Here is a 69,767-nt window from a genome sequence, read left to right as displayed (position 1 = left end):
CAGATATCAATATTGACAAGATTATTCGACAATGACATAGGGAGATATGACGTGTTATATCAACCATTAACAGATGTATAAACTCTGAGATTTATCATTGTATTATATTTTTTTATCAACATGTTGGGTATACATACAAAAGGGAAAACGTCATACAGGGAAACACCGTTTGTCGAACTTTGATAAGTCGAATTTATGCTTACCTCAGAGTAATACGAGATCCAATCCTTCTCAGTTTATCATTGTTCGGTTGTGACGAATCTCGGACAGCTCGAAGTATTCACACAGGTTCCTCGACTTTCGAGTGAGTGAGTGAGTGAGTGAGTGAGTGAGTGAGTTTAGTTTTACTACGCGCTCAGTAATATTCCAGCTATACTATCCCAAAAGTAAAGCATAGACGGGAAATCTGTTTCGAAAATGTTGTATTTTCAAATATGTATCACTCGTTCACAAAGAGATTTTAGTGCATGATATTTTACACCAGTTTAGAAGAAGGAAATGTCTGTACAACCAAGTGGATACTTTGAGATACTGGAGACGTGGAGCGCGATGGCGACGACGTCGGGTTTCCTGGCTCTCAGACCATTCTCTTTTAACATGTTCCATGCAGTTTGACAGGATATATTCTGGCACCTTGGCTGCATTTGCAGTACGATCACGAAACTAATACACGGATGTGCCGATCTTGAGCTGCAGTGGTAACTCGAGGTCTGCCTGCACGGGGACGGCCATGTGTTATACCTGTGTCTGCTTGCAACTTGCTGCAAGGGATGATATCTTGCTCAGACTAACATTCAGACGCCTGGCAACAGAAGATTGGTAATCTCCAGCATTTTTTCCATGGCGATGTTTTGTGTCGCAGAGCCAAGACGTGACGTAGTGATTTTACCTTTAAACTCGTTCAAAACGAATGACAATTTTGAATGTAATCTGGACTTTTATTGCTAGGCGATGCCTTTCTAATCCTTATAAGAAATCTGATCAAAATCAATATTTTCAGGTAAAATTGAATTTTTACTTGTGCAGTTGTGTAAAATCATGGTATCAACACTTTTGTTGCATATTTTGACGATTGTTTGAACACAATGAGTAATTAATCGATTTTTTAAAAATACAAATCGCCTATGCGTTTCTTTTTTGGATAGTATATATGGCAGCGGTTTGTAAATAATCGAGTCTGGACCAGACAATTCAGTGACCAAAAGCATGAGCATTGGTCTGCGCAAATGGAAACCGATGACATGTGTCAGCCAAGTCAGCGAGCCTGACCACCCGATCCCGTTAGTGTCCTCTTTCGACAAGCATATAGTCACCTTCTGTGGCAAGCATGTGTTGCTGAAGACTTATTCTACCCCGGCTATACCTGCGACACAATGGTGTTTGGCTATGCATTTTGTGTAATTACTGAGATGGTCTCGTGGGGACAGTGTTCGTAGTGTTGTGCTATCATCGCAATGAACCTGTCATGGGTTCGAATCCATGATTGGCACTGATTATGACTTTTTTTTATCTGACGTCACGTCTTTGTCGCGGGTAAAGTATTATCATATTATATCTGACAAATCTGACATTGTGACCAATAGCCCATGCCTTTGAGCTGCGATAACAAGCAATTTAGTAAGTCGTCTGACCACCGATAGATTTGTCGCCTGCTTTTGGCCAATCCGTAAAGATCTGGAGCAGAATCGGTCTTCAGCAACCCACCCATGTTTGTCGTAGGAGGCGACCGACGGTGGTCAGACTCGCTGACTTGTCTGACTCGTGTCATTGAATCCCAATTGCATAGATCGATGCTCATGCTGTTGATCACAGGACCGTCTGGTTCAGACTCGAGTATTTACTGAATCTCCCGCCATATAGCTGGACTATTTTGCATTAGAAAACAAACAAACAAACAAATATTACAAATGAGTTCAATCGTATTACCATTATCGACAGACATGTCCGAACAATTTCATTCAATCACGTCATGACTGACAGAATGTGTTGCATGGTTAAGAATATGGTTTTTGGTGGCGACTCTTTTGTTCGGCAACAAACAACAAACAAACAAACTCTCTGGGTTGGGACAGGAGGATCTGATCAAATGTCGTGAACAACCTCCAACACAGTAGGTACGACAACCAGCTGAAGTCGTGTCACATCGCAACCACCCGACCTCTAGTCGGCCGTTGTATGCATGCAGTACTACGGATCGCACCTGAGCGGAATCAAAGGACAGGATATTTGACCCGGCATTGAAACTGCATGCCGATAAAACCCCCTCTCGATTCATTTCATGTCATATAATGTCCTCACGTGATCTGAGTAAATAAGTTGAAACCTGTAGTCGCATATGTGTTATATTTATATATATTGCTCATAGTGGATCATTCTTTGTTAAATCGAGTGGAGGACAATTCCCCATGTGACGATTCCCCACATGGCAATTCCCAATCACCTGAGCGACATTTACCCACATCTTAGTTGTTTATGATTTGTGTTGATGAGGTGTGGAATTCTAGTTACAAAACAATTTATGTTGTTTTCCTAATTACTTTAAATTGATGTGACTTCACACACTACCGAATATAATTGAGATGAGACCCGTGAAGGTCCCAGGGTAGAACAGGCCTTCTGCAACCCATGCTAGCCATAAAAGGCGACTCAGCTTGTAGTAAGAGGCGACTAACGGGATCGGGTGGTCAGGCTCGCTGCCTTGGTTGACACATGTCATCGGTTCCCAATTGCGCAGATCGATGCTCATGTTGTGGATCAGTAGGTTGTCTGGTCCAGACTCGATTACTAACAGACCGCAGCCATGTAGCTGGGTTATTGATGAGTGCGAACTAAACTCACTCACTCACTCACTCACTGAGATTAGATCGGTAATATATCCTCTGGTAATACGATTATGCATGCAGAAGGCCACATTTATGGGGCGATTCGACATTGGAGAACTGTGACTGATGCATGTTACTCGATTGCTGTTTACGTCGCAGAAAGCAATGCACCACTTCGTAATGTTACGAGCTGTCGTAACTCTTTGTATACTTTATCACAGGCTTACGAATGGCGTAGAGCTACGAACGCTTTTCAGTTTGGGCTCCTGTTCCATGTACGTATTTTTGTTTATAGATGAGCTTGGATGACGCTGCGCGCATACATGCACGCAGGCACGCAGGCACGAACACACATTCATAACGAAAGCATGCACGCATGAATGTTAAAGACATCAAATAATCTCGACTAAGAACACATTTCAATAACTAAAATGAAGGGTACATGTTTAACATTTTGATTGAAAGGCTCTCACCTGCCCGACAAGTATCATGCATCCTCTCTGTGGGTGACAGGTGTGTAGATATGCCATGTACCATACAATGCCCGCATCATCACTCACGCCGCCGCGAGGAAACACCTGCCTCCATTAGACGCCAAGCCTCACACCAGAGACAAAACGCAGGTAGAAACAGTCACTCATGAAAAGGATTCTGTGGAAACGAATTACAGTTACCTAAACCCATCATCTGATCTGATGGGTTCAGAAATGAAATCTAGTCGGCTCAGGCTGATGTACTTATAGCACATGTCTACGACAATGTATGAATGCTTTCGTAAATATGAGTGAGTGAGCTGAGATGAGTTTTACGCCGCTATTAAAATTAATCCAATTAAATCACGTTGGGTCTGTTTGATGTTGGAGTGATTCAGGTGCGAGGTGCTTGCCACTTTGTTGAACCCCCATAAACATGGATACTGTGCCGATAAACATGATAGACATAACGTGGCTAAACCATATACACAGAAACCTGCCAACACCGCGCCTGTATAATTCGGCATACTGTCAAAACCGCCATAACATTTTGCTCCCGCCATTTTACGACGATATTATAAGCAGTAAAAACATATACTAAGCCCTCCTTAATGATGATGTTGACAGTGATGAGTCTCCGGATTTGGCAGAACGCTGGTTGGGACTAAATAGTTGATTCGGTTTTTGTTTCAAATGTCGTAGTTTACAAGAAAATGCATTACTCCACCGACAAATGAAACTTGCTCATTCCACCAGGCGTCGCATATCCTGGTGCATATATGTTCCCTTACAATCCAATGATCGTGAGTTCGAATCCCAGAGTCATCCTTATCTGCTCATACATCAGCGTGATTCAGTTCATACTTGATTGAAAGTATTTAATCACATTGAACAGTGAATGCATCATAACTGAACAAACAAACAAACATTAATTAATTAATCAATTAAAGCGCTAGGTTGGTGGAATCTCAAAACTAATTGTCCCGGAACATTTTCAGTTTGAAAACACGCTGTCCACTCATAACCGCACACCTACCCAGATAACTATCTGACCAATTTCCTTAGGCGTTCAATATAAAACCCCAATCAAACAAAGGACAATAACTTCTTTTATTCCGTACAATAATGGACAATCACTTCTTATTTCCTGAACTTTCTATACAGATTCTTGCACCTTTGTAAAACAGGGCTATTGAAGAGCAAGTTCAATAATGGCCAGTTTTATGGATAAGATCTTCTTTTTTTTGTGAGTGAGACGCTAAAATACAGATTCTTGCCCTGTTGTCAAGCGGGGTTTTCGTGGGTCTTTCAATACCTTTTCCATGCCCCCATCCTGAATTTTCAATCTGACGTAGAAAAGTCGACTCTTCACAATCTCATTTGTCCTCGCATTGTTGAAAAGTATGCCAAGATATAAAATAACAATAGAATAAAAGGGCAACACATAGCAACACGTTGGACAGCCTCAAACTTAAAATCTCCATGACCAGATGTTCCCACTTCCATGTAACATAGTGATAACTAAAGCCGTTATCATTAAGAATGCAAAACATGATAAATACAAACTGTTGGTGTCATCGTGGTGTGAAAAAATGAAACATTTAACTTTATGGATTACACCTTCTTGAATATTGCTTTAAGCGACGTTCCGATAGACATTCTTACATCGTTATCAAAAGTAAGAGTAAAGTTTTTTAGCTTGATAACGATGAAATTTGACTCACCAATTTCTAGAACGTCTGCAATACTTATCAAAGGATCACCATCTTGTAGTAAGCTTTTACTATGTTTCTGAGGATATTACAGCAGAATTATGGGAGGGTGCATTAGAAATTCATTCAGGTTAGCCTAATGGGGAATCGAACCCTGGGTCTCCGAACGCTTTAACCAATATGCTACCCCGTCGCCACCTTAACGTCACAGACCATAAATCAGAACAGACCTGGTGTTTATCACGCAGGTCACACTAACACACCTCACTTTAGTATATGTCTCTGTCTGTTTGTTGATTTACGTCGCAATATTCCAGCAATATGGCGGCAGTTTGTGACTAGCTGAGGCTGGACCAGACAACCCTATGATCAGCATTATGAACATCGATCTCCGCAAATGGGAACCGATGGCATTCTGTCCATGCGCCTCTCAACTGTTTCACATGATTCGGCCCATCATTTGCATAGGCAACAGTATGCGCGCCGCCTTCTTCGATCAAAGAATTATTTGACTTTGCATGTGTTTGTGATGGGTGCCACCGGTGGGGCAGGATCTGCTCACATTTTCCGCTTGGAATCCTCCCTATGGAATATAAACACACGCTAAAGGAATAATATAGCGGAATCTTGTTAAAGTAAATGTCTCTTATTATGGTGGGAATGCTCACATCAGGAAAAGCCCTGACAAATGTTAGTGCAAATGCGTGAGTGAAGCTTTTTTACGCCGCTTTTAGCAATGTTCCATCATGTGATAGGTGTTTATAAATATTCAAGCGGAAGTGTTATATATGAACAGACTAAGTGACCCGTGACACATCGGCAGAGAACCTCTCCCTACTCTTGTGTTTCCCATTGGAAGTGTCGTCTGCTCCTCTGGCGACGTCGGGCCGCGGATAATGTAGACGCGAATTTGGCGCCCGTCAAACTGTTATCGACACACGTGTGTTTCACATATAGGACGGGTTGTGCGGGATGTACGGCTGCTGACTAACTAGAACCTGTGTCGGTGCGTAGCTCGATCAATCGGGCTTGACGCGGAGTCGTTACTGGTGAGTTCCGCTATGGGGACTGGCTTACCTTGCTTGTTTAGCTGAAAATGTCGACATAAGTTTCCAAATGGCGTCTGTGGACGTTGAATCAATAAATAACGTCACGCTACAAAGCATCCCTAAACGTCTCCATCTGTCATTTCACCCAAGGCGCGTCATGTCGAACTAGCTCCAGAACGATGGACAGAGGTGTTTTTCTGACTTCTTAAGATAGCATTGAGTGGACATGTTGTTTTGTTGTCCGGCCATTCAAAGTGACCCTCAATGGACATGTTCTCGATTATGTCATGTTTCTTGCAAATCTCAAGCAATACAAAGAAAACCAGTCCTTGGTTGCTTTTAAGATTATGGTTATTCTTTCAGTTAGGAGATTGCTGGTATGTTTGCTCGATCCAGCAATATGCCGTAATGCGGTTTTTATGTGGCGTTGAGATGCATTTAAAAAGATGACTGCAGGTTTATTGTAGGATTGATAGATTTCTTTTTCCACTGACATTCTTCCTTTACACGCATCATTATTTGATTATTCACTTCCAACCATGATTTCGTCATCAAACAATTCAAAAACATACTGTGGTTCTTTTACGGTCTAGATTTAGTACAAAAGCTTCTTGGATAAATGATATAACTTCGTTTTATCTTAATTCGCTGTAAGCTGTTCGCGCCGAGTCGCGTCATATTTAGAAACAAGTGACAACGTCATCTGGTTGGGTTAACTCTATATGAGTCACACATGCCGACACTGTGTCAAGTCTAGGGGATGATGCACTCTCCATTGAAGGAATACCCTTACATGCCTCTTGAAGGAACATGTTGATAAGTGAGTATGGTTTTAGCAATATTTAAGCAACATCACGACGGAGGACACCGGAAATAGGCTTCAGACATTGCACCCATATACCAAATACGTTTTACACAATGTGCCCATGTAGGGAATCGAAACCGGGTCGACGAGCAAACCCTTTAACATGCACATGGCTACCCCCACCCCTATTTGCCCCCACGAGGGTAAATGATACAGTTATGTTTGATCGTTGACATGCATCAGAGCTTTTGTTTGTTGTTTGTCCTTTAGCGTATATCAACAAATAACTGGCAAAGAATTGCATCAACGCGACAGGTTCAGATCCTGTCAGACACCCATTGTACCTTCTGCTCGGGTGTCATGCCATCAACACATTTATTCGTTGGTTAACGCCACACACAGCAATATCCCAGTTACTTGGTGGCGATATGTATGAATTAAATCTGGACCATGCGATCAGCAGCATGGCCATCCGATCCTGTTCTCGCCTCTTGCGACAAGCATGCATGGGCAATACATCCAAGAAGCAGCCGTGCTGTTAGACACGATATTGGTTGCTTCCAAACATGCCAACTTGTCACCATAGCACATGCAACACGTGCAGTACGCACACGCACCACCCAGTTACACAATGAAGTCACGAATGTATCTTCAGTTGAAGAGGAAAGCATTTGAACAAAACACATCCCAAGTCACATTGTTACATTGTGAAGAAAGGAAACAGCTTATGATGCTAGCATTGACATATATATATATATATATATATATATATATATATATATATATATATATATATATATATATATACAGTATGGTTCAAAATTATTGAGAATAGCTAAAGCATTTCATATCATTAAACGAGAACAAATCAGTTAAAATGGAATGTATTGTGAAAGTGAACTGACCTTTTCATGTTGTGTAGGTAACAATTTAATATTTTATCAAGTCGCCTTGAGCTTCACGGCACAGTCTAAGACGGGTAGGCATACTTCCTATCAGAGAGGTTAGTTTCTCGTGAGTTATGCTGTCCCAGTATCGGACCACTTCTCTCTTCATGTCTTCAATTTTTGTCAACCCCTTTTGATTCACACATTCCTTCATCATCCCCCAAATGTTCTCAATGGGATTTAAGTCAGGACTATATGCAGGAAATGGTAATGCAGTCACATTTTTCTCCTGAAACCACTGCTTGGCATGTTTTGCGGTGTGTTTAGGATCATTATCTTGCTGCAAAATCCAGTCATTTCCATAAAACACATGTGCACTTGGAAGGAGAAAATTATCTAATATGTTAGTGTAGCGTTGACTTGTCAGATTTCCCTCAAACACACACAGCGGGGTCGTTCCTAATAAGGATATCCCTCCCCATACATGAAACTTTGGGCTGTATTTAGGTCGTCGATACAACGTTGCTGACGCAGACTTTGTCCATATTTTCACATTATTGGGATATACCCATATTGAGCTTTCATCAGTAAAAATCACATTTTCCCTGTCAAAGATTTCATGTGCCAAACACCACTCAACACGCCTGTCGTTATGTTCTTGTTTCATGAGAGGAGAAGGAATTCCAGTCTTTTTCTCCCATCCAAGATCAATCAAATTTCTTCTAACTGTAGATTTTGATACAACTGTTGATCCCCGTTCTATCATTTCATACCTGATGTTGGAGATGCTTGCCCTTTGCTTTTTAGACGCTAAAATTCCCAGCCGGACGCGATCTGAGAAGTCCAATTTTCTGGGTCTCCATGCTTCTTTCTGGTGCCCAAAATCCTTTCCCTCTTTAAAATTCTTCCTAATCCTATACACAGTAGAAAGAGGAGTTCCTGTTCTCTCTGCCAATGTATTTACATCATCAATTCCTTGATTACACAACTCAAAAATCAACCTTCTTTTATCTTCAGCAGAAATTGTTGACAGTGCTGAGGAAAATGACGTCTGCTACAAATTCATGGGAGGTAACTCTAATTGTACTATACTCAGTAGGCCAAGATGAGTTACCTCCCTTATACCATTACTTAGTTTTAAGTATTAGTGAATCGGTTGAGGTGTTATGGTAGCTCAAAGTAAGAAGAAAAATTCTCAATAATTATGAACCAGACTATATATATATATATATATCTATCTATCTATATCTATATATCTATCTATATCTATATATCTATCTATCTATATATATATATCTATATATATATCTATATCTATATCTATCTATCTATCTATCTCGTATGTATATATATGACCAGTATCAGTTTCCTAAGCTTAATTTTAAGATGTGTTACAAAATATCGACCGCTGCTGCAACACGTTTATGGCCCATAGCTTAATAATACAAACTGAACACTAGCTACGAAGAATTACGAATTGTGTGCATGTTCTGGATGACCAAGATCGAACTAAAACCGTTACGCTTTGATTTGATTTGTCCAGAGACGAATAGAGACTGTCTACCGTCAGAAACGGACGCGTGCACGCTCCCTATATATGCATACACTATTTTAAGGCTGTCAGAAGCAAGGTAATGTCATTTCAACCTTGCTACACATCAGTTCGAATCGTCACAAGGGTACAATAAGTGAAGCCCATTTCTGGTGTCCCCAGAAGAGATATTGCCGGAATGTTGCCAAAAGCAACATAAAACTACACTCACTCATAGATGTCCTGCCAACGTTGGGCGTATCTGCTGGATAAATGTCGGTGAGAATTAGTTAGTCTAACGATGACTGGAACTGTAGTTCCTGTGCCAGAGGGAGAAACATACAACCAGGCATGTTGTGAACCTTTTCAACTTTGCTACAACATATGTATACAGTGGTGCGAGCCCAGCAGCAGGTTACATAAAATCTCAGAAGTCCCAACCAACAGATCCTGCCATTGCTAAGGGACCTAACACAGCTCATGAAACTATTATAGGATATTTATATACCGCACATATCCACGCAACCAGTGCTTGCTCAAGGCGATTTCAATCGCATAGTCAACAGGCTGAAAATTTCATATGATTGAGTCTATGTTCGACATGAATTCTTAAGAAAATAAATGTTTCAGCAACACAAGAGTTATTGTGTGAGACAATGCATTAGTAACACTTGGGTTGACAGTGCCAGATGATGTTTCAACATTTAAAAAAGACAACAAGTTTTACAGTTATCGTATAGATTTTATTTAGTCTTTTATAATTATTTTCTACAACTACTTTGATCAGTAACAAGTTGAGTGTCAATACAAAGGACACAAAGCTCTGTGCTGTTGGCCGCCTCAAATGCAACATTCTGGAATGGAAGGGCATGCTAACCTGCTTGACCTCAGACTGGGTATTCACTGTAGAGGACAAGGTCTAGTTGCACTGTGTACCTGGAGTCATCGGTACAATATCTATGTATGTAAAATGTAGTCATTTTGATATCATACAGACAAGGTCTTTGATGTAAACTGTTCATGCGATTTCAAGACAACATCAATACATGATCTGATTGAAGAACAGGCTCGATATACATTGCACATCCTATTATAACACTACAAGGTACATGCTATTGTCAACACTGTGTGAAGTAAGTGTGGAGCAAGATGTTTTCAAAAAGCAAGATAGTTTATAATTTATATTAGAGGGAATCATATACCCTTTAGACCAAGGTTCTTTCTCAGGGTGGGTCATATTACCATACACAAGAAGGATCCTTATCAGGGTATGCCCTAAAACCAGGGATCTTAATCAGGATGGGACACTTTACTCTGTAGCCCTAGGATCATAATCATGGGGGGTATCATTGCCCCCAAACCCAAGGATCTTAATACGAGTGGGTCGCGTTACCCTTTAGCCCAAGGATCTTAATCAGGGTGGATCAACTTACCCTGTAGACCAAGAATCTCAATCAGGGTTGGGTTCTAACATGGCATGCCATGTTAGATTGGTGGACATCTGTGGACTTATTTTGACCATGTTACCTGAAGCATTCACGATTCCTCAAAAAATGTAAATGTATGACTAGTGTTCACCATGATGACAACAATGATGAATGAATGAATATCGTAAACACTATTCATGATACCGTTTTTGTCGAACAAACAGAAGAACTATCACCGACGCATCTACATGACAGTGAATGATACATACATGTAATCATGTTTCCAAAGAAGAAGAAACTTACTTAAACTATTCTTTCAGTTTTGAATGCAATATTTACTTTAAAGAGCTTTTTAAGATGTTACTTATAACAGCAGACACATCACTTCCTTTAGTAAAACATATGTTATTGTAAAACGTGTTATCTTCATTGCACAGCAAATGTTCCAATGTCACATAACTGTTACAACCTTTAGACTAAGCCTGAAGTGATCCTCAGCATGGAGTAGTTTCCCTTTAACATGGGTTGCCGGTATGAAAGTGTTCAAACATTCCAGCGAAAACACTCCCTTGAACCAGTTGATAAACTAAGGAGATGAACATGGATTTGAATCTATGATCACAACATCATGACACAACTAAGGGACAGAACTCTCTATAGCAACTCCACATAACGATCCAAAAACAACTCTGAGACAGGAAAAACGTGTCAGCTGATCATAAAATTACCAGCTAACTTCCACAGCTCATTTAAATTCCACTAGCAAGGACTGACAAATAAATAATTTTTTTTAATGTTTAGTTGCTTTGAGTTCAAAGTTTATTGTTCAGTTAATGAAGCAAAAAATAACATGAAGCTGCTACATGAATGTGTGAGTAGTTTTACTCCACTTTGAGCATAGTCCAGCAATATCACGACTTGGGGACACCAGGAATGGGCTTCACACATTGCACCCATGTCGGCAATCGAACCCCGGCCCTCAGCATGATGTGTAAATACTTGAATCACGAGGATACCCCACTGCCCACCTGCTGTATGAGATCAGAGACCATATAATATTATTATATATATTATATGGTCTCTGATGAGATAAACAGTACTATGGTAATATGATTGGGAGTGTGTGCTGTATTCTGATTGGCTAATTAAAGTAACTAGGTCACAGACAAGGGCGGTGGAGGTGTCTTTGTTAGAAGACCAACAAGTGTCTGGAAGAGTAGAACAATTCGAAATGAACATTGCAAAAGAAAAGCTGTCCCAACACAGGGTTGTACTTAGTTTTTACAATGCACTTACTTACAAAATACAACCAATATTAACTTGGTTAATAATCACACAAAAAAAAGATTGAGAATTTTGTTCTCTGGATCATGTTTATATGAATTCTCAAGAAGACATTGAAAGATTCAGGGATGAGGACACTAATTTTAATTACATGCGTTTACATTTATGATTATAGACAAGAAAGCAAGCTCGCTATACACTTTGCACACACTTTGGACAATAAAAAGAGCAATTATTAATCATATAATTCGGAATAGGATCAAATAAAAAAAAAATAAAAATGAAATCCCAAAATAAATAGTGGTTTATAGAGGCAGAATAATTACAGTCTTGAAGATAGCAGAGCATAAATATCCTAGCGGCTTATTCGAAGTGTTGCCATGACAACATGATGTAAAATGGGGATGAACATGATGTCATGTGTATGACACTGTGTGATGACGTCTCACATAAGTCATGTGGAACGACGACGGAGGATGTATTTGCCTTTCTGAAGCTGGGAAACATAGATGCGGAGTTTGGTGTTGTCAGATGTCTTCCTCACCCAGATCTGAAATCAGCAGAGATTTGTAAATACGAATGTTTGCCTGTAAATGGATCAGATGAAGCTTGCAACCATCTACCTTCATTAACAACCTCTTACCCTCTGAAATATTCCAGCTATATGACATCAACCTGTAAATAATTAAATCTAGCCAAGACGAGTCAGTGAAAGATATTGTGAACATTAATTCATGTGATACAAAGACAAGCAATTGACCAAGCTTGTTGCAGAACTATTTCTTCCAGGAAACTATCCTGCCTAACACCTTGGATCACAATGATCAGATTTTAAGGAGACTGATCCTTCATGTGAATCCACAAAGAGGGATGGTTGCAAAAAAAGGGATACAACTCTGTAAGGCACACCACAGCACCAAAAACAGTGACACCCTGACTCGAATTTGTATTATTCCGTAAGCAGCAATATTCTCACTAGATACTGCTTGTAGTTAGTCAAACAATACTGCATTAGTCAAAGAACTGACTGATATTCAGAACAAGAAACCATGCAGTCAGTGTATGATGTCAGACAATTAACCAAATTACGGAACCAGACCAGTTGATACATTCAGTTACGTCATTCCATAAGTATTCGTTGCAGGGGCACAAGTCTTCCCCAGAATGCATGGATTTGTTTAATTTTGAAAGCTGGATGTAAGATGAAGATTGTGCTTTCTGTACTGACCTCCTGCGAGCCGACGCCCGTGATGACCCCACATACTTTGCCCCCTTCCTTAGACTCCACAAACACTGGCTGGTTTCTGTGGAACCTGGAACAGAACAATGTTGACTTCAAGCACATGCATCTAGGTTGTTACACATAAACAACATGATTGTAACTCAAAGGGAAGCTTGATTACAATTGTCACTCCTGAGTGAATGAGTATGGTTATATGATGTTATGATGTCTATGTATATATTTCATATACATTTCATATACATATGTAGCACCAATATCCAGATCACCTGCTCAAAGGTGTTTTGCCCACAATCATTGGATGTCAGTCTCAAACGGAACAATCATCAATCTCAACTCCCTTGGGAAAATAAAACTCTTGCAACAACTATGCGCACTGAGTTCATGTGGCTTTCCCATCATTATAAGGTACCCATTCACAGCTCGATGGTCTGGGACACACAGTCACAGTCAGCACTGTGTCCAAGTTCACTGCACGTTGCTGAACCTATAACTTTGTGTTTTTATGTGGCCACCGTCTGGGCATATACCAAAGGATTCATGAGTTCTTTTAAGTGCACATGGTTGTGTACTGCACACTAGGGGTTGCGACAACACTGAAAGAGTCTGCACACAAAGTTGACTCAATGTTTTTTCACACACGGTCACAGGTGGGCTCATCACCTCTAGCTGCTGGATCACTAGCCTGGCGCCTTAACTAACTTGCCCACCATGCCCCTAATAGCAATATTCTACCAATATCACTGCAGCAAACACCAGAAACTGGCTTCACACATTGTATCCATGTGAAAAATTGAACCCAGGTATTGCATACGGTCAGTAAGTCAACAATTACCATCAAACGAGGTATACTAAATCAGCTACAGAGTTCAAATTATGCAACATTATTGCAAATATTCATGTTTGTATTTTTTACACATTAATAATAAATTCATTAGTATATAGTTATGTGGAAATCAAGGTCCACTGAAAACAAATGCTGAATATATGCCTTTTCAACAGAAACTCAGTTTAGCAATCAATATCTTAAGCATCGATTTTCGCAAATGGGATACGATAACGTGTGTCAACCAAGTCGGCGAGTCTGACCAACCGATCCTGTTAGTCGTCTCTAAGACATGCATGGGTTGCTGAAGGCCAATCCTAACCGAGATCTTCATGGGTTTTAACATGATTGAATTCTAATGTATCATGTGCATTACATCATTATGAGAGATATTCTACAGTCATAACGTACCATCTTTTGTCATAGTAGAGTTTGCCATCATCGATCTTGACGTCAGACACTCCTTCTATAGGCGTAGGAACAGGAGCTGGTTTTTTGTTGATTGGTTTACCGCTGACTTTGTTGATGATACGGAGGTCATCCTGAATCTCTTGTTCATCCAAGAAGAAATTAAGCTGAGGTGAAATCAGTCAAGGAAGACATGCATTGCAGGGTTCATGGTAGGTTTTGTAGGAGTGTGTGCAGAAACAAATTTAAGAATATGTAGTCCAAATATTTTGCATGTGAAATTTTCATTACAATCCTGAATCATTTAACAATTTATTGTTTTTTTCAATATGTTGCTGGTTTAAGGTAACAAACATGACCAGCTGATCTATGCAATTCAACAAACATGACCAGCTGATCTATGCAATTCAACAAACATGACCAGCTGATCTATGTAAGTCTTTTAGTGATATTCCGGCAATATCATGGTTGGGGACACCAGAGAAAGGCTTCACACACTGTACCCATGTGTGGAGTCAAATCCAGGTCTTTCATGTGACGCGCGAATACCTTGAGCACTGGGCTACCCTGACGTCCCTTATAAGATTGTTGGCTTGGAATGTAAGCAGTATACGTGGCATGTATAATACAAGTAACAAAAGGATATCAGGAGATGGTTTTCTCCGCTTCTCTGGTAGTGGTACCGGGTCATTCGGACGTCTTCGCAGTTTCCTTGTCATGATGGGCTTCACTTCCATGAAGTCTGTCATTCCTGCAGAGATATTCCACATCAGTCAGTCAGCAAGTGAGTATTGATTTGTGCTCATGGATGATCGATGAGTGAATGGATGCTGGAGGGGATGGGTGGATGGGATGGTAGGGACAAGGGTGATGGGATGAATGGATGGGATGGGTGGTGGCAAGACTGATGGGATGAATGGATGGGATGGGTGGGGACAAGGGTGATGGGACGGCTGGGTGGCTGGGGCATGGTTGGTTGGGTTGGGGATAGAATGGACATGGACGGATGGGTGGGAGTGGATGGGGTGGATGGAATGAATGGATGGATGATGGGATGGATGAAGACAATATCTCAGGTAAATTACATGAAAAAAATAACCATGTTTGTTTGTTGTGCAGCATGACTATCCCTTTATCATGATCGGTCAGTACTTTTTCACAGGTCTACTGTCTATGATCACCATCAAGAATGAATAAAGCCTTTCACTTCGTTGGATAATTTAAAAATAATAATGTGATATATGGTCAGCATCAGTGATAGAAAAGCCATGTTTCATATACAGCTAAATCAAGTCCTACTACTCGATGACAAGGAGAAAAGAACCCATACCACTACTCGTGTTCATGTCCATCGTTCCCCTCTCACACTCCACGTTTCTTTTCTTCTCCTCCAAATCCATGATTAGACTTTCTTTCAGTTCAATCTTCTTCTCCTGAAGAGAAACACATAATTTCATTCAAGTACCCAGAACATAACCAAAATCAATAAGTTTAATTTGTTTTTGCTTTTGTTGCTTCTTTGACACCAGACATAATACTTGCTGAGGGTTTAGGTATTTTTTCAAAATATATAACGTTAATAAAGTAGTCTATAAAGAAATATTTAGTCTTGTGTAAGTACTGGGACATGTGGGTCGTGCATCAGGGTTGTCTCCCTTCCCTCACCTCAAACTCTTTAGCTGATGCTTTCTTCTCTTTCTTGTGTTCTCGCTCAACTATCTCCAGCTGAAACACAGAATACAACAATCTTGACAAAACTGTTATTAAATGATCCATTGGCATAACTGAAGCAGTAGTCTTCAATTAAAAGGTAAAACATTTGGCCAAGGTACATGAAAGTGCTCAAACTTGTGAGCACGAGTGAATTCAATTTTGAACATTTCCAAAGTCGCTGAAGATTAGCTGAAATGTCTTGATATGAATGTTTGGCAGTACTGTTAAAAGAAAAAAGACTATGTTGCTGGTGACATGGTGACCATGTAATTGAATTTGTCAGAGTCTCCAAATTTCAAATCAATCATTTAACACACCTTTCACAGTTGTGTCACTTTTGGAACAAAGTCAGAATAGAGAGAATGAACTAAATAACCAGTATAATAAAAACGTGTAATGTAATATAGTAGTAAACCAAAGTCTCAGAGTCAAAGGATCAAAGTCTGTGAGCCTTGGATTCAAACCCATGACTAGTGGATCTTGACAGCTAAGGGACATAACTCTTGCACTGCAAGTTCTAGATATATAATTGCAGCCACTCGTACCTACAAAGAAATCTTTCATATAACTCCCCTGATGCTGGACAGGCTCAGACAATTGATTGATAGAACATCCTACCTCAATATCTCTCCAAATCTCGTTCAGACGCAGTCTCTCACGATACTGCTGTTCAATCCTCCGGTTCCGTTTGATATATTCTGGGAGTGTGCCTTCTTTTAGGTGCTGCAGCTGCTTTTTCAAGTGAGCCAATTTATCCTGGTACATCCTGGTAAACAAAGTGATATTATTCACTGGTACACATAAAGCTTTTGGGCATTTTGACCATCATGATAATATTGCAACAGTTGAAACTAAATGTGCTCATCATGATAATAAGTTAGATGACTGCAGTCATTTTAAATCAACATAATTTTATGTCAAATATTAATGGAAAATCAGTATTTTTAAATAGCCATTGAAAATGCTCAGAATCTTATCCAATACTTCATTTAACCTCCTACCAGCTGACAAATATATGTTTCTTGTAAATGTGGTACATGGACTAAATACATGCTATGTTTTTTCTGGTTTTCTCCATGGGAAATGTTGGAGGTACAGAGTGAATGTTGTTTTACTTCATAGGAAAATTATGGAAATATTACAATACACCCATGCAATATCATTCTGTTCTCAAACATGGATCAACAATGATGCAGTTGAACCTTGTCTTAAAGGATTGAAAAACATTATGAAAACATTATTTCCCTGTGAGCAGCTGGTTTTTCATATTCCACATGATCACACTGTTTTCCTTGAAGAGTCACACAGAAAATGCATGTAGAACTTACTGCTCCCTTATCTCTGTTCGAGGCAGATTGTTCTGCTGCTTGTCCTCGGTTTCGCTTGCATCTTCAGTGTCTGCAATCACAGAGGTAAGCATAAGACATTCTGAGTGTGATGAGTCTACTTTGAGGTGAAATACATGTAGTGGGTACCAAACACAATCACAAGCCAGCAGCAATTCATAATTGTAATCATTAGAACAATAACAAAATAAATTCTTTGATATGTGTTAACTATGCTGACATTGATAATTTATGGCAGTTACCATATTATTACCGAAGTCTTAAATACACAGTGTAGACAGTTATCATTTAAGCAAGAACACTTTCTAAAAGATTCATGAATAGCTGATTCTAGTGATCATGAAAAATGAACTGAATTCCTGAAGGGATATGGTTTGATTCACCTATAATGTGAATGAATTATAATGGACAAAGATTGAAGTGTGCCCATTCGTATTGTTAGAAAGTGTTCCACAATCATGAGATGCAGTCTGAAGCAAGAATATGTGCAGCAAACAAGTATTCTGAACAGACTACTACATTCATTCCCTGTGGGGGATACAGTACATGCTCATCAAACCCAACAAGTAAAGGATGAAACTGTACAGTTGTCAAATACAGATTGGCTGTGATAAAGGAGGACTAGTAATGATTTGAAACCAAAGCAGTATTGTACATATTGTTTTTAACAATGCTATGAAAACATTTCGAAAAAAATGTTTCACTGTACATCTATTTGTCATTTTACATGACAGTAAGTTGATGCCTTACATCTAAGTTTTCTTGTAACAATATTTATTTGTATTTGTGCATGTGCTATACCAATTCCGAGACAAGAGGCAATGCAAACAATATTAAACCGAAAAGGAATCTAGAAACGATGTATTCAAAGGCTTTGATAATGTATTTGTGGCAAGTGACACTTATGAAGTGCTTTCAAATTTCGTCTGCAAGCGGCATATAGCCATAAAGGTATTTTCTACACCAGGCGACAGACTACTTTTAATGACAGTTCATGTTCATAGGCTTCATTTGATCAACCTTCATCGGAATCGTTGCCGTCCTCGTCTGTGCTGTAAATATCGTCGTTGTCGAGGTCGTCGTCGTTATCTGGTCTCGGCGAAGAAGTGTAGCTGGACATTTGATTTCAAAATATCCCGATTACACGCCTCGGTCGTGCTCTCCCTGTTTTGTTGTCTCAATATATTTCCGGTTGCGTTCGCGCACCTGCGGATGTTGTCAATTTGTTCAAAAATAAATTCCAATCGATCAATTTAAATCTTATATTGATTTCATATATTTTAAAAGTTGTAAAAAGTAATATAACTAGAGAGCCATAGCCATATTATAGGAGACAAAAAGAAGCAACTGTCGATGAGAAATTAAGTATTATGAATACACTATTTTTGAAACAATTTATCGATGTTAATGTATCAGGACGCTTTCCGGTAACACACGCATGCGTATAACACGTGGCTGAAATCAACAAGTATGGCGGCCCAAACGTTTCAGCAGGAGTATATGCAGATGCCCCCAATAACAAGGGCTTATACAACTGCATGTGTTCTAACAACTATTGCCGTGGTAAGTGCTATAACGTTGTCGCAACTAGTATCTGTAACACGTGGTGCTGGTAGCTTGTAGATCTGAGTGAATGAACTGAAAGCGGACCGGCTTAAAAATACGTAACGACTGGCAGGAGATTTCACTGACGCTTCAGTGGTTACTACCCCCTCCAATTGGTTAAGGAGAATGAAAGTTCACGATTCAATACATATGGTCAAAGTTAGGACGTGACACGGTATATGACGATGATTCTTATCATCAGATGGAATAACTTGTGACGAAACAAATAAGATTGATAGTCAGCTGACCAGTCACAGACCAGGATCCAGAATTTAGTAAATTTGGTTTGTGAAGTCGTGGACATATTGGAAAAGAAAAGTTTCTCCATCCCAAATAATATTTATAAATTTATATGTAGTAGAATTATTCACAGAACCTAAAGAAACAATTACTAGAGGACTCACTAAAATAACTAAAAGCCTCAGAATTTAAGTACAATGTACACGGTTTAAGCACGTAAAGTTACCAATGTCAGTATGCAAAAAGAATATGGGCATTCTTGACATCTCCAGGGTAAACATTGTGATAAATCTCCACTATACCCTGGATGGATCTACTGCTTGGCCCGATGAATGTATTACCTCCCTTGGCTTGTTTTTTATCCAACCAGAGGCATGTTCAGAACTGCAAGCGCCCGTGCGATTGCCTCCTGCGAGCACTTGCATGGGTCCTGAACGGATGCTAGACTAACAGCTAGTCTCTGAAATGAACATATTTTACTGAAAAAACGTTTATAGTGAAAAAAAAATATATTGAAATGGAGCCCTGAGACTTTCTTCATTTTCAGAGACTAAACAAATCTGCAGAGCGATAATTTCTTGGAATTTCTCAACACATGCAAAGATTCTTATCACCCATTACTGACATGCCACTGAAGGTGTATGTGACAGGACTTTTTATTGCCCCCAACATCACCCTACCCAGCCCGACCCCTACTCCCTCTCAGTGTGGTGTGGGCAGCTCAGGGGAAGTATCCAGTGTCACAACCACATAGCTTAGGGTTAGCATCTCTTGAGACTAATGCTATGGCTGGATAACTGGATGTATCCAAAACTCCAACAAAGATATCAAATATAATTTTTCTGTCAAATCAAAATACTATGTCTGCCTTATATATGGCAGTTTGATTGAAATCACATGGAACAGGAGAAAACTGTTTAATGCAAGTAGTAAGACAGAGCCATGTCTTTGACTGAAATGTTTTACTACTGTCAACACAGTATATACAGAACACCCAAAGAAATGCAAGTTCCAAAAACATTAAATCTATTTCAAGGCAGAATTGATCTTTATGAGTTGTGTTTCTTTTGTTGTTCAGATTATGTGTCCGTTATGTGATGAAGATATGCCCTTACAACCTTTCCAAGATCAGAATGTGATATATATCAGGGTAGAGACGGCAATTTAGTAGAATCAGAGATTCTACCAGTAGAAATTGCAATTGGAGTTTCTACCAGTAGAGATTGTGATTGTAGTCTCTGGTGTTTGAGTCTCTGATCCTAGTAGTAGAGTGCACTCGGAGTCTCTACTGGTAGAATCTCCGATCCTACTAGTAGAAACTGCAATCAGAGCCCTTACAAGCACGTACATTTGACCCTTGTGTCCTTTCTAGGAGGAGGTGAGTGCAGAATTGCAATCTCTACCCTGACAGATTGAGCTTCTACCGGTAGGGCTTGTGATTGTATAGGTTATTTTATATAATCAGAGTCTCTACCAGTAGAGACTCCGAATGCAGTATCTAGTAGTAGGATCAGAGATTCTACCAGCAGAGACTCAGATCGCAATCTTTTATAGTACAGATTCCGATCGCAATGTCAACCCTCACATATACATGCAATAACACATTTGGAAAGAAATAACCACCCCCAAACAATATATATTTTTGTTGATATTTCCTTCATATCATTTCATTTCAGTTTCTTTTTTTTTCTTTTCAGCAACTTGATATCGTCACACCATTCCAGATATACTTCAATCCAGATCTAATATTTAGGAGTTATCAGGTAAGCCATGAAAATACTCGTCACCAGCTGACGTACTGTTGTTGGGTTTATTTAATAAATAACACTTGTAGATACATGCTATATTCAGAAATTCAAGGGGCAGTTATTAAGTGGTAATCTGCAATGTCAGCATGTTTTTTGAATATCAACAATAAGATGTTGTTCATCAGGTTTTCGTATCTAAGGTAACTTTGTCTCTTGTAGTTATGGCGCCTGATCACCAACTTCCTCTACTTTGGTCCGATTGGGTTCAACTTCCTGTTCAACATGATATTTGCATATCGTTACTGTCGAATGTTGGAAGAGGGATCCTTCAGAGGCCGGACAGCTGACTTCTTCTTCATGTTTCTCTTTGGAGGACTCTTAATGACAGTATCTTTTCAAGTACATGTTAAGCATATGTGACATTTAACATTACATGCATATAATAAGTTATTTTATAATATTTGCTTGGTGTTTTGTGGTTTCCGCTTTAGATAGGATCTGTCAGTAACTATATTGGGCAAATGGAGGCCAGATATTTTCACGATTTTGAAATTTTGAAGTAATGTAAGTGAAAGTCAAGTGAACTTCTGTCATGGTAGGCTAGGTAGCTGTTATGAATCTGTCTTAAGACTATATGACTTTTTACCAGACACTTTCAAGAATCATCCCAGTTGTAATCCTATTTCCATGGCAGCCATTTTGAAAATATTTTGAGGCCATCTCCACCATTTCTGCGTGTACCACAATGATTTTGTGTCGATGCACAATGACATATGCAACATTTTTCATATACCTTGATAATTGTCATTCAAGCTGTAACTGTTGCCTTTTAGAGTTAATGCATTTTGCTTGTCTCTGAAAGTACAAGGATGAGAGCAGAGCTTAAACTGTGCCCAAATATATCTCCTTGACCTTTTGTTAGATCATTGCATTGTTTGTAAACCTTGTGTTCCTGGGAAGTGCTTTCACAATAATGCTGGTGTACGTGTGGAGCAGAAGAAACCCTTACATAAGAATGAACTTTTTTGGTCTCATGAACTTTCAAGCTCCATATTTACCGTGGGTGCTTCTTGGGTTCTCTTTGTTGTTAGGCAACTCAATAATAGTGGATCTTATGGGTAAGTACATTTATTTACATTTTACTATAAATTTTGGTATTTTATGTTTTATTCTTGTAAAGTATGTTACTTTGTATTTTGTTCTTATTTTCTGGAGTTGTGCTATGTGGACTTTTTTTCGTTATGTAATGAACATGGCTGTTTTAAATAAAAAAATAGTCACTTTTTGCGCTTCTTTAATGTCTTGTTTGCACACAGAATGATTGGTTAGTCAAGTGGTTAAGTCTTTCGTGTATTGCTGAAGACCAAGGTTTGATTATCCACCTGGGTACAAATAATTTATGTCTTAAAAGTATGTTACTGGTAATTCATATATAATAAGTGCACTTTACTGTTTATGTTCTTGATGTGATTTCACACTTTGACGAACACAAAACAGATGAATTGTTTAAATTCCAACACGTAATTATACAAATTGAAAATGAACATAAATATGTTTTCACCAAACAGATTTGTTGTTGAATTTATGTAGGGTCAATGCTTCCTCGTGGTCTTCTGGCATTTCCTAATCCAGTGCACTCTAAGTCTTTAAATTTGTCATTTAAATTCGTGGGAGGTGTGGTAGCGTAGTGGTTAAAGCCTTTGTTCATCGTGTTGAAGGCCCGCGTTTGATTTGACTCATGGGTACTTTTTGTGAAGCCCATTTCTGGTGTCCTCCACCATGATATTGCTGGAAAATTGCTAATAGCGGCGTGAAACCCAACCCACTCGTTTTTAATTCAAGTTTTGGGTTTTGGCTACGGACCCTTGTCTTTCATGCTATTTCTTTATCCAGTCATTATGTGAAGCCACTCTTGTCTTCTCTAGTAATTTGCTGAGAATATTGTTCATTGCTATCATTGCCTTGTGAAAACACCATTCAAAGAACAGAAGGCCATTGGGATATCTTGATGATAAGAATGTTGATGCACCAGTTTGTCAGATGTGTAATATTTGCCTTAATGTTTGCCTTCCAGGTATAGCTATAGGCCATGTGTACTACTTCCTGGAGGATGTGTTTCCACAGCAACAAGGGGGATTTAAGTTGCTTAAAACACCAAGTATCTTGTAAGTTGTTGAAAAATTACTATTAAATTTTAAGTCAGCATTAGTATTTGTCTAATAGTTGTAAAGTTTAGTTGAGATGGATAAACTGTTTAAAGCTGCTCTAAACCCACACCCTACAAGTTATCATTTATGTTTGTTCACTGACTGACTGACGACTCGCATAAGCACATATGCACCCCACACAGACATGCCCTCTCAGTAACTCTGGAGTAACTCATCTCTTTTCAGAAAATATCTATTTGATGCAGCCCCTGAAGATCCAAATTACAACCCTTTACCTGAAGATCGCCCTGGTGGCTTTGAATGGGGACAAGGTCAAAGGGTGGGGGCTCAGGATCAGGGTCAAGGTGAAGAAGGAGATGGAAACTGAGAAGTCATTGATCTTCCATCACAATGACAAACTTTATACCAACTCTGCGTCTCAAGAATGAGCCATATTATGATTTTCAGTCCACATAATATGGTTTGTGTTTAATCATGACGTCAAGCAGCATCTACCTGAACCTAAAGAGGTCGAGTTGTTGAGCTCAGTGTTTTTCAGCGAGTGCAATCTATGAGATTTATAACTTACAGAGTTGGAGTGCCGCAGGGATGGCTTCTGGATCCTTCATTATTATCATGGTTTACACAGGATGAAAACAGTTTTCATGATCCGGACAATATTTATTGCCGATGATTGAAATCTTTCACAGGATGATGTGCAAGGGTTTCAGTTTGATTGAAATAGTATACTTGTAAATGGTACCCGATAAGAATGTTATTGAAATAACTGAAAGTTGCAGATGATACGAACTTGTTAAGAATGGATGATCGGTGATGTTGTTTTTTTGATATGTATGCAAGATGGAAGTGTATATGATGATGGTATATCTTTTTATTAATGGTGTTGTTTATGTGTTTGTGTTGGGGACATTCAGAACTGTGTTGCCATGGTCACTGGTAATCTTAGAATATTTATGTTTGAGGAAGCAGAGATATCGGTTAAATTAGAATAATTTACGGTTATAGGTAGGTGACCATTTGAAAAGTGTAGTATGTTTGTAGGAAAAATAGTATCTCCATTATGCTCATGTAGTGTATTTATGACCAGAGACAATGACTCCGAGGTGTCAAATTTATATCTGTAAGAACCTGTTTTCATTGGTTATTGTTGACTTATTACGGACTGCCAACTCAAAGTGTTGAAAAATGATAGACAGATAAATATTGATAAACAGAATTTCACCCTTGTCTGTTTTGATGTCCAATATGAACAGTAAATATACAGTTTTAATAACCTAACAACCTATCAGAAAACAAAATGATTTCACAATCATCTTATAAATTAGTGGTGTTAGCCCTCTATTATGGTTTGTGCGCATACCATATGTGACGGGATGTAGCAGTAGGAGCACATATTTATACTACACAGTTATTTCCCTTTTTCTTGCTTCTAATCATACCTACACTAAGCATTATAATGAGGTAAACCTGTGCAAGAGCTATCTCCCCTTATCAAATTTAATTTTGGTATGCTGTTTTAATTGGAGATAATGTTGATAGCCACCAGTTATATATTTCTTTTATTTTTGAATTTTGATCTAGGGTGAATTTACCATATTAACATTCATTTTGTAAAACAATCTTTTTATTATGAATTTTTTTTCATTTCTAAATCAATAATTTTATTTGTAAATTCCTGGCCTTTTTAGAAGATGATTTTAAAAAATGTGTCAAATCCTACATACTGCCTTGAAAATTGATTTTCCTTCTTTTTCATATTAATGTGAAATATCTTTTTAAAAAAACACATGTTGAACAATAAAAGTAAACAATTTACTTTTAAGAGAACTTTTTTTTGACATATTACTTTTTACAGACATTGTCACAAGAGTGTTCCACTTGTCAAACAAGTGCCATGATGACTTGCTACTTTTACTATGTAATTAAATTCTGGACACAGTTTTCCACAAAATGACTACACATTTATCAACCTCTTGACATTTTGATATTTTTTCTCAAACCTCCTTAAATATAGGTGGTTGGAAACTTATCAACTGCTTGAGCAGTACTGCTAGTAATTGACTTTTTTACCACTTTTGGGAAAAGTGATTATATAATCTTCTGATGAATTTTCATTTTACCTAATTGGAAAATATATTCAGCACCCAAGTTCTGAATACTTTCGCTTTCTACAAATATTTGAAAAAAAAAGATGCTGATGTTATGACTGCATACGAGAAAATGCTTTTAAACATTTGTTTTTATAAAGCTTTAGTTTACTTCTTTAACCAGTTTATGTTTAACCTTTAGCCTGCTGAATTAATTTCAGCATAAGGCGCTGAGAAGAGGGTGGGTGATTTCAAACAGTCGGTGTGTCACTAAATAAGGAACAACTGAACAAATATTCAGCCCATTAATACTAGATAGAAAAAAAATAAACATTATTATCAAAAAATATCCAGACAATTTCAAACGTACAGATATTAATTGCAATTAGTACATTCCATACATAATTCATATGACACGTAAATCTGACTCGTTGAATAATTATTGCAAGTTTTATTTGGAGATGTCATTATCCTGCACTCCTGTCGAATGGGTTCGACGATAGCATTGAGAGGATTAATGTAACTCTACAAGATGGTCAGCTGTTAATTCCATGATAAAGAAGTTTGACAGTGATGAAAATAGTTCTCTTGTTGCTTCCACCTGCTATCACATTCCTTTGTATAAATCTGCTCGTTTGTTCATCTGCCCAGTGGTTGAGCAAATAATATCAGGACTTCGCACCAGTTAGACGACATGTATCACTTCTATTTTTCTGCTTTAGAAGTTTGTGACAAAATCAGTGATAGTTATTCACACCTTGCAAACGACCTGTTACCATGGTGACAAAAGTGTGTAGTGCTGTTGCCTAGTCAAGAAAACTTGTGAAGGTCTGAGGTAGAACAGGCCTTCAGCAATCCATGCTCGCCATAAAAGGCGACTATGCTTATTGTAACAGGCGACTAATGGGATTGGGTGGTCAGGACTTTGTTGACACATATCATCAGTTCCCAGTTGTCAGATTGATGCTCCTGCTGTTGATCAGTGGATTGTCTGATCCAGCCTCGATTATTTACAGACCACTGCCATATAGCTAGAATATTGCTGAGTGTGACTAAAAGCTGAACTGACCGACTGACTCACTCACTAGTCAAGAAAGAAATGATGAGGAGTGTTTGCTCCTCATGAGGAAATCTGAGGATTCTGGTTTGGCCAAGGGTGTAACTGAAAGAAATGATTCATGACTTCAAACCAGAACCTCAGTCTCGCACACATGTGGTCAGTCTCACAGACTTTATCACTTTTTCCTTACAGTCTATCCTTAATGTACTAGTAGGGGCCATGTGGTTGATTAGTGGCTAAAGGTGCATCTCACACTCCCTACAGTGCTTGCAATGTGTGTCCCCCATGTCGTGATATTGGCTTTAACATTGCCGACAGCAGTAGTGATAGGAAACAACCATTCACATGCATTGTATACGTTGGCTTGTTAGGTTTATATTTTGTTAAATTGCTTCTTGACATACATTTTGTGCAGATTTTTTAAGGGCATCTGTGCAGCTTCTGATTTTTGTTATAAATCCTTTGCCAAAATATTGATATGACTTTGGTAAATTATGTGTCCATTATGTGTGAGGGTTATATATCTGAACCCCTTGAAACCTGAATCACACAGAATGACAGGTTTCATTTGATATAATGTGATGGGCTTGGTCAGGGCATGGGCCTTTAGCTAACACATACACTGAGACGCACAGGGATAAACATGGTGCTGTAAGACTAAGTAGATGCCTGTTGCCTTGGCAACATGTTGATTTTCTTGCCATATTTGGGCATAAGTGTCAGGATTCAACAATGTATCTATCACAACTGATGATATGGTTGGTTTCTAATTCTGTATGACTGCCATATAACTGGACTATTGCTGAGTGTGGCATAAAACAACAGTCAGTCAGTTCTCTATGGATTTTCAAAAGGTACTAATTAGGTTTTTCTTGGTGTCATGCTTACTACCCATAACTTAAAACAGTACTGGGAGTGACTGATTATGTGATTATGTGACTAGAATAACTGATGGTCTGGTCACTCACACTGGTTGACAGCTACAACCAAGTACGAACCTAGGACATAAGCAATCTCATTAACATCAATCTTTGTTTCCTACTGAAACACAAGCTTTTCACAGGGATAGTGAGCAGTCTTGTTTTAATGATATTGGGACACACAGGGAAAAAATGTAATTTCATGCAAACGAGGCATGAATTAATCATGGTGATGTCTCTACACCACACCATACTCCACATCGGACAGAAACGAAAACAATTAGCTTATGTAAATGTATTTGCTAAACACATATGTAAATTACTTTTGTCTGAAATAATGTACATCGTTCATGTCTTTTAGTGGATGGAAATGTATCTGGTCCTTCAGAATGAATTACTGTTGTAACATGTCTGGTGCAGTCTCTGACATGATTGGTTGAGTGTCAACAAACTGTGAGTGGATCCAGTCTATATCTCCTCGTCCCTCCACAAACTGTGGCTAGAGTCAGTTACATTCTGTTTATGTCGACAGTTTAACATCATCTTGTTGAAATAAATTATTTATTGTTATATTGTAATCTGTTTTGCTTCAAGTGAGGAAGTATGGTTTTATGCAGTGGGGAACGCCATAAATGGACTTCAGACATTGTACATGTGGGGAATCAAACCCAGGCCTTCCATGTGACAAGCCAATGCTTGATCTACAAACGTACCTCATTGCCCCAATTTTGCTTTGTTTTGCACAACAGGTAATCTAATGAAGACATCACTTTAAAAATAATTCATTAATTTATATGAAAGAATGGATGGACAATACCTATGGGATTGTACTTGCTCATATCAGCCATATTTTCATGACCTGGAATGAAAATAACGTCTTTGGAATATTGTCAAAAGACTGTGTAATGAATTCTTGCAAAGACATAAAGTGCCATGACCAGATTATGGGTTGGCACAGAATGCAAACATAACTGTTAAATTGTGTTTAGTTTGCAAATATATACTCACTGCCAAAAGAAGCGCAAATAGTGTGAAATGTTAATATTGACAATGAGTGAAAACATTGCATTTGTTTTAATACTAAATACTTTCACAAGAGACAATGATAACTTGAAAGGAAACACTTAGTGTGTTTATTCTATACATGACATGAAAATTCAATAAATCATTGTGGAAACCACATAACGCATGAGTTTAGGTATTGTCCATAAAAGAGAAACATGTTAACGTCGATAACGGGTGTGACCTCCATTGGCATCAGAAACAACTGCACATGTCCTCCCCATGCTGTTTGCGTGACATCGAATGAACCTCCTGAGAATGTCAGCGTCAACAACACTTTGTTGCAGTTGTGGCAGGTTAACTGGACGAACTACTCGCTGTTGGTGAACTTGCCTTTCTATCTTTTCCCACAGGTGTTGTTGTGATTTCAGATTCCGGCTTAAAGCTGGCCCAGCCATTTCCTGGATGTTGTTGTTCTGGAGGAATGTTTGTGTCAGTCTTGCTGTGTGCGCTGCAGCGTTACCTTGCTGAAAAGGAAGATGATGTTTTTCAGGAAGAAATGGACGAATTACTGGTCTCAATACTTCACTGATGTAGCGTTGCACAGTAACACCTCTACTGTGACCTTGGCCATTGGTCTGAAAGACTTGATGTTGAACATGACGTCCCATACCGAAACATAAGTCTCATTAACCTATTCAGACAGTGACCTACTTTTCAGCTGATCCGGATGTTCTTGTGCGAAAGTGAAAATAGACAGCACAAACAGCTCTGGTCAAACTGAAATCCTATTCCTTGTTTCATAAGAAAATGGTATTTACCAATGAATTTTAATTTTAAATTTTAATGACACCGTCTTTCTATGCTTTATTTCGGGGTTCAGGCAGCATACCTTAACTTTGGAATCACAGACTGCCCCTGTTTGGTGAGGTCGTAAAATGATTCACAATGCATTGGCTCACTGGTTAAAACTATTATGTGTGTTTTGCGCTTGTTCAACGTAGTTTTGTAACGTACAATGAGGTTGATGTAATATCAGTTCCGTATCAGACCGCCAAACATTTCAAGCAGCAGAGCTTCGTTTTTAGATGTCCACGGTTTCCAGGTTTCCGTTTGCCTGAGCTCTCCGTACGACAGAACATGCTGTGCGACCTGTTTGTTAGAATTAGAAGGAGCTTAGTGCTGCAACATGCAAGTGTTTAGACTTACCAGATCATACTGATTGCTATTTATGCATCCAGTTAAATGACCAAGTCTAAAACTTCTGGACTGGTTATCGCACTAAGTTGCGCAACAGGACGGATCCGAGTAAACAGTAAATGAGACTCGTTTCTTTGAGCAGAGAGTATATATTCACTAGTGGTAGGCATAAGATTATTAAACGTGAGGTAGGAAATGTGAGAGCACAACCAAGTGAGGAAATTGGAGTGTACCTTTGATGGTGGCGATATTTTATCTTGAGATGAAAAATATTTTTCGAAACGAAACTCCTTCTTCCCTATGGTTATAATTTTCTTCTTCTTCCCTATGGATATACATGTATTTTTTCTTCTTCCCTATGGTTATATTTTTCTTCTTCTTCCCTATGGTTATATTTTTTCTTCTTCTTCCCTATGGTTATATTTTTCTTCTTCTTCCCTATGGATATACATGTATTTTTTCTTCTTCCCTATGGATATACATGTATTTTTTCTTCTTCCCTATGGATATACATGTATTTTTTCTTCTTCCCTATGGATATACATGTATTTTTTCTTCTTCCCTATGGTTGTATTTTTCTTCTTCCCTATGGATATACATGTATTTTTTCTTCTTCCCTGTAGTTATATTTTTTCTTCTTCTTCCCTATGGATATACATGTATTTTTTTCTTCTTCCCTATGGTTTTTTCTTCTTCCCTGTAGTTATATTTTTCTTCTTCTTCCCTATGGTTGTATTTTTCTTCTTCCCCATGGATATACATGTATTTTTTTCTTCTACTCTATGGTTATTTTTTTCTTATTCCCTGTAGTTACATTTTTCTTCTTCCCTATCGATATATTTTTCTGCTGGTTATATATCTCTTCTTCTTCTTCCCCATGGTTATATTTTTCCTCTGGTTATATATCTCTTCTTCTTCTTCCCTATGGTTATACTTTTCTTTTGGTTATAAATATCTTCTTCCCTATGGTTATATTTTTCTCTGGTTATATATCTCTTCTTCCCTATGGTTATACTTTTCTTTTGGTTATATATCTCTTCTTCCCTATAGTTATATTTTTCTCTGGTTATATATCTCCTCTTCTTCCCTATGGTTATATTTTTCTTCTTCGTCTTCCCTGTGGTTACGCTGTCACTAATTTGTTTTGTTTTGTCCACGTGTGACATTTGAGTTTGACCTTTTGGGGTAAAACAATTTCCTCGTTGCTATAACATTAGTCCACATTACACGAATCTCTCCCTTCTCACACTCCGCACCACCAAGCTCCTGCAACTTTTACTTTTAAGGGTAAACCCGCATATATACTATCACCGCAACAAGAAACGCTTAGGCGATTTGTATTTTAAAAAAAAATAATTACCTATCGTCAGTCGTCAAAATATGTAACAAAAGTGCTGATTATATGGTTTTACACAACTTCACAAGTAAACAATCGATTTTACCAGAAAATGTTGATTTTGATGAGATTTCTTACAAGGATGAGAACGGCATCGCAACATAGCAGAAATTACCTCCAATTGAAATTGTGCAGCAAAGAACATTCACTGTCTGGCTGTAAAAATCAGAAATTGGTATTCCTTCGAAGGAGTTTAAAGGTCAAATCACAACGTCACATCTTGAGTCTGCGACACGGAGCATCGCCATTGAAAGAATGCATGATGAGGTTTACCAATCGTCTGTTGCTAGTCGTCTGAATGTTAGTCTGAACACGATATCATGGCTTACAGCCTGTTGCAACCAAACAGATACTACCAATGACCGTCCACGTACTGGCGTACTAAACCTCATGGCCTAAATACCTTATTTTGGTTGACAAATGTCATCGGTTCACAACTGGTCAAATCGATGCTCATAATGTTGATCACTGAATTGTCCAGACTCGACTATTTACAGACCATGGTCATAAAGCTAGAATATGGCTGAGTGCAGCGTAAACTAAACTCACTCCCTCACTAGGTCAGTCTATACATCTGTAGCTGTTCTTAACCATCAATTTCAAAAGACAATAGAGGTGACAGGATTTTATTGACGTACGTGTCATGTATCATTTCAATGTTCCTGCAAGTCAGTTGCAGTAATTCTCTTTGAGGTAGTCCTCAAGCGGCACCACACGTGTCATCGAGGGAGCGCGGAAGATGTTAACGCGGTCTTCCTGCCAGACGGTCTTCTGAAGGTGACGTGGTGGCAGAGCAGCAAATGTGAGCAACTGTAGAGTAAACAGAAGCAAAACGTTCAAGGAGAGCACGAAACGTTCTTGTAAAATAAGACTGTTCCAAGAGAGTTTAACACTTTAATGATCATTCACTCATAGTGCTGGCCGTCCATTATCACAGTCATTTCTGCTATAGGGCCACAGTTAAAGGAATGTAATAGATTTTTGTAATTTATATTTATAGATTCTATGGGTCAGACTCAGTTACTTTAAGCATGTTATTAGTTCTTGGTTCAAAATCAAAATACCGAGGAGCAGTTTTATGTTTTAAACAATGTTAGATTTAAAATGACGACGATCCATCAGAACTCACATTTTAAGAAATCTAATTTCAGTAGATTTCTAGTAATACTAGTCATCTACTCTAACAATCGTATGGTATTTAGGACAAGCCCTGTTATTATTCTAAACTCTAAGTGGATTCTTATTATTTGTTATATAAAATTTCGGCTAAACGTTCCTACAGTCGTCATTGGGTGAAGGGTTGGTGTTAATTCAGCAAGGGTCCATGCAGGTGTTGTAAGTCCCCAAGGCCCACAGTTTGGTGATCTACCTTCAGAGGTTGGCGACCTGTAGCAGTGTTCGTAGATAAATTACTTTGAGATTTCAATGCTAGCTTTGACACTGCCTGTGATACTCTAGTTATTTTAGAATCCTGCGATGACTGGCTGTTTAACAACTCGTTTTTATTGTTTATACACAATCTTTCCCGTCACCAAAATGGCTGGTATATTGCAGAGGTGACGTTAATTTTAACTCACTCACTCTTGAGGTTAAGTGCTTTCCAGTGAGTTCCTTTGAGATCTATCTATGTGTCAACGTGTATTTGCCAATATCTATTTTAAACCAACAGATGTGTCCAATCATTTAAAAATGCGTATTACATATCGCTTACCAGCCTCGTAGTTATGAACTGGCCGTACGGATAAAGACTGAATCCAGAGTATAGTTACTAATCTGCATTAGGAACTCCCCAAAAACGTTGTAATCCACAATATAATGTCTAACCTGCCTTGGGAACTCCCCCCAAAACGTTGTAATCCACAATATAATGACTAATCTGTATTGGGACCTCCCACAAAACGTTGTAATCCACAATATAAAGACTAATCTGTATTGGGACCTCCCACAAAACGTTGTAATCCACAATATAATGACTAATCTGTATTGGGACCTCCCACAAAACGTTGTAATCCACAATATAATGACTAATCTGTATTGGGAACTCCCCCAAAACGTTGTAATCCACAATATAAAGACTAATCTGTATTGGGACCTCCCCCCCAAAACGTTGTAATCCACAATATAAAGACTAATCTGTATTGGGACCTCCCACAAAACGTTGTAATCCACAATATAAAGACTAATCTGTATTGGGACCTCCCACAAAACGTTGTAATCCACAATATAAAGACTAATCTGTATTGGGACCTCCCACAAAACGTTGTAATCCACAATATAATGACTAATCTGTATTGGGACCTCCCACAAAACGTTGTAATCCACAATATAAAGACTAATCTGTATTGGGACCTCCCACAAAACGTTGTAATCCACAATATAAAGACTAATCTGTATTGGGACCTCCCACAAAACGTTGTAATCCACAATATAAAGACTAATCTGTATTGGGAACTCCCACAAAACGTTGTAATCCACAATATAATGACTAATCTGTATTGGGAACTCCCCCAAAACGTTGTAATCCACATTATAATGACTAACCTGCCTTGGGAACTCCCCCCCCCCAAAAAAAAACGTTGTAATCCACAATATAATGACTAACCTGCCTTGGGAACTCCCCCAAAACGTTGTAATCCACAATATAATGACTGATCTGTATTGGGAACTCCCACAAAACGTTGTAATCCACAATATAATGACTAACCTGCCTTGGGAACTCCCCCCAAAACGTTGTAATCCACAATATAATGACTAACCTGCCTTGGGAACTCCCCAAAAACGTTGTAATCCACAATATAATGACTGATCTGTATTGGGACCTCCCACAAAACGTTGTAATCCACAATATAATGACTGATCTGTATTGGGACCTCCCACAAAACGTTGTAATCCACATTATAATGACTAATCTGTATTGGGAACTCCCCCCCGAAAACGTTGTAGTCCACAATATAATTACTAACAAGCATTGACAACTCCACAAGAACGTTGTAATCCACAATATGATGACTAAGCTGCCTTGGAACTCGCCCAAAACGTAATCCACAATATAATTACTAACCTGCCTCAGGAACTCCTTGGGAAACTTGTAATTCACAATATAATTACTAACCCGTATTAGGGTCTCCCCAAGAGCCTTGCTGTCCACAATATAATTACTAACCTACATTGACAACTCCACAAGAACGTTGTAATCCACAATATAGTTACCAGTCTTTATTAGGAGCTCCCCCAAAACATAGTAATCCACAATATAGTTACCAGCCTTTATTAGGAGCTCCCCCAAAACATTGTAATCCACAATATAGTTACCAGCCTTTATTAGGAACTCCCCAAAACACTGTAATCCACAATATAGTTACCAGTCTTTATTAGGAACTCCCCCAAAACACTGTAATCCACAATATAGTTACCAGCCTTTATCAGGAACTCCCCCAAAACACTGTAATCCACAATATAGTTACCAGCCTTTATTAGGAACTTCCTCAAAACACTGTAATCCACAATATAGTTACCAGCCTTTATTAGGAACTCCCCCCAAACACTGTAATCCACAATATAATTACTAACCTTTATTAGGAACTCCCCCAAAACACTGTAATCCACAATATAATTACTAACCTGCATTGGGGACTCTCCAAGGACGTTGTAATTGATGAACTTAATCCCGGCAATTTGAAGTTCTAAGCTTTTTTTGATGTGCCTTTGAAGCAGAGTTTGGAACGCAGCATTGTCCAAATCTGGAAGAAAGAAGAATGTAAAATACAGCGAACGTAGACTGCATGACGGTACATTGAATGGTATATTGGAAATACTTCACCTTCATAAACGGTGGGGGGAGGCCGACTGAAATATAACTTCTCAAATAAGGTCAGAAGTTGATTCCGTTTCCGGTATTTTCCCGGTAACTACCATGCATCATTTTTGCAATTCAGTCTCTTGTTCTGCCGATAGCTAGGAGACCAAAACAATTCATTTCTGCTGTTGGCATTGAGGTAGAAAATAGTTCTCCAACCCTTCTGCTTTTTCTCCTCCCTGGCAATTGGTGCATCAAAACACAAGTTCACTGGTCACATTTACAACAATCAGCAAACGTACAAATTACAATATAGGAAAGTGAGTGAGTGAGTGAATTTAGTTTTACGCCACTATTAGCATTACTCCAGCAATATCACTGCGAGGACGCTAGAAATGAGCTTCATACATTGTACCCATGTGGGGAATCGAACCCAGGCCTCCGGCGTGCAGAGCGAACGCATTAACCACTAGGGTACCCCACCGCCCCATTGTAGGCAAGAATTTAAGCACTTAAGATAGAAATATATTGCAATCCTTATTTACAGATGGATCTAAGGATGGTGGTGTTGCACTTCGTGCCACTGCCCCTGGATGCAGAGCAGTATCCTATCGATAACCAGATAATAGCTCAATATTCACACCCCAAGCAAACACCATATTAGCAGCTTCTAAATGTATTAATAAATACCCTAAATATAATAGTACGTGATCTTTCCAGACTCGCGTTCATCAATTATATGTCGTATGTCCTGAACTGGACATCATGCAGACTGGAATCCCGAGTTGGTATAATCCACAACACCATCCACACGTAGTGTTCAGATAATACAGGGCGGCGGGGTGGCCTAATGGTTACAGCGTCCGCTCATCACGCCGAAGACACGGGGTCGATTACCCATATGGGTACAATGTGTGAAGCCTATTTCTAGTGTTCCCCGCCATCACCTGGCTGAATTATTGCTAAAGCGGCGTAAAACCATACTCACTCACTTTAGGTAATTTGCAAAGACCTTGGAGGGCTCAGCATGACATAAGTAAACATATTCGTTTGAAACAGAAGCGTTTCTTATAAAAAAGTAACTTAAAAAGCGAGTAATAAAGAATACAATGGACCTACCTTTCGTAATGAAATTACTCTCACCGAAGTAAATGTATTCGCCAGTAAGAGTCTTAGGTCGTTTAGCTTTGGCTAGTGCAATGTGGGTACTAGGGAGACTCAAATCAGTTGCAAGGTCCATGATGTCATACAACTCCTTTGCAGTGACAATGACCTTCAATGATTCTAACTGTAACTCCAATGCACGCATGCTGCACACCCGGGTCACACTGATAACTGAGGAACAGAGTGAGTGACTGAGTTATGTCGAACATTTCAAACAATGTTTCGATTGTATTTCAATTAAATCAATGCAAGTCAAATGTGAGACTTCAAGTAAGATTACTGCATCCATCCATCCATGTACGTATGCATACTCTATGTATCATGGACAAACACACATATATACATACATGCATGCATCCGCACACACGCGCGCGCGCATTGTGGTCAAAAATAGTTAGGGATATATATAAATTTTGAAATCGTGAATAATGATCACTGGCACACTTTTGTAATTTCAATCATACAAATACCAATATGCCTAACTTATTTTGTCCAACATACATACATGCATGCATATATACATGCACGCACGCACGCACACACTGGGATTGTTTAACAGTGATACACTGAAGTAAATCAATTTGCATTGACAAAGTTCGATCATAAATGAGAACAGATTATAACAGTCACCAATAAGCAAGTTCAGATGTTAAGAATTACTTACTAGTTAGAATCCGCGGCACGCCTACCACCTGAAACATACAGAATCTACTGGCAAAACATATTTATGCAACCCAGCAAAGTGGGTTCCACCCCAATAGCTAATCACAGCAGTCTCGCGGCATGTCCATTCAAACAGCTTGCTTCAGCACATTCAAATAGCTAGACACTGTGCACAGACCGGAATTAAATCAACCCCCCAACTGTGAACCGTATATTAAGCAATAAAGCCAAGCTATAGACCCAGTCCTCCTGCTTGACGCCAAAGTCTAGAACAAAACCTATCCCCTGAACTGTCCTCCGCAGTCTCCATCTGAACAGCTGGACTACCAGTCCAGTATAGGACCCATGCCAACAGCTGGTTGAGACAATTAAGTAACCTGGACTTCTTTCACGAAACAACCATTACTTAGGTTAACACTGCACTAAAGCTACCTTAGTGACTTACGATCACCTAAGTGCTTTGTGAACGGATGTACGTACGTACCTTGAAGGCCAGTTTGACAGTGACTCCTGTCGCTGACTTCAATTTGTCCGAGACACCGATCATTGTTGTTGCATATTCATCACCAGTTTGTGGTGCGGTTATGTCCAGAAAGAAGGCCTGTTCGGAACTGGTCGTGGCCTGACAGCTGTATAAGGTGGCACCAATAAGAACGATACCCAGAACCATCATGGCTGCTTTTTGGAAGTTGTCTGAGTAAGGTATCTTCGACGGCACCTGTGTGTTGACTTACGTGCTGATGTGTCTTTATATAGTATTATGAACGAGTCCATTTTAGTCTTACGGCGTAATCAAGTACCGAAGTCTGTACCACATAGACTGGCCTATGACACAATGGCCATATATGGTTCTATCAGCTGTTGAAGTAAAGTGTCAAGGGAACCAGTCGTACCCAGGTTTCATTGTACATGTTAATGCGAACCCTGGTACGGGCTGTGGACATATTGACAGAATGTAGATCGCTGTGCGTGTATCGTTTGAGTGACTGCCTCGACTCACATTTCGACAGTTTTCAGCCGATACTGACAATATGTTCCGTTGCTGAATCTGGTGTTACTTGCTGGATGGTCACACGATGGTCCAAATATGTCAAGATATGATTCCGTATCATGTTTCAGCTTACCCTCCCCCTCCACATCGAAATACGGGAGTAAAGTTTGGCTTGAACACGCAGTTGTACAGCAGATTTGCATCAAAGCGTTCAAACGTGATCATGTGGCAGCGCTATGTGAATCAGTGTTGTTGCATGGTTTCGAAACGTGTAATTCAAAACTTGGGTTTAGAAGTGATGGGTTCAAAGTCAAAGGTGCAAACGATTCTGGAAGGAACCTACTCTACTGAAAAGAAATCGGTTTATAATGCAGAGAGAATAGGAGATAAGTTTATAATGGCTTTACCAAGACCGACATGGTGTAAGAACAAGACCGGTAAGAATCTAAAGATTTGTCTGAGTGGCATTCTGCATCTTTATAGATGCTCAACTTATTTATGGTCACAACAGCGACGCCTCCATGCATATGGGAATGATGGGGTACACCAGTTAATATACAGGATACAAGTGACCATGGTAATGGGATAACAATGTTAAGGTGGGATAACAAAGCATCACAGAGAGTTGCATGGTGAGATAAAATGATTATGAGCTAAAACAACACAAATGACATGAAATGGATTGCCTCGACAAGTACAGAATGCTAGTTAATTGGGCACAAGCAAGGGAGGTGTAGATCATTAGGCACAAGCCAAGGAGGTGTAGATCATTAGGCACAAGTCAAGGAGGTGCAGATCATCAGGCACATGTCAAGGAGGAGTAGATCATTAGGCACAAGTCAAGGAGGTGTAGATCATTAGGCACAAACCAAGGAGGTGTAGATCATTAGGCACATGTCAAGGAGGTGTAGATCATTAGGCACAAGTCAAGGAGGTGCAGATCATCAGGCGCAAGCCAAGGAGGTGTACATCATCAGGCACAAGCCAAGGTGGTGGTGCAGATCATCAGGCGCAAGCCAAGGTGGTGGTGTAGATTATCAGGCACAAGCCAAGGTGGTGGTGAAGATCATTAGGCACAAGTCAAGGTGTTGGTGTAGATATTAGGCACAAGCCAGGGGGGGTGAGGGGGAGGGGGTGGGTAGATCATCAGACACAAGCCAAGGTGGTGGTTTAGATCATTAGGCACAAGCCAAGGTGGTGGTGTAGATCATTAGGCACAAGCCAAGGAGGTGTAGATCATTAGGCACAAGCCAAGGTGGTGGTGTAGATCATTAGGCACAAGCCAAGGAGGTGTAGATCATTAGGCACAAGCCAAGGTGGTGGTGTAGATTATCAGGCACAAGCCAAGGGGGGTATCATCTGGCACAAGGCAAGGAGGTGGGGGAATAATTGTAGGGAAACCAGTTGTGAAGAATGAGACTTAAGCAGGTAAACCAGAAGACAAAGTTGGTTGTGTATATTAATTTTTAGTGGATTAGGTGGATGCCAGTGCTAAAATGCCAGGAGGTGACTCTCTAAGTTATCGTAACATGGTGGATCTTGGATGATTCCCGAACGGTCTTAAGAACAAAAATAAGGGAAAGATTCCAGTTGGTCAAAAGGCAGACAATTTAATATAGCCTTCAAATATTTGAAACTGCCGGCCTGATATAGTAACATACCTGAATATAGGCGGGAACAGTCTGACGATGCAAGACGTCCTATAAGATGGTCAGTCGGTTGACCGGAAACCCAATTTTCCAGCAGCGCCAAAGGAATTTCTCTGAGATATTCCATTGTGTATGTGTAATGTTTCTTCTGCGCCAACAAAACGAGCTCGGCCATCATTCATGGACAAAGAAATCAACATTTGTACCACTAGAGGACTCATCTCCTAGACGCCAACTTCCAGTGAGGTGGATCTTGAGAACAAGCTGGTCACATTGCCTTTTAACAGCGGACATCTGAAAGGTCGTCTAGCTGACTCTATATCCAGCCGATTTTAGACTCTCCTGATGGACAAACCACTATGTTAGAACCACTCTAATTTTAACAAGCCTGAAACTGTTAGTCAGGGGCAATCACGTATCCTAATCTCTCCTCCATCACATTTCTGCTCTATTCGTGCTTTTATGCTCGGGCTTCCTTAAAGCCCTAAATGAAACAAGTCTAGAATCTCCAAACTCTCTGGGCCTCCTTTTCAATTTAAATGGAATTATTTTGATGATGGCGATTATGATGATGCTGATACTAATGCTGATTAGTATTATTTGGAGATTTAAGGGGGCGGTGGGGTAGCTTAGTGGTTAAAGCGTTAGCTCGTCACGCCGAAGACCCGGGTTCGATTCCCCACATGGGTACAACGTGTGAGGCCCATTTTCTGGTGTCCGCCGCCGTGATATCGCTGGAATATTGCTAAAAGCGGCGTAAAACCAAACTCACTCACTCACTTGGAGATTTAACGTGCGCTTTCCGACGTAAAACATACATAATACAGGGGCACATCAGGTCATTTAGTGTTTGATCTGACAAAAGGAGGGGTCATTTGACCGAAAGATATGGCAACCTGATTTGGACGTTTAGACGTTAGTGTTGCGTGTAAGAATTTTGAATTTTGAAATTTGCCAGAAATTGACGGAGGATGAACTATAGGATGGTGTGATTGGTGTCTGTTTTATCTGTTAACATACTAGTATATTGTTTTCTATTATTTTTTATTGTTAGCACTAGTTGGTTATGTAGGGTTATAAGTCAGGAAACGAAAACTATCGATGCATCGGTAGCATGGGTGGCTTTTGCTAGTTTAGTAATGCACTTCCTTTGATAAATGCGTAGCTCAATAATTTTGTTAAATATCTATGTTGTTTTGTATTCATATTTCACGTTGCACATTTTGATGTTTCGGATGATGGTCAAGAATGCTGTCCTTCATTTCACAATGAACCCCGTAGACTGTGTAGTGTGCGGCTGTTGTCAGTCGAGCGGCAAGTTACAGTCAATATTTCACGCACCAGGGAATCTTTGGTACGTTACCATCTTGCAACCTTCGTGCATCAAGCAGTTTGCACACGTGAGTTACTGCTTTCATCGGTTGATTTAAATAAAATGAACCATAGCAGCTTCAAACCTTGAAAAACTCGGTAGTACACCTCTCCAAGGTTGACAGTATATAACGCCGGCCTTGCTCAATGACTCATTTGTGGTGTATTGTAGTGCTAGGGTTTCATGGCTGAAAGTTTCAAGGGCACATAGTTAAAAAAATGATTAAAAACCTCTGGAAACTACTGGTTCAATTACTTCCGAATTCTTCGAACGGAATTAAATTCACTTCAATTTCTAGCGTAGGATCCATGTAGCTAAAAGGCACCCTTATCTCATTTACCGGGATTGTGGTCAGGCTTGCTGACTTGCTTGACACATGTCATCGGTTCTCAATTGCGCAGATCGATGCCCATGCTGTTGATCACGCGATTGTCTGGTCCAGACTCCATTGTTTACAGACCGTTGCCATATAACTGGAACATTGCTGAGTGTGGCGTAAAACTAAACTCACTCATTCACAATCCGATATACAGCAAAGGAAACCCAGTATTGTCGAACCCATTAATAATCTTTTACAGACAGACAGACAGACAGACAGACAGACAGACAGACAGACAGACAGACAGACAGACAGACAGACAGTTTTATTCGGTAATATACGGGCTTATGGCCCAATTTACAGTTGAGATATACTGCGTTTATGATGTCACGTGAACACAAATTAAAATAATCATTTAGCAACAAATATATGTTTTAACAAAGTTGCAACTAAATGTATAACAAGAGGATTTTGAGATGTTTGTAAATGTACCATTAACATATTGTTTTTATGGACATGTTTAATGTGTGGAACATATCTCTCTCTCAGATCTTTATATTTATCGCAGACTAAAAGTACATGAAATTCATCTTCAATACAACCCAATTTACAGTTTGCACATTTAATTAGCTCAATATCTTCTTGTTTATGCCTTCTGGAAAAACTGACATTTAAATCGTGTAAGGAAAGTCTAAATTTACACATGGCTCTTATCAAATCCTTGTTTTCTAAAAATGTTAAATATTTTGCTCTATAGCTGACTTTATCGATTGATAATGACATAAAAAGGATGAAGATGAAATACTATTGTGCCAGTTTTGATAATACATATCTTGCAATCTTTGTTTTAATGAGGATAGAAATAGCTCTTCATCACCGAAGTCTTGCTCAATCCAGACAAAAGAATACCCACAAGTAAACAGCAAAGTTCTAACATTTGAAACACAGTTACAACTGGTCTTACCATTTTCATCGAGAGTTTTTAATAAATTATAACAATGATAAGGATATCGATATCGTTCCATCTTTAGTAATTTACACCAATATATGACCACTCTAACTTAGATGAGAATGAAAAGAGGACAGCGCCCTATATCGCCTAAGATGGCCCTATTTGAAGCAAATTTCCCAACCCGCAAAAAGCGTTTAAAGTATGATGACTGAACTTTCTCTATTGCCTCACAAAATGCTGTGCACCATATCTCTGACCCGTATAATAAAATCGGTGCAATTTTCCCATCAAAAATAGAACACGCTGTAGGAAATGGAACATTTACAATGTTTTGAAATCGTGTATAAACTGGAATAAGAGCTTTAGACGCTTGACATGCTAATTGCTTACAACATACTGACCATGATAGTCTAGAAGAAATGAGTCATCCTAAATACTTATAATATGTCTTAATTTCTAAGGCAACACCGTCATATGTCCAGTGTTCATGCTGAGCAATTTTACCGCCATTTCTAAATACAATGACATTTGTTTTTTGTAAGTTGACTTCCAAACCCCATTTCTTACAAAAAGAGGACAGCACGTTTAATTGTTTCTGCAGGCCACTGACAGTATATGAAAACATGGTTACATCATCAGCAAAAAGAAGTAACATTAAATCAACAATATCCTGTGTCACAAATACACCATAACTACACTCTTTATATACTTCTGCTACGAGTTCATTAATGAACAAGATAAATAGGGCTGGGCTTAAAATGCAACCTTGTCTCACGCCACAAGAAGTGGAAAACCTTTTTGTTCTACCAGATGAAGTTTTAATACAAGCTTTTACAGAAGAGTACATATTGCGAATGACGTTAAACAATTTTCCATGACAACCTTTAGTAAGCAGTACATATAACAATTTCTTAATCAACGTAATCAAAAGCTTTTTTTAAAATCAATAAATGCACAATAGAATCTACCTCTCGGCTTGCATAAATATTTTGTACACAATGCTTGCAATATGAATAGATTATCAACTGTCGAGTAATTTTGGCGAAAGCCAGCTTGACATTCTGATAAAAGATCATTTATATCTAACCAAATTCTAAGACGCTTTTCTTTAACAATAGTGAGCAATTTACCTGTGACATTCAGAATAGAAATACCTCTATAATTGTTGGGGTCGGAACGTTTACCCGACTTATACAAAGGCAAAATCATACCTATATTCCATGGTTCTGGAAAATCGCCAGTATTTAAGGCCCTATGAAAATGAAGTTTCAAATAAGGTATAATAATATTTCCTGACATCTTAAAAACTTCTGGGGGTAATCCATCCTGACCTGCAGATTTACCACTTTTTAAACTTTTCAAAGCATCTACTATTTCTTTATCAGTTATTTCACCTGACAAAAGATCATCGGTGATAGGCAAATCATTACAATCTTCACACAAATGTGAATTTATAAATTTGGAGATAAAACAGTCAAAATCGTTTACATCAGCATATTCACCTTTCGGATTTAACAACTTGTTGAAGTAATCGTACCAAATATCAGGAGATATCAGGAGATATCAGGAGATATCGGAGATATCAGGAGATATCAGGAGATATCGAACAACTTGGAGCATTCCCTGTATTGCTTTCTTTAATCTTTAGTCTTCCAAAAACTCTTACAGTCTCCAAGCTCGGCAGATATCTTTATATCATCACATATTTTGATATTATAAAAACGTTTCTTCATGTCACAACATTTTCTATATTCCGTTTTGGCATCCACATATGATTTTAAGTTTAAGTCACATTTAAATCGTCTAAATTTGTTTAGCAGAAAATATGTCCTCGTTTTTAATTGACTACAGTCCTTATCAAACCAAGGTGGTTGCTGCGGCTGGGGTTTCCGTGTAACTGTATCCTATGTTTCTGCATTTACTGCACAGTGAATTAATATATCACTTAGCTGTCCTACAGCAGCAGTTATGTTCTCCTCCAATAATACAGTAAATGTGTTAAACATATCTATGGCATCTTTACTGCGAGATAATTCTGATTTCGAATTTGACAAGCCACAGGAAGCCTGTAACTCATCCTTGGGTATAATTCAACTTTTTGTAAATTCGGAATCTCACTTTTACTTACTGAAGGGATAATATTCTTAAAATAGCATACCAGTGGAAGGTGGTCCGACTCCGTGAGTTGACAAACTTCCATATCTACAACATTATCGAACATATTTGAAGATAGAATAAAATAGTGAACAACACTAGAGCCAGCATGTGATATTTACGTCATGTTTCCCACGTTATCTGACTTACGTCTTCCATTAACAATATGAATACTGAGTACCTTACATATATGTAACAGGTTTAAGCCATAATTATTAACGACATTATCTAGCGAATGTCGGGGGTAGAGAAGTAGTCAGATTTATAGTCATCATCAACTGGTAAATAATCAACATCATCACCTATGATATAATCAAATTCATTTCCAGTTCTGGCATTGAAGTCGCCACACAATATAATTTCCGACATCTCGCCATAATCATTTACAATATCGAGCAGTTGTCGTTCTAGACTGTGAGTCCCACTCTCTTCACTATCTATATAGGCCGGTGACCCCTCGGGGTTAATGTAAACAAACACGAGGAAGACTTGGAAGGGGGACAACTCGCTTCTTATTCTGAAAAAGAGAGCGTTATTTGCTTGGCAGTAAATTCTCTCAAAATGAGATGCAACATCTCTTTTAATGCCAACTGCTAATCCACCAGAAAATCTTCCCCTGGTTTTTTATCTTCTAGGATTACTTGTGAAAATATCATATTCACCGACAATGACATTTAGAACATCATGTGCATTTGGACACATTGTCTCAATGAAACAGAATGTTTTTACAGAATGATATAAAATTAGAATACGCAGCTTTAGATATAAGACCATTTATATTCCAGGAGTATATGGACGTTATGATGTCATTTCACTCGGTGTGTTGCCGCTGGTAATAATATCACTAAGACATATCTGTGTCATCATTACACAGAGTGGTTGACGAGGGTGGTGTATTAAGGTTAAGGTCAGGAGAGAGGTTGGTTAAATCAGGAGAAATGTTTGTTGAATCTCCAGCAAACTTTGGGTTTGACATTTTCGGCTCAGCGACCTTGATGAGTTAATGTCCATTGGCGAGCTCATAAAATCTCGCACCAGCTTTTCTGTCCCACTCAACGTCTCCCTTCGTCCCTCTGTGAAACCATCGAAAATATGGCTGTTGCCTGGATTGTGTTTCTGAGTTATCTTGTACAGTCTTTACACCCGAAAACAGTTTTCTTGACATGGCATTTACCTCCGGAGATGTGGCAAAATTTCCCCTGACGTCGTGATGAAACTTGTCACTTGACAATGAGTGAGCGAGTTTAGTTTTACGCCGCACTCAGCAATATTACAGCTATATGGCGGCGGTCTGTAAATAATCGAGTCTGGACCAGACAATCCAGTGATCAACAACATGAGCATCGATCTGCGCAATTGGGAACCGATGACATGTGTCAACCAAGTCAGCGAGCCTGACCACCCGATCCCGTTTGTCGCCTCTTACGACAAGCTGAGTCGCCTTTTATGGCAAGCATGGGTTGCTGAAGGCCTATTCTACCCCGCGACCTTCACGGGTCACTTGACAATGACACCTGAGACAGGATTATGTTAAGAGTTTTTGCGAGATCGCCAAGGGTGACCTCGGAAGTAACACACTGAATTGAGACGCCAGAAGACAGGGTATTCTGATCTCCAGCTAAGTGCGATTTGGAATTAAAGTCACTATATAAATTATTATCGTTAGTACTATATGCCAATTTGATATCCAGACAGTCACCTTCACTGAGACCATAACCGTATCCCTATCCATTTTGCTGATCCGCACCACGATTTGATGAGACCCGCTTTCCTACCTGTTTCAAATCGGAGAGTTCATGGTCAAAGACATACACCAGGCCATCTATGATGAGTTTGCCATAGCTCATGTATGACACGGGGCGGTGGGGTAGCCTAGTGGTTAAAGCGTTCGCTCGTCACGCCGAAGACCCGGGTTCGATTCCCCACATGGGTACAATGTGTGAAGCCCATTTTCTGGTGTCCCCCGCCGTGATATTGCTGGAATATTGCTAAAAGCGGCGTAAAACTCACTCACTCACTCACTCATGTATGACACCTTATCATCCCGTACTCTCATCATAAAGGGGAATAACTTGGATCTGGTGTGTCGGACACGATCTGTAAAGTCCTCGGACACTCTGAACTGTTTATTTTCATTCAAAGTTTTCTTTGCTACTTCAAGTATATCTGATTTGTCTTTGAAGAAAGTGAACTTGACAATCACAGGTCTATTTCGATTGCGAGCGTGCAACTGATGAGCACATTCGATGCTAACTGAACCAGCTGAGTCGATGTCAAGGGTCGAGCCCATAAAATCTCGCACCACCTTCTCTGTTCCATTCCACGTCTCATTTCTTCCTTCTGTCAATCCATGAAAAATGAGGTTACATCGCCTGGATTGCGCTTCTAATTTATCCTGTTTTATCACAATCAGAAATCTGCTTTCTTAAAATGTCATTTTCCTCCTGGAGTGCGACAATCTTTTCCTTGACGTCGTGACGAAATTCGTCAAACTTGTCATTCAACGATGTCATCTGAGACTGAATGCTAGTGAGCGTTTTAGCGAGGTCACCAAGGGTGACCCCAGCGTCTGGAGTAACACACTCACCTGCGACATTCTGGGACGAGAGTCATGTCTGAACCCTATCATCAGAAGACGTATGTGGTGTTTTGGGAGGTCCTGGGTTCAATTCCACATCTCCAGATACAACGAGTAAAGTCATTATCAACATCAACAGGCGACATCCTACACGCATCCCACCGGGTATCCGTATACCGGGGTAAAAACAACGTGGTCTTCGGTTGCGAGGACAAAAACAACCAATTCTAGCTCTCCAGAGACTTATACTATCAACATTCATGATGAAAATCAAATAGTTGCTTTAGTTATCTCTTTGTTGGTAAGCAAATTGGTACCAAAAGTGCACTCTTTATATCATTACGACGGGCTTCAATGCAGAGCAAAAATTCACAACACTCACCATTGATTTGGTCACGTGGCCATATTTTGGGGAATATGAAGACTCCCAAGCACTACAACCTTTTGCATTTTCCAGGGTGTCAGATGGGCTGAGTTCCTTGAAGCAAATCCGGGTACTCTCCCAGTGTCAGTTAAAAGATTGGGAGGTACAAAAGCTAGAGTCGGAGTCAGGAGTCGGACATTATGACTTTTGGGATGCATAGGTGACCTTTTGAAAGAAATGGCTGCATATTTGCCATGCTTTCCCGAATTTGTCAGTCACATTTGTGTCACAAAAGACAGATAATTTAATAACGTGAATAATTTGTTGTTCTGGATGCTTGGTTAAAGATCTAGTTAAAGATCTAGTTAAAGATCTACATGCAGCAGAACAGAACTGTGTACCAACAGCTTTTTTCAGACCTGCATTACAGTTTATACTTGGCGCATATCTGGATCACTCTTTTTGGGGTTGGATATAGCCCTGATTCTCATTTTGCCACATTCACATGTTGTCACACTCTCATTTTGGGACATGTTGCAATAATTTCGGAGATATTGCAATACATATCGTGTCATAGTGGGAGGTTTCTGTGAAATTCATAATAACTCTCTGTGTGCGACATCAATTTCTTACTTATTGTTACGCTGGGTATGGTTGCATGCCAGTGGTCAGTGTTCTTTGCTTCAACAGAATACTCTTCACTGCAGTATGTGAGTGTGAGTGGGTTTAGTTTTACGCCGCAGTCAGCAATATTCCAGGTAGATGGTGGCGGTCTGTAAATAATCCAACAGACACTCCAGTTATCAAAAGCATGAGCATCGATCTGTGCAACTGGGAACCGATGGCATATGTCAACCAAGTCAGCGAGCCTGACCACCTGATTTCGTTAGTCGCCTCTTACGACATTTAGAGTCGCCTTTTATGGCAAGCATTGGTTGCTGAAGGCCTACTCTACTCCGGACTTTCACGGGACTCGGTGCAATACGCGATTATGTATGTCAGTGATTCATTAAGCCTCAACTCCAATATAAATATATTATGTAAACATGTACTACTGCAAAAGGAAAAACAACAACAACAACAAAACTAAAACAAAACAAACAACAAAAAAGAAAAAATCAAAACAAAACAACAAGGTGTTAGGTGCACTACTTGAGCATATAATCACCCTTGATCTCCAATAACTAATATCCTTGACTAGATTGTCATTATACAGTCATGCACAATTCAGTCACTTTTAAGATACAAAATACAATTAATTTAAAAAGCTTTGTACGTTCAAGTAGGGCAATTCATACCACTAGAACCATGCTCCATGGTTAGCCTTCTATGCAACGGAGTACTTGTGAAAAGTATACGTTTTGTTGACAAAAGTGAATGCCAAATTGATTCAGGTAGCTGTTTACGCAACGGCAAAACGTATGGTTTTGGCATAGACTAAGGGAGGCAACTCAGTGGAACCCCGACGTTACTTGTCCGTCAGTGCTTTTTCTCATGGCTTGATTTGCTTGGCTAATGCATAGTCTCTGAAAGGTTTCCATAGAAACAAACTGCAGCTTGTATATACCCCCCTGTTCAAATACTCAGCAATCAGATCTTCAAGATCTGTATCAACTTCCGAAGCAATGTCTCAACGGGCACAACCCATTTTGGGGAAGTGCCAACACAAATACTAAAGGTAAAATCATCGAGGATTTCATATCCGATAATAACAACGACTATTCAGCGACTTATTTACTTCCAGCTACGGGAACATACTCTTCCCTGGATATATCACTTGGTGATTGACATTTATATAATGAATTTGAATGGGAGGTTATCATGACCTATGTGGGAGTGATCACTTCTCCATAATTCCTGAAGGCATCATCCCAGGGGATCTATGGTTCAGCTTTATCCAGACGAAACTTCTCCAGGCCTGACTGGTCATTATACAAAACAGTTTGTTCTGAACACTTAAAGCCTGATGTTTTTGTGAACAGCAAAGATTCCATACATCCTTTTTCTGATATACGCAATAACATTGCTGACCAAACTGTACGCAAGTCCTCTGCAGTTCCACACATTCGTAAGCCATGGTTCAATAATGAATGTAAACAGGCCAGAAAGAGCAGGAAGAAAGCTCAAAGGTATTTTCGCCGACCTCCTACTGTACATAATTTAGATAACGTTGAAATGTAACGCTAGACGTACTTTCAAACAAAATAAGCGTCAGTCATGGCGAATTTTGATTCTAAAATGAATGTCAAAGGTGTGGAACATGCATGCATATGCTTAAAAAAAATAAAGGGCAAAGGTTCTAAGTCTACTGTTCACCATCTGAAGGATGGTGATAATTTATTAACTAATATATCTGACATTGCCAATATATTTGGTGAAACTCGCTCCAAGCATTCATCTTCATCAAATTATGTCCCTGAGTTTCAAAAGTTTTAGAAACAGTGGGAGAAGAACAGATTTTATTTTAGCTCAGACAACGGTGAAGATAATAAAGAATTTACACCACATGAGCTACATAAAGCCCTTGAGACGCTCATGACACAGCAACTGGGGCTGATGATATCCACTATCAGCCGCTAAAGCACTTGCCCGAATCGTGTCTGGAGTTGTGGCTGTAAAACCATGGAACGAATGGTAAACAATAGATTAACATGGTATCTTGAAACCAATAACCTTATCACAAATATTCAGTGTTGTTTGAAGAAAAATCGTAGTACCAATGATCGTTTGGTACGTTCAGAATCCTTTGTTAAAAATGCTATAGTAAATAAACAACATGCTGTATCAATTTCTTGATCTTGAGAAAGGTTATGATACGACGTGGAAGTATGGCATTTTGACAGATTTACATGATTTTGGTTTCAGAGGCCTTTGCCTCTTTTTATGTCAGAATTTTTAACAGACAGACAATTTCAAGTCCGAGTGGGTTCAACCCTGTCTGATCATTACAGTCAGGATCAGGGTGTCCCGCAAGGTAGTATTTTGTCCGTCATTTTATTTAGCATTCAGATCAACAGTTTATCCAAGGTATAACTGATTCAATCGATGTATCACTTTTTGTGGATGATTTCCTGTGGTGGTAAAACCATACGTACTTTGAACGACAACTACAAATAAAATAGATAAATAAACAGTGTCTTGAAACCGGCTTTAAATTCTCTAAGTCAGAAACTAATTGTCTGCATCTTTGTAGGAAATATAAACCGTATACGGAGCCTAAACTATCTTTAGCACTCCCATGAAGGTTATAAAGGATGCCAAATTCTTTTGGTTTAATTTTCGATTGTCATTTAACCTTCTTACTTAAGTCCCTTAAAGCTAAATGCCTGAAGGCATTAAAATTGCTGAAGGTTGTTTTAAATTCTAAGTGGGGAGGGGGATAAAACTACCCTCCTTCACTTGTACAGATCATTGGTACGATTATGGCTCCATTGTATATGGTGGAACCTGCAAAAGCAGCCTAAAACGTTCAGAATCTATCCATCACCAAGGATTAAGACTTTGTCTTGGCTCCTTTCGAACTTCACCTGTTGACAGCCTGAACGTCGAGGCTAATGAACCATCAGTGAGCAGAGCCCTGTAACCTTAACGTTACAGTACATGTACATAACAAAACTATATTCCAGTGACTCAAAAACTGCAGATAACTGTGTCTTCAATTCTCTCTATGAGGATTTATACAATAAGAAATCTTCTCTTGTTCCGCCTCTTAGTTTAAGAATAAAACTATTTATTTCTGGTGTCGGCATTGATCTGGATAATATAGTTTTCCTTCCCGTCTTCTTTCTTCTCCTCCATGGCATTTGGATAGGTCCCAAGTGGACCTAACATTGACCACATTCAAAAAATCAGAAACTAATATACTACACTGTAAACAAGAATTTAGCCTTGTACGTACTAAATACAATACATATCAATCCAAGGATGAATCGAAGGATGGCGGCGCTGTAGCTTATGCCACTTGTCATTGGATCCAAAACAATATCTTCCCGATTGCCTGATAACAGCCGATAACAGCTCTATTTTCACAGCGGAGGCAAACGCCATATTAACAGCCTTAAAGTATATTAATAGACACCCTCAGTATAAACAATATATAATCTTTTCAGACTTTCTTTCTTGCCTTCAGGCTATTTAAACCTTAACATGCAAACATCCACTTTTATTAGAAATTATTGAATTGTGTAATGATCTTGCTACTGGCCAATACGACATCGTCTTCTGTTGGTTACCCAGCCATGTAGGAATCTCTGGTAATACACTTGGCTGACCTTGCTGCTAAAGCAGCACTCAACAAATCTGTGACACCACTTCTTTTTCCTTGCACTGATTATAAAGCTACTATTAGATCTCATATCCTTGATCTGATGCAGAAGAAGTGTGGCTCAAATAAATAAATAAATTTTTGGAAGTTTAAATTAGTAACTCAAATTGTTAGTGGTTGTACCTTCAAGGGAGATTTAAGTACTGTAAACTTATTGTCCTTCGTGATCTCCCAGTCACTGGATTGTCTGGGTACGTAAGTCCCAAAACATTTTATGTAAATTTAAGTTTTCCAGGTTTTCAATCGTATTATTTTTGGTATTTTAATGTATGACTAATTCTCTGCATAAAAGCCAATAGCTGAGGGGATGGTGTAAATCCAGCTGTGGTCCATGCAGGTAGCAAAAGTAATGTAAGTCCCCATGATCCCTAGAGTGGTGATCTACCTTCAGTTGTTGGCAATCTATAGCCCATTTTTATATTGTATTGTCCTCTATAGTTAAACCGTTGTAAATTTAATTACTAGTCTTAAATGGATATCTGTGATATACAAGTGGTTTTACTGTTCTTCGTCAACAGGGTTTACTTTCAAATTTTCTTTATCTGCAGTGTAAGTATTACTTGTTCTCGTCACGATATGGCTGCAATATTGTCGATGTGACGATAAATATTAACTCACTCACTCATTCACTCACTCACCAGACTTGGGCTTTATGCATTGTGCCTATGTGAGCAATCGAACCCCTGTCTTCGGCGTGACGAGCGAACGCTTTAACCATTTGGCTACCCCGCTGAAACGATACTGGCGTATCTATTAAGTCAACAGATATGTTTACATCGATATTTATATAACTTCAGTAATGATGTACGAATGACGTGCAAATATTAATATCTGTATAAAGTCAACACTGAAGTTTGAAGTTTGCAAGATGTCAACAGTCTAATCAACAGATGCCGCGAAATCCTTTTTCAAATCACAAGTAATTATTATCTCGCTTTTCCGAGACTGTATATTCCATTTATGATTCAAACCACAGTGGTCATACCTTATCGCGTTCGCTCTGCCAAGAACCTTAATCGGGACGAATCGGGATTCGAACCCGCATTCCTGAACATGCCAAAGGGAGGCATTTCTTTACGGCGAATCCCCACACATAGAGTGAGTGAGTTTAGTTTTACGCCGCACTCAGCAATGTTCCAGATATATGGCGGTGGTCTGTAAATAATCGAGTCTGGACAAGACAATTCAGTGATCAACAACATAAGCATCGATCTGCACAATTGGGAACCGATGACATGTGTCAACCAAGTCAGCGAGCCTCACCACCCGATCCCGTTAGTCGCCACTTACGACAAGCATAGTCGCCTTTTATGGCAAGCATGGGTTGCTGAAGGCCTATTCTACCCCGGGACCTTCACGGGTCCCACACATAGAAGACTGGACCACCTTGAAGAACAACTGATAGGTCTGTGCCGACATGAGCCTTTCCTGTTTGCAGTCGGGTAAGAACGCAGATATAACGTCCTGATGGCCATATCTGTCTTGCCTCCCCTACTTATATCGGAGAATCTCCTGATCAGCTGTTGGTAGGGATCTTTATATAGCGCAATGCAGCATCAAATATCTATTGTCTTAAACATCCTTTGTCACCTTCTGAAACACTTAAGCATCGTTGTTCTGGTTAAATGACATCTAAATATAACCTGTGTTATCGCTGCACGCGCGTCATGGTTACGTCTCACGCTCTCGCACCTGTCAATCTCGTTGCCATTGACAACCGTCAACACCTACTGCCAACACCTATATGAGATCGATCTGGATTGATTGTATAAGGGTTAAACTAGTCGGTTTAATCTAGTAACAAGCGCTACGCTCAGGCGAGGAACGGTGACTATCTGCAGAGAGATTTATTCAGGTCAACAATACCCATACTCTCTAAAAGACTAAAAGCATCAGTCGCCATCATCTGCCGTATTTCCCTCAAGTAAACACACTGACTTATATGTTTTTCAAACACTATTTACCCCAGGCGTTTAACCATGGAGAAAATACTGGAAGAACTCCTTGCGTTGTATCGATTTTATGAAGGCCCAGCCTTTGATACTCACTCTGGTGACTATTCCAGTACCGGGGTTCGATAGGGGAAATACGGTTAGCAAAATGTTCAGATACGGATGGCGATTACTAACAGGTGTGTGTGTTTCGGTATTGGAGTCACTGCATGCACGCGTCATGCTGAAAGTAAACTATGTACCACCAGTGAAGCGATGGTTACAACGGGGTAAGGAAGGGGTTGAACAATGTATGGATGGACAACTTCATCATTTGTACACGGAGAGCGACGCTTCGGTATAGGTTAGGCTGCAACCAAACAATGTAATGTTTCTCGGGCACAATTGTTTAAAAAATGACGAGGGTGGCAGGACTTTTTAAAAACATTTTTGACGAGGGACAAAAGTGACGTGTAGGAACACATTTTTAAATTTTTTTTTCTCTCAAAAATACTGAGCTGTAGATTCAGTCACACTTGTTCTTACAGACACACATTCGGACAAATTGATGACTGGGACGCGGCGAAGGTGAAATTATTTTTTTAAAATGGCAATAAAAACCTGTTACGCGCACTAATAAATGTCACGCGCTGACGCCCGAGAAACTTTTCATTTTTTTATTTAACCTGAACACCGTGTGGTGTGTAGGTTTGGTATGATGGTTGGTTGGTTGCTTGGCTACTTGTTTCAGACCGCACTCAGCAACATTCCAGCTATATGGCGGCGGTCTGTACCAGGCAATCCAGTGACTGGGAGATCATGAACATCGATCTACGTTATTGTGAACCGATAACAAGTGTCAGCCATGCCACAGAGCCTGACCACCTCATCCCATTAGTCGCCTCTAACGAGAAGCATGGGTTCCTGAAGACCAATTATAACCCGGATCTTCATCAGTCTTTGTATGAGAGGTAGAGCTAAAAGTAATTTGATCTGATTAAATTCAACGTAGTTTTAGAAAAAAAGGTAAATTGCATGAAAGGTAAATTGCTTTTCACTGTTGTAACCAGGTTTAGCTTTGTGTAATGAAGCCAAAGCAAACCGCGTAAATCAGTAGAGAGCAACCCAGCTTTTATTTGATTATATGTGCAGTGAGCGAGTGAGAGAGCGAGCGAGTTTAGTTTTACGCAGCACTCAGCAATATTCCAGCTATATGGCGGAGGTTTGTAAATAATCGAATCTGGACCAGACAATCCAGAGATCAACATAGAACAACGATCAAAGAAAGACAAAATCTCTCTTGGGATGTTTTTTCCTTATTATAATGCCCTTCTTTCAGAACAGACTGATACTTACACAAAATCAGTTTCCCCTCACAACAATGAGTGAGTTTAGTTTTACGCCGCACTCAGCAATATTCCCCTCATAATAAATACCGGTGCCTCCATCCGTACCCTTAGTTTATACTGGCTTTCAGCTTTCGTTAATTCATTCCACTTGTTACTTTGTTATTGTTTTACCAGTACATATAAATATAGCTCTGTACCCCATTCTCAATCACCCGATGAAGGAGTAAGCATTAACTCCGAAACGTTGTGTTCTCATAATAAAGAAGTTGATATCCATAAAATCTTCATTCTTAAGTCGGGTTTTGTACCTATGCCGTATCCATTTGCATAAAGAATCCAGAGATTACATTAGGGCATGTCAGCATTCTTTTGGAGGAGAACAGTCTAAAATACTTGAAACATAAATGGGGTGAACATGACTCAAACCCATCATAGGTTCCACAGCTGCTGAGATTCAACCCATAATTATCCGATTTAAATCGAATCAGCCTATTTTGTGTCAACAGATTCCACATGTCACCTAATTACAGCCGACTATAGAGTCACTAAGGCCTGTTTGTATTATCAGACCTGATACACCTTACCGTCATGGTACTCTGTTTGTATCATCACACCTGATACTCCATAGCATAACTGAGGCCTGTTTGTATCATCAGACCTGATACACCATAACATCACGGTGGTCTGCATTATCAGACCTGATACACCATAACATCATGGTGGTCTGTGTCATCAGACCTGATACACCATAACATCACGGTGGTCTGTGTCATCAGACCTGATACACCATAACATCACGGTGGTCTGTGTCATCAGACCTGATACACCATAACATCACGGTGGTCTGTCATCAGACCTGATACACCATAACATCACGGTGGTCTGTGTCATCAGACCTGATACACCATAACATCACAGTGGTCTGTGTCATCAGACCTGATACACAATAACATCACGGTGGTCTGTGTCATCAGACCTGATACACAATAACATCACGGTGGTCTGTGTCATCAGACCTGATACACCATAACATCACGGTGGTCTGTGTCATCAGACCTGATACACCATAACATCACGGTGGTCTGTGTCATCAGACCTGATACACCATAACATCATGGTGGTCTGTATCATCAGACCTGATACACCATAACATCACGGTGGTCTGTGTCATCAGACCTGATACACCATAACATCACGGTGGTCTGTGTCATCAGACCTGATACACCATAACATCATGGTGGTCTGTATCATCAGACCTGATACACCATAACATCACGGTGGTCTGTGTCATCAGACCTGATACACCATAACATCACGGTGGTCTGTGTCATCAGACCTGATACACCATAACATCACGGTGGTCTGTCATCAGACCTGATACACCATAACATCACGGTGGTCTGTCATCAGACCTGATACACCATAACATCACGGTGGTCTGTCATCAGACCTGATACACCATAACATCACGGTGGTCTGTGTCATCAGACCTGATACACTATAGCATCACGGTGGTCTGTGTCATCAAACCTGATACACCATAATATCACGGAGGTCTGTGTCATCAGACCTGATACACCATAACATCACGGTGGTCTGTCATCAGACCTGATACACCATAACATCACGGTGGTCTGTCATCAGACCTGATACACCATAACATCATGGTGGTCTGTGTCATCAGACCTGATAACCTATACCATCATGACAGTGTGTTTGTATTATCAAACTTGATATGCCATAGCTTCACAGTGGTCTGTTTCTATCATTAGACCTGATCAGACCGTATAGTCAGGTGGTTTATGTAGTGTGATCAGATCTGAGATATAACTCCTTATGTTACTATCATCCAAAAATATAAAGTACTATCTACAACTGTTTACTTGATAAATATTTATTGCAGAAATGAACAAAACGATTACATAAGATTTGATAAGTGCATCCATTCTTAATGATCTTAATATTTATCACTTAAATATTTGCTCTCTCCCTCCAAAGCAGAAATCCTAAGTGAATTCAAAGGATCATTTTGAAATAGGTAAGCTCAACCCTTGTTTCACAAGTGTTATGATACTCTATTACACACCTTCATCTTTTTCATCTCATAGCTTTAAGTTTGAACCTGCCATTAAGTGAGAGAAAATGTCTATAATTGTCAGATTACAGTTCTCACTTAAAACATTATCATAGGAGTAGTGCAACGTACCAGCTACATTACTGATTCACTGCGAAAATGTAGGTGCGAAGAAAATGTAACTATTTCCTTCCATCCTTTCTTTATCATCCAGAATAAAATATAGTGCTTAGTTACTGAGCTATCAAAACATTTGGACAATGATAAATTTCCAAGATAAATTTCCTAAAAATATTTTGCAATAAAACACCAAGATAAAAATTACCATGAATATACCATTACCATTTAACCCCCGAAACTGCAGCAAGATCAGTAATTCCACCCCAACAAACATTTTAGAAATCCTACTTGGAAACTTCCAAAAGAAGATGACAATACAAAGCTTCAAGAAATATGAAAACAATGTACAAAGTTTTATACAGAGGACACCCTGTCTTGATATTGTGTCGTTCCAATTTGGCAGGATGAGACTGTAGCTGGTCTGATGTGCCAATGGTATGCTCTTGGAGATTCATTCTACGATTGCAAAAGATACATGCTGCATCTGGTCATTCATCAACTAAGATGTAGAAGAGAAAGAGTTTTAGAACTGAAACTATTTCTCACAGACAGTCAGGTTCAGAGAAAGTCAGGTTGTGGAAGTCCAACTGTTTAGGCAAGGCTGCTTCAGCTTGAATAGTTGTCTTCTTACACTGTAGTTTGTAACCAAACCTCATCTTGTCAGTCACCACTTATAATAAAATATTCATTAATACTGATCAATGGTGCCATTTTGTCTTGCTCAGCTTGAATTTTTGATGCAGAAAAGGGAAACATGTGGCTTCAGTTAAAAGCTAACTGCGCAGGAAGTTGTACAACTTAAATACGGATCATCCCATTCTTTTATATTACTATACAAAATCTGTCATGCCAATTACAGAATAAATTTATATAAAAGAACATGATGTCCTTAACCTTTTCAAAATAGTATATACTGCCAGTCATGTACATATGTAAAAAGATCCAAAACACTACATATCAAGAAGAGTCTGATTAGCGATAGTGTGGTGTTTGGAAACGATCAAAAGTATTTTTTTATTTCTGTCCTGATATTGAAGACACAAAACCTCTTTACAACAAATGACAAATGCATGATAATGTCACTGGTTTCATTTTTATTTGCCATGGAGTACAATCTTAAAGATTGGTATTTGTACAGGGCAGTTTAATCCCTTGGCTGCTGGGTACTTACACTGTGAGTCACAGATGTACAATGTGCTGAGGAGACTGGGACTATTGATTCTTGTGGTCAATTTCAAACTTGTTAGTGCTAGTGAGTGTATGTGCATGCTTCTGTGTGTGTGTGGATCAGTTGAATATGTACTGCACTCATTGTATTGTTTTGGGGACTAGTTTGCAAAGAGATAGTGTGTATTGCAAAGGAATAGGTAGGGCATATATACAAATCAAAAGAGCAAGTGAGAATGGGTTTATGCCGCTTTTAGCAATATTCCAGCATATCACCGCAAGGGACACCAGAAATGGGCTTCAAACATTGTACCCATGAGAGTAATGGAACCCGGTTTTCGGCATGACAAGTGAACGCTTTAACTACTTGATCACTCATACTACTACTAAGCTAATACGTCATTCCATTCGAGTATAACCATAACAAAATAAAAAGAACAAGGTGCTCTTTAGTGTCCTTTGAGCATAACTTTCAGTGAAGAATATACCATTAGAACTGGACAAGTTGTGTGGGTTTAATCCACTTTCAGCAATATTCCAGCAACACTGTAGTTGCAAAAACAAGCAATTGGCTTCACATATTGTGGATTACAAGATTGAACCTTGGCCTTTGATGTAATGAGCAAACAATGTCTGTGCATTTGTGACAGTGTTCAAACAATAATGCTTGTACTTTCTGTATGGCTGTAGGTCTTTTTCAAACAGTTTGGACAGAATGCAGATCAAATTGTGGTAAGATTAAGGTAAGCTGAAGAGCAACAAGCAAAACCTAGCAGTAACTGAACAGCACATGTGAATTGTGTCTTTTTAGAGAAGGGACACATGAAGCTGTCATTGGTCACCCCACCAGCAGGAGATCTTTCTAAACGTGTCATATTGCTCACAGATTATTGTCTATTCAGATATGATGCACTGATATACATTAGTCATTAGGAACAAACATTTGTCACCTAAAAAGGAAATCCATGTACATACTTGAACCAACAACAGAACACAAAGCCATTTCTAAAATCAAGACACTGAGATGAGGTATCATTATGAACTGGAAATATTACCTTTATCCATTTATCAAAAGAGAATATATCTGTGTTCCATACAAACAGAAAACAGACAAAAGCATGGATGTAATCCAAAGCATTTCAGACTTATACAGGTGATATATCGGAAGCAAGTTTTTAGTATATGCAACTGAGGAAAAGGTAAGGACCAAAGCAATCCTTGCATATTTCTGTAGTTAATTTGTCATGTAACTAATGACAGATAAACAAAACAAATATGAAAGAAATGAGTGGGCCTTAAGTTGTTTGAGTAGTAGATCATCCCTGTTTCAAAATAAATCATCATGACCCATGTCACATTTCTAATCATGTATATCTTCCCATGCACTCATGCATACACAAATGTTCTTCCAAATTAAAGCCATAAGTATCATTGTAAAACTCCACACCTTGGCATTAAGCACAATCTGATAACTCAAATGACAAGGTGACAAAGAAATCCTTATTTTCTTAACAAGAGCACAATTAACAAAACAAAGGAACATTAACAAGGCATTTTGCAATGATCGTCTCCTAAGGCCAAATTAACACAGTCAAGAGCATAACATCAGCACATGAGCAGCCTCAATGATGATATTAAACATGGTTTAGGAGAACTACGTTTAATCTGATGGCCGTTTTTCGGCGTATTTCTTGGTGAATTCTTCTGCATTCTTTTGAAAGACTTTCTTGTTGACCGTATACTCCTCTGCTATATCAGCCCTCAGTGGATGCTCTGGTTCAGGTTCCTGGACAATCTTCACCAAGGATTTTAACACTGGAACAATCAACACTGTTTAGTTAGGGACCGTTCTTAATTTATGGCTAGGGGGGATGAAGATGATTTTTATGGAGTTGCACCAGCCATAAATTATGAAAAGTCCCCTAGAACACTTAAGGATACTTCATGACGCTTTTACAGTTTGGCTGAGCGACACTGATAAAAGTGTGTTTCACAAACATGAGAGAAACATAATTTTTGAAAGAAAATTGATATTTTATACTTATCCTGACTCATGCTTAATTGCTTGTCTCCCTGTTCTGTTCGAAAGTTAGTGGAACACTTGAAATCCCTTGAAAGTTCTTTTCTTCAAAAGATGATGTAAAATGACACTCACCCATGAGAACCCCCTTTTCCTCTATGTTTGGCGCCAATATTGTTCACACAAACGACTATATTTGTCACTAACTCCTAAAATTCAAAGCCTAAACATAAGGATTTGCAAGAAAATCTAAGAGCTGTGAAAGGGAGGTTGGGAGTGTTGACCTCATGAGTCTGGATAAGTATAAAATATCAATTTTCTTCAGAAAATTACATAATTTTCCTTATCCTGACTCATTCTTGTTTGCTTACAGTATCTGATGTATATGGGTGGGTCATGCCACTTCTTGGATACTTTCTTCCTGCAAAACGTCCTGAATATCCCTCCAGGGAACTATAATGGCACTGTAATTCTCCTGTTTCTTCCAAACCCCAACTGGTATTTCGGGGGGAGCCACACTGTCAATTTACTCCAACGTCCACGTGTGGTCATGTAACTAACGTCTTGCTAGTTATTTATATATATATATATTTTGTAACTTATTGCTTTATGTGGTCATCTGACAAGTTAGAACCCACATACCACATGGAATCTGAACCAATCACCTCGTTTAGTGAAGTATCAAGTCACTTGATAAGGGTGAGCTATTTTTAGCACCTTTGAGCAACTGTTAACTTTTGAGCTAGAACAAAGGGCTGAATTGGTGAATACCTGAGACATCCTCTGAGATAGTGGTATGCAAACATTGTATCTGATTTCCAAAAATAGCCCTCCATGTTTGTTGTAATTGAGCAGCTTCCACGTAAAGCGAGTGTAGATGCTAAAGCTCTCACTTCATGTGGATTGGAAGTTTGTGGTGTCTCAAGTCCTGCTGCTTTACATGGTTGTAAAATAACAGTCTCATCCAGACTGATACAGCTGTTCATGAGATTTCTGTAGATGTCTCTGTTGACCACAGAATAAATCACACTTAAATTTCCGCCTCCTTGTTTGTGTCAGTTTTAAATAAATCTTGAGAGCTCTAACATTAGCTGAAGGATTCCTATATCTGCGTGAAGATTGATCCATTGTGGAGAAACCCTCCTGAGGTGAAAGGTACTTGCATGCAAATCTGAGGTATCATCTTCACCCAGTTTTCATTAAAAATAAAATGTAAAGAAAGTATGAACCATAATTACAAGTTGAAAACACGTATAAAATGTGTAAATAATACACAATTTTTACAGCATACAACTTTATCATACAGACTGAAAACCATATGAAACAAACTTTAGATAGTAGTCTGAAAAAGTAAGAGGAAAGTGCTGCATAGGGATTTCAAGTAGTCCAATGTTCCTGTTGGGCGAAGGAGAGCGTGACAAATATGGCCAGTCATGTGACCAACATAGGCGCCAAAACATAGAGGAAAGGGAAGGTACTCGTGGGTGAGTGTGATTTTACGTCCTCTCTTGAAGAAGCGAATTTCAAGGGATTTCAAGTGTTTCCCTAACTTTCGAATAGAAGAGGGAGACAAGCAATTAAGCATGAGTCAGGATAAGGAAAAATCTCAATATTCTCATTAAACAACATCGGAGTTCCATCACTGGTTGGAACTGTCAAGTAAATAGAAGTGATATAGTGGCTTATGAATAACATATTTACAGCATTCAATGGACAAATTGCAATATTGCTGCTACTAATTGTTTAAAGGTCACATGCAACATAAAACACAACTTTGCAGATTCTGGTACATTTTGGTATGCAGTTACCAAAACAAATCATAAAAAATGCCAATTCAATCTATAAAGTTGAAAAAAAACGCGATGAAAAAAAAACCCCGCGAAATCGGAGTTCAAACGTTTCACTAAATTCCCCCCAGCGCTGGGGGGAAAACTGGTTTCAACCGCTGTGCTGCGCTGCGTCCATAACGCGTGCGCAGTGAATAGATTCGCGGAGCTTGAAACAGTATGCATACTGAGGTCGTGAGCAGTAGTCTAATCTTGGTTGTGTACACAAACAAGTAAATAATCTACTTTTTACGTAAAAAAACTTGTTGATTGTGGTAAGCAGTCTCTGTCACAGAGAAAGCTCAGTGTCTGGTTTATTCACACCTATATGTCTGCCTGCCTGTCTGCTAAGGACAACATGCAATACACAGCTTCAATCATTGACCGCGTGCAATTTGAACTTAACACCTATCAGACAATACGACATAAAGAAAATATGTTCATTTATGACTCTTGCACCCGAGTCCCGTGTCTGCCACATTATGTAATTAGGCACGTGTGATACACATGACATGTTTTTATGTCTGTGGGTTGCAAACAAACTACATTTATTTTTTTCGGATGACTGGATCTAACGGAAACTGGAACAAACTCGTCAGTTTCAAGTCCTGCATTGTACTTGGACGAATGACAGATTCCAGCCACGCAGTAGTTTACCATCTCTACTGACATGATTTTTGATTGGATCGAACGCAAATTCAGAGAACATGTATTTTCCAAATCCAACATCTCTATATACATTCTTCATGGATAAAAACATCTTTTAGTGTGTATGATTTTGTTTGACAACAGTATATGAATCCATACTGAAACGACATCAAGTACACTAAAAGAAGTTGTTATCCATAAAGAATTTTACTTTCTGGTGACTGGCTATACTTCTAAAATGCCCATCAAACAGATCATCTTTCTGTACACACAATGAAACCTAGCATATCAGCAAATGAAACAACCAATCGGAAGCCGTCGTTTCTCTTGAGTGCATATCCACCCGCTATGACTGGGTTCGGTCTCCCAAGGGCTTCGTTTCGGGGGAAGTAAGCCCAAGTACAAAATATTGCACTTTTGAATCGCGATTGTACGCTTATAATTGTATTTATTTGTTTTTTTAAAAGCAGCAGTGTATATTATATGTCATGAATAAGTGATAAATGTGTTTTAATTATGTTTGATTTTTTGGTTGCATGTGACCTTTAAGCATATTTCACAAAATAAACAACAAATATTAAGACAGTCTCGCTAACAATATCATTCTCAAATTGCTCTCTTAATGCCTTATAGAGTGCGTAAATATTTAAGCTATATTTCAGTCAGATCGTGACAATAATGCCTTATAGAAACATACATCAACCAAATTTCAGCTGAATCTTCCAAGCCATTTTCAGATAATTGTATCATGTTTATAGATCATGTGAGATGACTTTTTTGATAAACTAGATCTTTTCAAGCCCGTGAATAATCTACTGGGCCATCATATTCTAAGCTCTAAGGTAATCTTCGCCATTACATGATCTATGAGACAATCACACTCTAAACCTCAATGATCTACTCAAGCACCATACTAAGCCCTTTAATGTGTCCCTGTACCTCCACATTCTAAACCTTACACAGAGTGACTTGATCACAAGTTCTAAAACTTTAGATGACTCGCACGGTTAATCACATTCTAATCCTTGAAATGAGTCACTAGATCACCAAGTTCTAAACCTTTAGATGAGATGCAGGATAATCACATTCTAAACCTTTTGATAAGTCACTGGACTACCACGTTCTAATGCTTTGGATGAGTCAAAGGACTTAGTTCTTAGCCTTCAAATCATCCACTAGAGCTTGACATACTCACCTTGTTCAGTCTTTGTAGCTGGCTTCCAGTTCTCTGGGCTGATTATAGGTAAACATACCTGGCCCTTTTCATCTACATTGGGATGGTAGATTTTGGTTTTAAAAGTCAACTTTGGTGGCTTGAATGGGTACTCTGCAGGGAAATTGATGACGATTTTGAAGGCGCCCTTGCAATATGGAGGTTCGTCCTGTAACACAGCCAGCAAAATGACCATGATATACAAATGATATTCGTGATATTCAAACTGTATCACAGTGGCTTGTTTGGACCATAAACGATTACTTATAATACAAAAAATGTCAAAGAGATGGAACGTTGTTGGCTGCGGTGTCACACCGGAAATACAGTTTTATCAGTCCCAAGTGAGGTTGCATTCCCTGAGCCAGAGGCTGGAGGCTTGTACTGGGGAATACAACCTTACTTGGGAGTGATAAAACTGTGTATTTAACAAGACGCATTTATCTAGATAACGCATTTATCTAGCTGAATGTTTTTAACTAAATCCAAAGAAAACAATGCACATTAAATTGAGTTGTGGCAAAACATTTACTTGCTGCCATGTTGACATCAGCTGATTGATTGACCTCAATGAAGCGCATGTTATGCTAAAGGCTTGGTGATGAACGCTTTTCTCACTTCACATGGTCACCAAGGCATCATGGGATGATATGACTTTTGCACACCCTGCTTGCGAATTGTGACAGGTGTACATGGTATCTTATCAGAGTAAAGTGAACCAATCAATACTCGATATTCTTTCATGAGGCTGGATATCATTCATTAACATGATTAACACTCTGCTCATTACAAGCCACTCTAAATTCTTCTGGCGATCTGCAATCTCCTGTAAATGGAACAACCAATGCGATGATGGTCAGATACTAGAGATTCTTACCGGACATAACAGGGCAAACCACTCATTAACGTTCTGCTCATTAACTATCACTTGTCTAACACAGTCAGGGAATTTCTTCTGCAGATCTGCCATCTCCTGAAAAATATCAAATGTAGCTTTATAGCTTTACAAATTCATGAAAACAACAAATTTAATCCATATTTCCAATTTGTAGTTGAAAATGTTCAAGAATTACCATGATCCTTAGATATATTTTTTGTTCAAAATTGTATTTTATACCTAGTGATTGACTGTTGGCTCTGAACAGGTTCAGTATTCCAGTTAAAGAATATGTCAGTCTCGCGAGGGAGAAAAGCACCTTCATGCACTGAAATGACTTTGCATGATGTAAATATTCTTAATTGTACTCCTTTGATGTTTGATATCACAGGGCTCCATTTCACTAAGCTCTAGTAAGCCTAAAATGTCGTAACTTTTCTCGTCACATTCTTACCTCCTATACCGTAACATACCCGGTCCAAATGCAATGAGAAAAGTTACAACATTATGAGAACTTTGTGAAATGGGAGCTATAAAATACTTGTCAAGATTATTGAGGATGCTTTCTTACAGGCTACTAAAGAAATGCTACAATATGATGATAAAAATGGACAGAGAAACTGGATCTGTTCTTTCACAGATTTTCTATTCTCAAAAGGTTTGGGTTTTGTGTGGAACAATCAGTATGGCAACTGATTATAAGTCTATTTTAAAACTAAAAAGAAGATTAAAAGATATCTATTTCCAGAATGGTCTAAAAAGACATCATGTTCCAGTAAAAGCTTGTATTTCAGGATGTATAAATGTACCTTAGACGAAGATATTATTCTCCCATATGTAAACCTAACAAAGTTCATGAAAGCGTTAAATGGACTGAAATATTCTTCACCTGACTGATTTATCGAAAGCAGAAGACAAAAACTGTCAAAAAAAAAAGAAAAAAGAAAAGAGAAAATCAAACTTCGGCAGAGGAAGGCAGAAAGGAGGAAATGAATGAGTGAGGGGCTTATGATCATGATGCTGGTGTTGGCATTATCTAAACAATATTACCATGATCATAGTGGCAGGGTACAATGGATATACACAATCTTTGTGGATATAGGCCAATCTTTCCATCCCACCCTTTTATTTCATACCATTAACATCACACAAATTCTTAATAATTCCATTAACATTCAACAAACATCTGTCATGATGACAATAGACTAGGCTTTGTTTACTTGCTACCATGGTTTCATCAACACCTCTATGATTCATTTCCACGTGAGAGCTGCTTCAACAAGTAACATCACTATGACACCATTCTTTCAGTGACTACCAGTATATTTATTCTGTAATGTTTAAATATCTGCTAAATACCACAGTGAAATAAATATGGCTGCCAATCTGTTACAAAACATTTATCCTTCAGGCCTTTTGAAATGGCACTCAAAGCAACTCGTTTCATTACTATGGTTACCTGGTTAAGATGGTTATTTTCATACTACATTGAAAAATATAACTGTATTGTGTGTATATGAAAAGAAGAGAGTAAAACACCTTTCTAGTTTTTTTTTCTTTCTGTACCTGTTTGGGGTGGCTATTGCTATAGATAATACGGATTGATATTCATGGATCAATTATTGATAATTATCAGAGCCATAAATTCATTGTATAATTTTAAGAATTTTCGTTGTTTAATTACAATTCCAGTGTCTTTCTTTCATGCATACATTTTACGGCATGACAGTATTTGTTATAAAAAGATATCAATTAGAAAAAGCCTAGGGAAAAAACTTTCAAATTGGTGACTACATTAAAAATGTATTCATTTCGATTATAATCGATAATCATTTACAAGTCCTCCAATAATGCACAGTGGATTTGGTGTCTTATTCCCAACACTACTGTAAGGTGTATGCTCACTTATCATTATGATCTTAATGAATAAAGAATGTCTTCAGTCTCATGCCCTCAGCACACAATATACATAAAAAAGCAAAATCACTCTTCTTTTCCTCAAATCTTTAACACATTTACAATGGATCTTACTATGTGGTGCATGTTTGAAATAATTGTAAATAATTGTATGTTGAAGGTAATTAGAAAACTCCTTGTGCACTGCTTTGCTGTTGAAGTTTTGTTGACTGTAACGTGTTAGTGACATCCCAGCATGTCTTTCATGATGTTATTTATTGTATCTTCCACATTTGAAATATTTTGTAACAAGAGTAATTTTGAAATTGATTTTGCATCAATGTTTATCCCTCATTAAAAACAAAGACAAAAATAAAGTATGTCAGCGTTATGAGCTTGCTTTAATGGGCTACTGGAGATAACTTGCAGCCAATACAATATATATCAGATTACCATTCAAAAAATGGTTGGATTTACAACACTGATAAAATGCAAATTATCACGGCACGGAAGAAACCGACAATGACCAGAAACTAAGCGACAATTTATTTCATTCATTTGGAAATGTTACATCTGCAGGCCTACCATACAAATGATGAACAAATCATCAAAACTGAACTCATATACACCAAAACTGAACTCATATCCACCAAAACAGAACAAAAATCACCAGAAAATGCCACAATATCCTCTAAAACCGAAACAAACCCCCTGCAATGGAAAACTAATTGTTTGAAATGGAAACAAAACTCGCGTATCAGCTACAACAGCGCCCGAGAACGGTCGCCGAATGCACAAAACGGCAGTCAGAGCATCAAACAACGGCAACCATAGCATCCTGAAACGGCATAAATATCATCAAAGATTGCAGTGAGGGGAGATGAACAGGCTGTAGTCAATAATGTTTTTCCTCACCATGAGTCTTATCTTGAAAATCTGACATTGGGATATAGCGTATCAACCCCTTATTGTATTAAGCTTCAAACCTATAGTATTCCCAGAAATTATTGAGAATCATGTTGCGTCATGTAACTCATTACGTTTATTAACTTCTGGCATTTACTTACATAAACATGTTAAAACATCATCCTTTTACAGTCTCAGTCTTGTTTTAGTACTTTGTTAGACCTCCTCGCTCAGCAATGCATGCCTGAATACGCCGAGGCACACTACCCATCAAAGTTTGTAGGTAATCGTGTGACAGGGTATCCCAATATTGGACCACCTCGGCCTTCATATCTTCAATATTTCTCAGTCCCTTTTGGTTTATTCTGTCCTTCATGACTCCCCACACACTCTCAGTTAGGTTTAGGTCTGGGCTGTAACTGGGCCAGTCTAAAACTTGAACATTTTCGCCCGACAACCATTGTTTTGTGTAGCGCGCAGTGTGTTTTGGGTCATTATCGTGCTGGAAAATCCAATCATCTTCATACAATGTTTGTGCTGTTGGAAGAAGGTGACCATTTAGAATGTCAACGTATCTTTCTTTTGTCAAGTTTCCCGTGAAAACACACAATGGCTTCACTCCACGAGCCGATATGCCACCCCACATATGAAACTTAGGGCTATGTTTTGGTCGCTGGTAGATAGGTTTGACAGTATCTTTGGTCCAAATTTTCACACAATTAGGGAAAAGCCAAACAGAACTTTCATCCGAAAAGAAAACATTATCCCAATCTTGATTTTCATGAGCCCGACACCAGTTTAAACGTTTTTCCTCTTGTGCATCTTTCATCAACGGCGAGGGAATTCCACGTTTTTTCACCCAATTAAGTCTCTGTAATTCCTGCCTGTTTCAATGCATACCTGAGGACTTCCTCTGCTAATCATTTCATTTCTGATGTTCTCAACACTTTTCAATTTGCCCCTACTCACAATCTGCCCAAGTCTTTGGTGATCCACAACACTGACTTTCCTAGGCCGACCTGCCCCTGCTTTGTGCTCTATCCCGGTTCCTGTTTGAATATTCTTCAAAGTTCTGTATACTGTAGACAGAGGAATACTATGTCTACAAGCTAACACTTTAGCATCAGCCTCATCCCTTTCAAAATCATCTAGAATGAGCTGTCTTTTCTCTCTTGCTGTAAATTCTGCCATGTCAACACAGGAACCCGTCTGCTCAGACAAGGGAGATAACTCTTGACGTTAATGAGCTGCCTTCTAAGCCTTCAAGAGTTGTCTCCCTTATTTAGTATGCTTAGTGCATAGTGAAAGCCCTTTTTCCAATCTTAGCATCATTAGGAAAAAAACAAAGATTTTCTCAATAATTTCTGGGAACACTGTATGTTCATACTTCCCAGTGTCAGACTTGCAATTCTGCGTTATTTGGTCTCCCGTTCGGCTAAAACGGTTTTGTACTTTGTTGTCGACAATGTGTCATGCTACTGTTTTTCGTCTTGTTTTTCTTATAAAGTATTCATAGAGTCACATTCAACGTTAATATATTTTGGTGATTTAAAACGATGATCACTATCTGTGAATTGTATATCTAAGTGTCATTTTGACTTTCACAATAAAGAGAACGAGTGCAAACTCAATCCACTGATTAGGGCAGGGACTTCTGTTTCAAATCCACAGGAGGCAACATATTGAGACTTACAAGAACTAAGATGAACGAATGTTTACACCACAATTTAAGTGTTATTCTATTGTATTTTTTTGTGAAATGATGTAAATATATTTGGATGTATGGAAAGGTTTGAAGAACATGGAGGTGATAACATTGCAGGATGATAAACCATCCTCATACACACTACAGTTGAAATTATTAGCAAGTTTATGTTTCCTTCTCTGATGGGAATGCAATGTTGTCCAAGTTTTAACTTCTTTTTACACTGAATACACACAGACATTGGCATTTTCTGAACAAACCGTATTCAGTCGAATGGGGGACCAAATTGTGCAGAATCGCCTGACTCTGAGAAGTCTGAACATAGATTTGAAGCTTAACACAATAGGGGGTTGATGCGCTACATCCTGATATCAAATATTCAAGAATAGACTCATGGTGAGGAAAAACATTATTGACTACAGCCTGTTCGTCTTCCTTCACTGCCATCTTTGATGATATTTATGCCGTTTCAGGATGCTATGGATGCGGTTTTGTGTGCTCGACAACTGTTTTCGGGTGCTGTTGAAGCTGGTACACAAGTTTTGTTTCCATATCAAACGATTAGTTTTCTGTTACAGGGGGTTTGTTTTGGTTTTAGAGGATATTGTGGCATTTTCTGGTGATTTTTGTTCTGTTTTGGTGTATATGAGTTCAGTTTTGATGATTTGTTCACCGTCAGTCTAAGTAAACTTATCCTCAGTACTTTTCGTTACACTCAACCACTGAGTCTAACAAAACCTTATGGGAGGTCGCGTCAGGT

General features: G+C 38.9%; 4 protein-coding genes across 4 annotated transcripts in view; 1 reads left to right on the top strand and 3 right to left on the bottom strand.

Annotated features, from left to right (window-relative positions):
* Window positions 1-10,000: 10,000 nt before the first annotated feature.
* Window positions 10,001-18,969, bottom strand: LOC137294543 (sin3 histone deacetylase corepressor complex component SDS3-like). Its single transcript, XM_067825585.1, has 9 exons — window positions 18,544-18,969; window positions 17,506-17,575; window positions 16,796-16,943; window positions 16,130-16,189; window positions 15,795-15,897; window positions 15,111-15,215; window positions 14,468-14,636; window positions 13,219-13,303; window positions 10,001-12,540 (listed from the first exon to the last, which is right to left on the bottom strand). Exons 1-9 carry the CDS (start codon window positions 18,641-18,643, stop codon window positions 12,445-12,447), a joined length of 936 nt encoding a protein of 311 aa, XP_067681686.1. The 5' UTR covers window positions 18,644-18,969; the 3' UTR covers window positions 10,001-12,444.
* Window positions 18,970-18,971: 2 nt separating this feature from the next.
* On the top strand, window positions 18,972-27,921 carry LOC137294551 (derlin-2-like). The gene is made up of 6 exons (XM_067825597.1): window positions 18,972-19,086; window positions 21,066-21,131; window positions 21,336-21,503; window positions 22,039-22,234; window positions 23,191-23,281; window positions 23,510-27,921. Exons 1-6 carry the CDS (start codon window positions 18,994-18,996, stop codon window positions 23,649-23,651), a joined length of 756 nt encoding a protein of 251 aa, XP_067681698.1. The 5' UTR covers window positions 18,972-18,993; the 3' UTR covers window positions 23,652-27,921.
* Window positions 27,922-31,561: 3,640 nt separating this feature from the next.
* LOC137294650 (uncharacterized) lies at window positions 31,562-37,290 on the bottom strand. The gene is made up of 5 exons (XM_067825715.1): window positions 37,057-37,290; window positions 36,574-36,601; window positions 35,865-36,080; window positions 34,571-34,689; window positions 31,562-31,759 (listed from the first exon to the last, which is right to left on the bottom strand). The coding sequence occupies exons 1-5, from the start codon at window positions 37,243-37,245 to the stop codon at window positions 31,619-31,621; spliced, it is 693 nt and encodes a 230-aa protein (XP_067681816.1). The 5' UTR covers window positions 37,246-37,290; the 3' UTR covers window positions 31,562-31,618.
* Window positions 37,291-57,826: 20,536 nt separating this feature from the next.
* The window catches only part of LOC137294534 (ubiquitin-conjugating enzyme E2 L3-like), a 14,426-nt gene continuing 2,485 nt past the window's right edge, over window positions 57,827-69,767 (bottom strand). Inside the window, exons 2-4 of the mRNA XM_067825573.1 lie at window positions 64,501-64,596; window positions 63,606-63,792; window positions 57,827-59,731 (exon numbers count right to left, since the gene is read on the bottom strand). Coding sequence (XP_067681674.1) covers window positions 59,577-59,731; window positions 63,606-63,792; window positions 64,501-64,596 — 438 coding nt within the window. The 3' untranslated portion in view covers window positions 57,827-59,576. The remainder of the gene's footprint in view (window positions 59,732-63,605; window positions 63,793-64,500; window positions 64,597-69,767) is intronic.

Source organism: Haliotis asinina, chromosome 1 (genome assembly GCF_037392515.1).
Source record: "Haliotis asinina isolate JCU_RB_2024 chromosome 1, JCU_Hal_asi_v2, whole genome shotgun sequence".
In the NCBI taxonomy this organism is placed as follows: domain Eukaryota; kingdom Metazoa; phylum Mollusca; class Gastropoda; order Lepetellida; family Haliotidae; genus Haliotis; species Haliotis asinina.
This window is presented reverse-complemented; position numbering and strand designations above follow the sequence as displayed.

Coding starts and splice junctions, on each gene's coding strand:
- LOC137294543 (XM_067825585.1), bottom strand. CDS start 18,643: ATGTCCAGCTACACTTCTTCGCCGAGACCAGATAACGACGACGACCTC. Junction 16,944..17,505: donor CGAACAGAGATAAGGGAGCA/GTAAGTTCTACA, acceptor TTTGTTTACCAG/GATGTACCAGGATAAATTGG. Junction 13,304..14,467: donor CTCTACTATGACAAAAGATG/GTACGTTATGAC, acceptor GTTCTGTTCCAG/GTTCCACAGAAACCAGCCAG.
- LOC137294551 (XM_067825597.1), top strand. CDS start 18,994: ATGGCGGCCCAAACGTTTCAGCAGGAGTATATGCAGATGCCCCCAATA. Junction 19,087..21,065: donor TTCTAACAACTATTGCCGTG/GTAAGTGCTATA, acceptor TTTTCTTTTCAG/CAACTTGATATCGTCACACC. Junction 23,282..23,509: donor CTTAAAACACCAAGTATCTT/GTAAGTTGTTGA, acceptor ATCTCTTTTCAG/AAAATATCTATTTGATGCAG.
- LOC137294650 (XM_067825715.1), bottom strand. CDS start 37,245: ATGATGGTTCTGGGTATCGTTCTTATTGGTGCCACCTTATACAGCTGT. Junction 36,081..36,573: donor CGTGCCGCGGATTCTAACTA/GTAAGTAATTCT, acceptor TCTGTTCCTCAG/TTATCAGTGTGACCCGGGTG. Junction 34,690..35,864: donor GAGTAATTTCATTACGAAAG/GTAGGTCCATTG, acceptor TCTTTCTTCCAG/ATTTGGACAATGCTGCGTTC.